The sequence below is a fragment of the Vidua chalybeata genome, chromosome 1 (genome assembly GCF_026979565.1).
Source record: "Vidua chalybeata isolate OUT-0048 chromosome 1, bVidCha1 merged haplotype, whole genome shotgun sequence".
NCBI classification, from domain to species: domain Eukaryota; kingdom Metazoa; phylum Chordata; class Aves; order Passeriformes; family Viduidae; genus Vidua; species Vidua chalybeata.
Genome location: NC_071530.1, coordinates 135,793,403 through 135,865,491, shown reverse-complemented (window position 1 = coordinate 135,865,491; position 72,089 = coordinate 135,793,403). Strand labels below are relative to the sequence as shown.

General features: G+C 39.2%; 1 protein-coding gene across 1 annotated transcript; it reads left to right on the top strand.

The window, feature by feature from the left end:
* Nucleotides 1-21,160: 21,160 nt before the first annotated feature.
* On the top strand, nt 21,161-33,225 carry KCNV1 (potassium voltage-gated channel modifier subfamily V member 1). The gene is made up of 4 exons (XM_053948693.1): nt 21,161-21,242; nt 21,503-22,311; nt 24,064-24,590; nt 32,362-33,225. Exons 2-4 carry the CDS (start codon nt 21,830-21,832, stop codon nt 32,871-32,873), a joined length of 1,521 nt encoding a protein of 506 aa, XP_053804668.1. The 5' UTR covers nt 21,161-21,242; nt 21,503-21,829; the 3' UTR covers nt 32,874-33,225.
* Nucleotides 33,226-72,089: the final 38,864 nt, after the last annotated feature.

Sequence of the window (72,089 nt, the reverse complement as noted above, 5' to 3'; positions counted from 1 at the left end):
TGTCCTTCAGGAAATCACATGTCTAGGGGGACAAAAAGCCTCCACATGATGAAATCTGGAGGGTAAGGAATGTGAAAAATAGATTAAAATGAATCACACATAATCTTTGTAACATTGCTAAAAGCTGTCTGGCACTGCACATTTGAAGACCATTATTTTCAAAATCTTTTAAACCAAATCAAACTTTAGCACTTAATCCTTCCATTTCACTTAGCTGTGGAAACTAAGGCACCTAATTAATTACCACTAAAGGCAACAGAGGGAGGTAAATGCTTGCAGATTACTTTGTTTTAAGGACTGTGTAAGCTAGGTGGTTACCATTGATCTCCACAGAATATGAGGGCATTCAGCTAGTACTAGGAACCTCTTTAGCAGCTGTAATTGCACAAGCAGAACCCCTTGTAGAGATTGCAACTTGCACTTTTTCATGTGAAAGCATAATTAGGATGCCTATAAGGTATCTCTGAAGATATCTGAATGCTACTTTTAAGATGACTAGACCTTAAATTGAAGGCATGTGATGGGCTTTGGATGCTTGAGGAGTGCACCATGGGTCTCTGAAGTTTCACCATTACCGTCCCTTCCTAAGATCTGCTTTAAAAAGTATTTACCTTATGCTGCTCTTCCTTGCCCCTCAAGAAACACCATATGCACAGGGCACCCTGATTAACTGTATCCTCACATTCAATCAGGCGAAAGAATGTCCCTTTTCAGGTAATTTCAGTCACTACATAGAAACTTGTTAAATTAAGTGAGAACATTTCTTTCAACTTCACTCAGAACTACTGACAGCTGAGACAGATTAAATGCTAAACCAAAGATGAAACATTTAATCAATCACGAGTAATTTTCTGTGAAGCAGGGAGAAGGTAGGAGAGGTGACTACATTCTGTAACTATGATGCATTTGTGTGTTTTTATAACACCCTTCAGCCAACGATTTTAGAGAACTTCCTGGCAACTTTCAGAAAGCTTTTAGAATAAAAATAAAAAACAGTGAGGTCAAAGAAAAATAATTTTTTTCTTTCCTCTTCATCCTCTACTATAATATTTGTTATTTTCTAACCCAGACACATGAGAGACAGAGCTAATGAATTATTTGGTAGAAATGAAATTCAGTTTTAACTGAAATGAGGCAAAAAACCTTGAAGAAAGAATAATCTTGGAAAATATGCCACAGACTGCAGCTAGCAAAATAAAATTAATATCAGTGTCACTGGTGAAAGAACAACAATTAAATTCTTCAGAAGTTAATAAAAAATGAGATCTCACCAACCTACATTCTGTTTAGATTTGAATTTATATGTACAAAATACGCTCATTATTTGAAGCAGCAGACTAGTCTACCTACTTGCGAGGACAATTTTTTCTTTACATATCTACCTTACTAAGGCTTCTTCTTACCTTGAAATCCCTTGAGAATATCTGCATGCACCACCCAGTGTTAATAGAGAGGCTTTCTCTGCTAAGGTAAGAACTTTCATCACAACCCAGGCTTGGGGCAAAAAGCCCAGAAGCTTCATATACATTCCCGGAAATACCCAAAAAGTTTAGATCTGTCAGGACTACCGCTAATTTAATTTAGCGTAGTGGTGATATTTGCCTTTGATGTAATCATTTTTTGGTTAAGAAATTTATTCACAAGACAGTTCATTTAGTGGGCAAGTACTCAAAAGACACGGGTCAGCTGGAAGCTGACTTGAGCTTACCATAAATCATTGTTCAGTCTTGACTTAGTTATTGCTTTTCAGGGGGACAAAATGTGAGCTGGGCAGCCTGACCACCTGAACCTGGAGAATTTCATTAGTTTGTAGACTATTGTGCAAAAATCAGAAAGCCATATCATGCCTTTTCCATTCTAAGGAGAAAATTAAGTATACTGTATCCCAAATGGTTGGAGGCATTTGACATTAAGTATCAGTTCCCTGTACTCTCAATGGATATAAAAGAAACATGTTTTAAGTAGACTGGATCATTTTATGGAGACAATCACGTTTCTCTGTAGTCACTGAATAGAAAGAAATAGAGAGAGAAAAACATGCAAACAACTAAATTAATCTCATATTCCCTTCCATCCATTCCTCCAGATATCTGCACTTTAAGACAATCATAGAATCATGCTGTCATAGACCGGTTTGGGTTGGAAGGAACCCTTAAAGCTCCTCTAGTCCAACCCCCCTGCACTTAGCAGAGACATTTTAAACTAGATCTTGTTACTCAGAGCCCTGTTCAATCTGGCCTCGAATGTTTCCACTGATGGGGCATCCACAACCTCTCTGGACAACCTGTTCCGGTGTTTCACAAATCTCAATGTAAAAATTTTTTTCCTTATATCTAAATCCACCCTCTTTTAGCTCAAAGCCATTACCCCTTATCCTATCACAACAGGGCCTGCTAAAAACTCTGTCTCCCAACTTTCTTATAAGCCCCCTTTAATTACTGAAAGGCTCCTTTAGGATCTCCCTGGAGACTTCTCCAGGCTGAACAGCCCCAGATCCCACCCTTTCCTCACAGGAGAGGTACTCCAGCTCTTGACCATCTTCATGGCCCTCCTCTAGACTTACTCCAATGGGCCCATGTAATTCCTTTGTTGAGGATGCCAGAGCTGGACACACTACTCCAGTTAGAGACCCACAAGAGAGAAGCAGAGAGGCAGAATCACCTCCCTTCACCTGCTGGTCACACTTCTTTTGATACAACCCAGGACACATTAGGCTTTCTCAGCTGCAAGCACATATTGCCAGCTCATGTCCAGCTTTTGATCTGCCAGCAGCCACAAGTCCTTCTTGGCAGGGGTGCTCTCAATCTCTTCATCCCCCAGCCTGTACTGATGCTTGGAGTTGAATGTTCCATGCCACCATGACAGTATATGTCCAGTTTTGTTTGACACATTCATCCAAATACCAAAAGCAGCAATATGATTTTTGTTTTCCATAGGGGAAAATGAAAATATAATCCATACTATTCTATAGATGTTGTTCTAGTAACAGAGAAGTAGTTTATAAAAGAATACTTAGAGTCAAAGCAGACAAAATAATTTGCCATATCAGCTCATAACACAAAATATCTGTCACAAGCAGTAATATCACTACAGTATCACTGCCTGACCAAGACAGCATCAGATGCATTGCTGTGACATGCTCAGATAGGCCTAAAAAGCTGCAAATCTAGGAGGTAGGATATGTGGGATTGCTCAAGTATATAATTATAAGACATAACTTCACAGACAATTCTGAGACTATATTTTTGGACACTGCAAATATAGCATCTAGGCTGAGAAGACAGCCAAAGACAAGCAATACCATTGCCCACAAGTTCTAAAGGAAATCAATTCATGCCACATGTAACCATGCAGTTAAAACTGTCTCAGTATTAAGCATAGAAAGTAGTAAACATGATGAAAAATTTTTAAAATTACTCTGGTAACCCCAGTGAATTAAATCTGAAACTGTACCAAGCAAATTTTTAGAAAGTATAATAAAACATAGAATTAAAAAGTTGATACTTGGATAAAAATATCTTGTAGAAGAATCAACATAGCTTTGTAAAGAGAAGCCATACCTCACAAATAAATGGTAGAAAAACCTAACTGGTATAATCTTCCAGGATCCTCAGAAAGCACTCAGCAGGGTTGTCTACCAAATCCAGTTACAGGCAGTTAGCTCTTGTGAAGTAAGAGAGAAGTCCCCACAGGGATAATGATCTCCTTTAAAGCTATAAAACAAAAGTAAGGCAAAAGAATGAATTACTTTTTTTTTTTTTCTTCAGTGGAAAGAGGGAAACAACAGGATCCTCCACATGGCTGTGTGAAGCTTTGTACTTCAACATGCTCAAGAATTATCTGGAAAATGAAAATGCTTAAGTGATTTGGTTTTCTAATACCTCTATTCAGGGCTATAACTGCAAAAGTATAGTGGGTAGGGTTGGGGAAATAGCAAAATATCAAATGAAAATCAGTCTAGATAAAATAAATTAATGCACAAAGTGAAAAACAACCTTACCTTTATCTTTTCATTACTGGATTCAGAATACCTATCGCTACTTGAGAATAAGATCCCGGTGTTTTCTTGCAAAAACCTGATCTCAGCTGAAAGCAAAGCCCATAAAAAAAAATAGAAACACAAAATAATATAGGACAGCTTGGTATATATCCCAGGTTCATCCACAGCACAAATATATTGTGCTGCTTTGGTGTTTCTCCACTCTTCTATTCATAATGTATAGAACATAGAGAAGGTTGAAAAGGACATTGAAGGATGGAGAACAAGATGTTCAACTGCTGCTGCAGGTGCTTTAATCCAAACTCTATCTTTCTTTTCAAAGAATTTTGCTTAATAGAGATGCCTATGTTCTACATATGCCTAAGTTTTATCCTGGCATCCTGAGTACCAATAGATCTGCTCTTGGTCCATCAGAACTGCTGTATGAAGCAAGCCAAGGTATGAAGGCTCCTGAGCTCCACATGAGCTGCAGTCAGGCTTCTGCAGACTTTGCCAAATGCCAAATGCTGTGGGCACTCAGAGAGCATATCAAGCTGAGCTCTTGAATCAGGGGATGCCACAGTGTAGCTTCCACTAATTCTCCCCATGGACTCCTCCTTCTACAGGCCATGAACAGTCATCAGTCATATCTCAGAGGAAGGAGTATGTGTGGGTCCCTCCCAATGAAGTTACTCCATTCTTTCAAATTAGCTACATATAAAAAATAATAATTTTAATGTAGTACCAAATACAACCTAAAGCTACCAGGTCAGCACAAAGTTACCAGCTCAACACCACAGCTCCTAAACTTTCCTGTGTGTCTTTTGATAGTGGGAATAAACATCTAAACTACTCAAAAAATTATTTTCAAATTGCATAATGTAACAGCAGGTGGCACTGTCACATCAAAACTTGTACAATCATTTCCTGTTCAAACTGAATCAGATTTTACTTCTAGATAATGGCACTGAAAAGTGAGTGGCAAGCAAATTTGCACATTATAATTAAATATAATTTCCTAAATATTAATATGCATTTTTGATCAACCATTTGACTCATGCAATGTTTTAATCCTTTGATTTGAGCTATTACATTTTCCGATACACTTGCAATGATCCCCTTTGTTCTGTTTAGCCTTCCTTGCAGTTCTACATTCCCTGAAGAAATAAGCTGAAGCATACATAACTATTTCTTGCAAAACTGCTTAGCTAATGAGACACAAGACTGAAATTTCCTCTCTTTTCACATACAGTACAATGTATGAAAGCTGTAATGACAAAGAAAAATCAACTTTGACTGTTTCTTGAAAGCAAAAGCTTTTTACTGAAAGAGTTACCAAATGGCTGGAAGTACTCAAGCATTTCATGAAGGGGGAGCAGGAGCAGTCTGGCCATTCTAAACACCAGTATCTACAACCATAACAGTTCTGTGTAGAAGTATCATCTGTAACCACCTCTGGAAAAGGCCCCAAACCACGTAATCCATGTTTGATATCTACAAGATATATTTTACTTTGTATTACAATTTTAAAAATGAGATTATTGACTAATATAATGGAAATTATGGAGCCAAGACATAAAACAGAAAAATAATACCAGATTTTAAAAAGAATCATACTACTTGAAGTAGGGATTTGTAATACATGGGTAATTATCCATAATAAAATTAGAGAGAATTTTATCCCAGAGGAAACTTTGATATACAAGCATTATTTTTGGCCTGCACTGGAAAATATAGAATTTTTTTTTTAATTCAAAAATTTAAACATTGCAAGAGTCTTATAGAAGTATTTTAATCTGCTATTAAAATTATGCTATTATTATGTATTTGAGTTGTAACTGAAAAGCCAAGTTTGTGACATTTTGGCTTTTTGGTATAGTATCTTAGAGTTATATCACAGGCATCGCATTACAAAAGAGAAGACCGGATCCAGCCCCAGCCTTGATCTGGACCCTTGTGCAGCAAATAAAATGTGCTGACATTCCTCCACCATTGCTAGATGTCTCCAAAATAAATCTAGGTCTCTTCAGCAGCATCTGTGTGTTCACTATCCTGCTTCTGCTGGCATCCAGGACATGGAATGAAGTGCAACAAACAGAAGCTGAGCAGGTGGGTTGTACCACGTGACTTCCAGAGGTGTTTTCCAGCTTCAGTCACTGTGATTCTGTCATCCCAAATCTTTTCTAAAATCAGGATTTGCTAAATTAAATTACCAAATAGTAGTGGCTTCCATATAACAGTAGGTAAATTTTTGTGCACTTTTCAAGGGGTTCAATGAGATTAATTTCCCCAGGATCTCTCTGTTGTTAATGTGTTATCCTTGTCCCCATCTCCCCATCAAATTTACAGAGATGGTGTTCAAGACAGCTGTGAAGGTGTGAGGATGTGAAATTCTTGTCTGTTGCTTCACTTCTGGGCTATTCAGGATCCCATATGGATATATTGCCTATGGAAAAAGACATAGAGGCAAAACTCTCCCTTTTTTTAGGATGTGGATTGAACACGCCGTTAGCAGCACATGCACCATTGTGCAAGTGGTGCACAAGCAGATCCTCGTTGAATCTCCCAGGGGAAGGCCAAATCTCAACAATGCTGCTGAGACCTGTTCTTCAAATTCTTTTAGCGAGGGTCAGCTCTCTTTCTAGTGCTTTCAAAATTTGGTTTTTTTTGTATCAGAATTCCTCTCAGACGTAGGAAGTTAAGGACTACATAGAAAACCCAAGAAAGCAAGCAACCCAAGTGTTTCAATCTGTAAAGATCGGTCCCTTAAAAGCCAGTTCATGTAGTTTCAGGAGATTTATGTTCTATGCTATTCTGCTGCCATATAAGATTGAACCAAAGTAAAAAGAAATCAATTGAATAATTTAAAGTTAAGCTAAATTAAATTCAAGCCCATGTTGTTTTAAATTCGTCGAAGGGCATATAAACTGTTGGATGAAGAGCACAAACAAGTATTCGCTATCAGCAAGACCTTTCCTTCAGGTAAGTTAGCAAGCTAACTTCCTAAATGCATAAAAGTAATACCTCAAGATGAAAGAAGCTTATCTTACTTTATTCCATCTTGTTTCAATTTATTCCAACCAATAATCTGGCCCAGTACCTTTAAACTTGCTCATATAACTTTGTCTCCCAATTATATTTCAGTGCTAATTACAGCATAGCTACCTAGTTAGGTGGTGTATTTAATATGTTAGCACATTTTTCTCTTTGACAACTTTGGAAAGTACAGGAATGTTCTTTCTCTTTTCTGTGCTCCAAAGTGTGTACTATTGTGGTGCTGGTATTCTGAATCACACCAAAATGCCAAAACTACTTATCTTGGAGTATATGAGTACAAGTGTTTGGGATTTTATTTCCACCAGTACATTTTACATACTTCTTTAGTGCAATCAAGAATCACTGAGATCTTTAGGATGGTAAACAGAAGATAGAGGCCAGGAAAAATGATTATTTTATTTAAGGATTCTGGTGTACTGTATTTTAAGAATTCATTAATCATTCACTAAGTGAAGCTTATAACTTACAAGCAAAAATAAAATGACCAAAAAGAGCTGCAAAGGAATTGCTTCAGATAAAGTAATGTTTATTTCAAGGACATATTTTATTTTATTTTATTTCAAGTTATATTTTATTTCAAGGAAATCCTTCAAGTAGGGAAAAACTAATAATTAGCTTTAGATGAGATTTTTTTGAGGCTTGACTTCCTATATATGAAATTTTACTCACTCACTATAAAGTATTTAAATTCTTTTAACAAAGATATTTTTGGCTTAACTCACTTTTTTAAGTGCAAATGACATTTGATATTTCTAAGGGTACCTGACATATCTGCTTAGAATTAGCAGATGTGAGGCCAAACATGTAAAATATCTGTGCTGCCCCAAGGAAACAAGTGGAGGCCAAGCATATGCCTGTCTGTACATGTTGGGTAGGCTGAGATGCACACAGGTAACATTATGGGAAGATGCAGTTGAGGTGAATATGTAAGCTGTAGGAAAACAACAGGGAAGAATAATTTTAGAATGATCCTTCTCCTATCTATCCAGAACATAAACGCTCATCTCGACAATTTGAAAGCTGATTTAGAAAACAGAAAGAGAGGCACACTTTTTTAAAGTAACACAAATTATCATTAGCCACAGCCAGAGACAAAATTTGCTATAAACCACATTTTAAAAAATGAATTGTCTTAGATTTAGTTAATGACATTCAGTCTAGACCCTCCAGCCTGGCAGCTAGAACTTAGCCATAGAACTTAGTTGGAGCCATGAAAAGGGAATTGTTGTGAAGCAAATAAGAAGCAAAGATTTCCCTCACACAGAGAGAAGCATAAAAGGGCTAGCAGTCATGTGCTGAAGTAGCTGAAAGCAGTCAGTTTTGATGAACAAATTGAACCCTGAGTCACTGGAATTACTCTGGAAGTCATTAAAACTTCATCAAGAAGGAGTCAATATTATTAAACCTGATGATCTCAGGATAAAAAAGATAGAAAAGGTAGTGTCTGTTTAGTATGGAGAAGACTGACAGGAACTCCTTAATACATATAAATATCTCAAAGGCAGTGAGGGTGTCAAGAGGGTAGCACCAGACTCTTCTGTGGTGCCTAGTGACAGAATGAGGAGCAATGGCCATAAAATAAAATACAAGAAGTTTCAGCTCAAGAAGAGTAAGAACTTATTTTATGCTGAGGGCAGCAGAGCACTGGAACAGGCTGTCCAGGGAGGTTGTGGAGTCTCCCTCTGCAGAGACATTCCAAACCCACCTGAACATGCTCTAGGTGACCTTGCCTGGGCATGGGAGAGGGACTGGATGATCTCCAGAGGTCTCTTCCAACCTTAGCAATTCTGTGATTCTGTGAAAGAAAGGTAAAGCAATGCAAGACAAGGCTAGAAAATAATATGAAAGCTGACACTGGGAAGGGGACACAAAACTGACATAAGGTGCAGCCACTGGCTGGTTTTAAATTGTTCATGCAGAGGGGAATTCAAGTGAAAATAAAAATTAAACTTGAAAGACAATACTTGTTCCAAAAATCAGAGATATCTAGTTAAAACTGATTAATTAGATTAGAACAGCTTTTTAGTTTTATAAGTAGAATTTAAAGCAAACAAAATTTAGTCAAGATCACTGAAGTTGTTTTGTGGCAAGCAATGATAATGTACAGAGGATGAAAATTCATTGTGTCTGTGAATTCACAGAAAATTCATAGCTTAGTAGCGTTTGCTCAATATTTCTCCTATTTACTTTTAAAACATTTTTACTCATTAAGCAAAAATTATTCCTACTATAAATGATCAAGTAAAACACTAACAAAGGCACATAAATTTAACTATGCTTTCAAAGACAAATCAAAATGGATTATTTTGCAGAATCACATCCCAAATATTTATCAAACACACAGTCTCTTTTATTAGGATTATAGATGTTCAGTTAAATAAAAGCATACATGTGTGCTTGACTTCATGGGTTCTTCCTAAAATAACTCCATTTATTTGCATGTTAAAGTTACACATTTTCTTCTTGATGACAAGTTTTACAGCATTCATTGATGGCAGTGCTCTTGTCAGGAATTATTCCACTGAGTCCAAAGCTGAGAACTGTCAAGCACAGCAGCATGATTAAGGCCAATGGAAATTAAACTAGAGTGGAAAGGAAAGAAATTACAGATACAAAACAGTTGTCTGGGAAAGAGAATGGGAAAACATGGCCATGAGCCTTTCAGGCTTTCTACCATTCCGTTTAGGCAAAGTCTTTGTACAACACAAACACGGTTACAGAAGAGAAGATTTGGATATTACAATAGAATAACCACATTCTTCTGGATTCTAATTCCTTTTCATTTGTCAATATGACTGTAATATTTTATGCTTAATCAAAGTTATTTGTGGTTTTATTGACACTTAAGTTTATTACTGCTATAATACATATTATTGATAATGGTTTGATGTACAGTAGTGTCTAGAGGGGAACTGAACTGTATTTGCTCCCAGACAAGCTGAGAACAAGGTTGTACTCTAAATACAAACCTTAGTTCAAGACACAGAAGCAAAAGACCAAAGGAAGTAAAGAGGATTATTCAGAACACTGAATAATTCTTCTCTACTCTCCAAAGTAGAGAAGAATTATTCAGTGTTCTGAAATTCCTTCAGAAATTGTGGAACACAACACATGAGTATTTAGCTGCTTAGAACTTTGAATTAATCTGTCTGTGAATTCATTATTAGCAATACATAAGACTTCCTGCAGTCTGATAAATTATGAATTCTTTCTTATTTATGAATACTTCATGCTTGATCCAAGCTATACAAAGTCTCATGCAGCCTAAGAAAAGGAATTAAATTGATCAGCACACCCATCATCACCCCTAGGAAAATCTGTCTGACAACAATGAAAGGCTTACAAAACTCAGAGACATTAAACAGACTTTTTTTGACAGGCTTATACCCATAAACATACACCTACTGACATCTATAAAAACACTGCCTGTTAGAGTTTTAATAAGTGAATAACAAAGATATTTAAACTAAACAACTTCAATTGGAACACCATGAATGAGGGGTGTCACGATCCGCTTATTGCGGGGTGTCGTGATGGTTCTTTTCACCGATCCCAAAAGTGCAAAAAAGGCAAACAACAAGGCACTATCAGTTAATCACAACAAATGCACCTTTATTAGGGGCCAAAACAGTAAATGCGATAGTGGGGATCAGAAAGGAGATAAAAGGATAGAGAGAGAGAGAAGAGAAGAGGGGTATGGGAATACACAGGCGAGATCCTCAGTGGTCCGGACTATGGGGATCCATCTGTCGTGTCGGGGGAGTCTCTGAAGTTCTGGTCGACTCGGGGGTCCAGTTATAGTCCAGAGAGGAAAGAGGGGGGAACAAGTGTAACAATGAAAGTCCACTGTAATCGCCACGAGGGAACAGGTGAGTCCACAGAAACCACCAAAGCAAGACGAATACAATGAAGAATAAGTCAATTGAAATTACTGAAGGGAAACAGGTCATGTCATTAGTGGTCAGACCACCAATTTCCCCTCCTCCCTATAGTAGGGGTCGTTGTTTCGGACCTTGGGAGGAGGGTTCTCATTCTTTGTTTGTCACAGTGGTAACGAGGCAGATGAGAGGTCTTCAATGAAGGACCACAGGAGTCACCCCCAAAAGTTAATTCAGCTTAAGAATGGAGATTAGAAGCAGGCTGCGCATCACGCTGTCCCGTGCTGGGTCTGTGTCAGGTCTTTGCCAAGTCCTTGCCAACTCCTTGCCAAGTTCTTGCCAGGCCTTGTTTGGAACAGCTAGCGTGACGGTTCAGTGGTTGCACCTGCACTGTGTCCTGTTCTAAGCCGGAACTGCAGTGGAGGAAGGGATTCTTTCTCGTGGCAGTCGGAAGGCAGAATGGAAAACGAGGGGCTTCAGACAGACTCTTACAAGGGGAATCAACTAACATATCTAGTTTTATGATATCTAGTTTTATGCATATTTGAGGTGATTACTTTCACATGTTTGCTTATACTTCATTGTTTCTCTTCTTAAACACACACAAAGAAATCAAGAAAAGGTTACTAATGCTGTGTGGGAATTGCCTGTCAGATGATTTCTCCTCATAGTAAAGCCTACAATAAAGAAGGAGGGTTTTAACCATTGAACAGAAATTACCATGATTATTTATTACTGTGCAGATGTAATAAGAAGTGACTGGATTATTTGAATCCAGTGCTCTCCTTAAAAAAAAAAAATATTGTGCTGGCTTTGGCTGGAGTGGAGCTAATTTTCTTCACTGTTGGAGTGGGGCTGTGTTTTGGATTTGTGTTGAACACAGTGTGATAATACAGAGATGTTTTTGATATTGCTGAGCAGGGCTTACACAGAGCCAAGGACTTTTCTGATTTTTGTACTGACAAACTGGTGAGGAAGTTGTGGGTGCATGGGAGGTGAGGAGGAGACACAGCCAGGACAGGCAACCCAGACTGATAAAACGGATATTCCACACCATGTGACATGCTCAGTATATAAAGCTGGGAGAAGAAGGAGTAAGGAGGGAATGTTTGGAGTAATGGGGTTTGTCTTCTCAACTCACTGTTATTGAGATGGAGTCCTGCTCTCCTGGAGATGGCTGAGCACCTGCTTGCCCCTGTGAAGGGAGCATTAATTAATTCCTTCTTTTGCTTTGCTTGTGTGAGTGGCTTTTGCTTTCCTCATTAAACTGTCTGTATCACAATCCCTGAGTTTTCCATCCTTTACTCTTCCAATTCTCTCCCTGATCCTGCTGGTGGGGGAGTGAGCCAGTGGCTTAGTGGGACTTGGCTGCTAGCTGGGGTTAAACCACAATAGTTACAAAACATAATTAGTTCCTACACCCACAGTAAAGTGTACATGTCATAAGAACTTTTCCAGTGAGTGTTCAGATCACATTGTTGGAGTAGTTGAAAAGCCTGGGAAATTTAGTCTGACTAATTAATGAGATACTATTTATGCAAATGTGACAGGCTGAAATTGAGGAATAAGGACTGCTTCCATGAAAGTTTTCTCCAAATTGCATTCCAAAAGCTCTCCAGAGGACACAGAGCCCTCGTACTGTACAAATAAACTCCAGTGCATGAGCTGAGAAGTCAGCGAACACACTTTCCCTTCCATGCTTCCAGAAGCAGAAAGGAATAGCTCCTGCACAAAGTTCAGCACTTTTTCATGTTGTCCCGTAGGACCCAGATCCCTCTAAATGTTCAGTCACCTGGAAGCATGAAGTGTTCTGGGGAAGTACAGCTTAATTGCACATGGCAGCAATTAACAGTGATTAATCATAACGGTACTTACCTACTTCACAGTAATGTTGTGAGGACTAACCAAATACCACATTTCTAAAATCATTTGTGATATGCAGAACAAATTATGTTATGTAAAAAATAGTGTATGATACTTGTTAATAAGTAGATAATTATAAATAATAAAATATAATAATTCTTTTATTGGTAAGAACTAATAACTATACTTACATAAATAGTAGAGCATTTTTTCAGCAAAAAAATAGTAAAAAAAGTAAAAAACTCTAGGGTCAGATTCATCTGACAAACCATAGACATCTACAGTGTTAATAATTTCTTTGAACTGCTGTCTAGCCTTCCCTTTCCATCAGGGGAGACAAATGGACCTTGGTGAGGTGAGATTCATCCCATCCAAAACCAGATGTGTGTACAATAATTAAATGCTTCTTTGAATCTTCTATTTATCTTCTTTGACTGAAGACGCTGAAGGAGGCTGGCAGGGCAAAGAAATTTCTGCTTCTCATAGGTAGACAATTATGCAGTCAGTCACACAGGAAGTCAATTTATACATAATCACCACTTAACAACCACAATTCCTCTTACAAAATTAATTAATCTAGCCACAGGATATATGTGAGGTCAATTTACCAAAATTAATTTTGTAAATTTAAGGCTTTTAAGATAATTTGGATGACTGAAAAGATGGTGAACAGTCATCTTACACACTAGACCAAGTATGGGGTTTTGCACTATTAGCTGAAAGGAAATTATTCAATACATAAAATGTAAACTGAAGGATTGTGGAGCAAAGAAACACCAGTCAAATTCAGCAGAGATGAAGCTGCCTGAACACGTTTCTCTTTTGCACTGAGTGAAATTATCTCAAGTTATTTCCATTATGATGTTTCCCTCTGTATGAAGACATGCCTGTATTGGTTTTTCTGGTTGTTTTTAGAAACCGACCTATTCTGCCTGTTCAGTGGTGCAATAAGTTGTTAATTACACAGATGGACTGGATGTTTTTCCACCAGTACAGACATGAAGGCCAGTGGGCCAACAGGGGAAGAATCGACAACACTCCCCTGGAGGGAAAACCCCTCAAGTGATAACCACCCATGTTAGGGTTAGGAAAAAGGCTTCTCCCAGCATCCCTTGCTCTGGCATGCAGATTCAATGTATCCCATTGGCCCTTCTCCCTCGCTCCACCCCTGTGCCCTCATCCCATTGGCCCTGGTGTTCTGCCCCGCCCCTTACAATCCATATATAAACCCCTGCTTTCCCTGCCTGAGAGGGTCTTTGGACCTGGATCCCTTTGAGGAAGAAGCTCAATAAAGGCTCTCCTTGGAACCCCACACAAAGACCCTGTCTCTCCTTCTGCATCACTAGAACATCAACGAGCTGAAATCAGCCGGCATGAGCACAGACGTGCCTGTGTCCCCACGGTGTCTTTTACAAGACGCTTCTTTGGGAAGGTCGCAGCACTCTGAACATCACCCACCGTGATGTACAGATATAAGTTATTACAATAAAAAGGTTTTATGAATGACTCAATATTTTAAAGTTGCCTGAGGTTAATAACTTGATTATGTTACACAAATTCTTAAATAATGCCTAGTTTTGCCTAAAACAAATTGCTTAGAGATTGCTACTAATTTATAAGTGTCACAGGTGAGAGTGGAAGCTTCAGACAAAGTTTATTAGAGAAGCCCTTCTGCTGAGTCATGAGGTGCAGAAATGACCCCTGGCTTTCTAAACTCCTCCTCAATCTTAGCCCCAGACTTTATTAACACTTTAAGTAACTTTGTCCCACAGGATTAATGATGGCAAACTAGATTTATTTTGATAAAATTAATTATTTATTATGCCATATGACAAGGCAAAAAATCTTAATTCGAATTACTTGCTGTACAGTCTAAAAGCTAAAACTAATAGTTATATAGGGTATTGGATATGATAGTGCACTATATCAGAGCAATTATATTAAAGCAACTATATTAAAGCTAGCAAAAAGAAACAATTATTAGGTAGAGACTGATGTAATTCACCATACCAGTGCTCATGGGCAGATCTCCTTTACTCAGCCTTGAGTATCCCTGGGAGACAATCTCTACCCAAGGGAGGAATCTCCACACACTCCACGGAGGAACATGTTATCTAACCATGTGAGAGGGTACTGGACCCATAGAGTGTAAAGCAGTTGACTGCCAGCCACATGTGTCCGGTTGCATCACTATCAGGATGTTAATTTTGGGGTTGGTGAGCAGACTGGTTTTAGCTTAATTCAACACCAAAATCAGCACATGATGGCCCATCTCAATCTAATACTGAAAGCCTTTCACAGAGGGCGTTGTCCAAGTAGCTTGACCACATTCCAGGGCAGAGCCACAGTAAGTAATATTTTTATAGGCTGGAATTGATCATATCACTCTTAAAGAAGATATCTTTGCTGTTGGCTGTCATACTTTCTATGCTTTTATAAGTGGGGAAAATAAAGCTGTTAACCAGTGTGCTACTGGAAGATCATGATCTGGTACATAATAAAATGAATATTCACAGATTTAGAAGCCAGTTTCTTTGAAGGGTAGAATCTTTATTGCCTGAGAGAAGTTTAAATTTTAAAAAAATCATTGTCTTCCATCTCTGCTAAAGTGATAATGAGAAAGTAACTAATAACAGAAATTCCTCCAAAAGCCTTCACTTTTGAGAATCCTCAAAAGAATTCAACTTAAAAATGGATGTGTGGATGTTTTGTTAACATTAACAACACCAAGTTATACATGGGAATGTAGCAAGTGTCCATGAAGAGGAGCAGTGAGAATTGATCTTGGTTTGGAATTCCCAGCAGATGGCCCAGCCAGGTTCTTGCACTGATGATGGGAGCCCAGCAGTCTAGAGTGTGCTGAGGTAAGCACTTGCAACTCAGGATAAAAGTAACTAAGGTAATAAGGTGTGAGTGGCCTTGAAGGAAAGCAAGTCTGTGCAGTAAATTAGCACAGGAGAAACTAATAAAGAAACACAAACAGTAAAATATAATCATTGGAACAGACCACAGGAAAGAATGAATACAAAATTGATTTAAGAGCTGCATAGTTTACCTGAACTTCTAGCAGAAAGGAACTGGCATTTGCCAAATTAAAAGATTTCAGCTGTAAGATTAAGTAATTTCAAGTTTACTTAAGGAGAAGACCGAAAGCTTTGCTAGTTGGCTGATGGAGCAGTGAGCTTAGCTACTGAATAAAACAAGTAATTCTAGGCAGGGAAGTATCAAGAGCAATATATAGATTGTTGCATGCATTTAATGTTTATTCTGTTTCTGATAATATCAATTTAAATCTCAGATTGATTGACTAAAATTTTATCCTGTGTTGAATGACTTCACTCTCTGTGATCTATTTAAAAATTTATTTTGAATAAGGCATTATTTTGCATAGTAAATTATTAGAGCTTTTTTCCAGAGTAAAAGCATGGGCCTGTTTTCTCTTGATACATATATGTAATCTTCCTTGGCATTGCTGGGATATGCCTGCTCAGTGATGAGACAATGGAGTAATAGCTCCTAAAAAATGCATTAGATAGGTCAACAGTCAGTTCTAATTGCATATCTTTTATTCATCTCAGAGGACTTTGGGGATTTGGAATAATGCAGCTAAAATTAAAATTTATTCTTATTAATCTCCTTCACTGATCTAGGAAGAGTGAAAGTAACATCCAGCCTAGCAATAGACATAGTGTTTACCAAACTCAGTTTTATGTACCAATGCCCATTTCCATTACAGTTTCATCAGAAAATATCAGCAACTTACTTTCCTATACAGTTGGTGGATATAAAACTGGCCCTTACTTTGAAAAAAGAATTGCTCATATGTGTAAGTTGCTCTACAGAACTACCTCCCCAGCTATGCTTTTTTTACATCCTACCACATTGTAAAAGGCAAGAAAATAAATAGGGTCTGAAAGTGGGTAGTGTTCAGAGATACCAAAAACAGCTTTCTTAACATAGCCCTGATTCCATACTCTCTTAAACTGTTTTCACACAATGTGAACCAAACCGTGTGTCTACTTCTGATCTGTCTGTTCCGTGCAGCAAGCTCAATGGAAGTGAGATCTGGCTGGTTTCAGCTGGACCATTTCCACAAGAAAAGCAGAATATCCCTGGGGAGAATAAAGCTGTGTTAATAAGTTCTTATTTCACTTGCCAAAGGAAACAGCAGAGAGTTGTCTAGAGAATTTCTAGGTTTAATCTTTTCTCACCTGTTATTGCAAGAGTGACATTACAGCAGCTCTCAGACTATATGAAAGAAAGACAGGCTTCAGACATCTAGGTTGTAAAAGAACCACAACTGGTCCTGAAGAGCACTACACTAACCAATGGGAAATATTAAACAGAGGATGTAGCCAGTACCACTGGCTTTGCAGTCATATGCAGGAATGACTCTTCATCTACATGAAAGAAATGAAGTTTATGATACATAAACTTCATATTTTGAGACATAATATAAATTATTTCTCATGCTAATGCAGTTGAATTCAGGGCTCAAAACTTGCATCTTGTACAAAATTTGTCACAGACAAACAGTGATACTGCTAATAGTCATTAATTTTAACCCTTGTTACAATTTATTACTCACAAATCTTGGATCCATATAAAAACTAAATTTATATTATGATAACTAACCCCTTCCTCAGAGACTATTATATGGTAGATGTCAGCAAAATCATGAATGGTACTGGCAACATGAACAGGACACCATTATTAAGCAATCACAACACCAGAACAGAGGACAGTTAAACACAATCCAGTGGTATCTTTCACCCTGTACACAGTTAAATTGTGGAGAACCTTAAGCAAAGCATTATCAACATTAAACAAATTAATTCAAATGAGAATTTACAGCACCATGAAAAGTTATTAAACATGTTGGGCTCCGTGCAGCCTCCTGCTTATCAAATTCCTGTGCTACTGAAAACTATGAAGGTGTTCCTGGAGGTAGTCTGCCTAGAAATACCCTACCTATCATACTTCTTCTTAATGCTTTCCCTCTGTTCTACTACATAAGGAACCATTTAGATTTTAAGTTCCAAAACAGACTAATATATGAGATCAAAATATTAAAAAATTTGGAAATACAGTATGTCAGAAATTACAGTAATTAAGAATCAGTTGATTGTGAAGCACTACTTCTGTATGAAGAGAATCGAGCCTATTTGAAAAGACAATGTTTGGACCTGCACATCCTGGCTTTTTTGTGTATATCACAATATACCAGCTGAAAAAGTAGTTTTCAACACGAGTAGAGAAAATCAGGAAAACATATTATAAAAAAGATTTTTGTAACAGCTGGCTCTTTTGCTGAAGTAAATTTTTCAACTCCCACAGCAGACATACTGGGTTGCAACTCATATTCCAGCATTCCATCATTTTTTTTTTTTTTTTTGTACCATGTCTTGAAATAATGAAATCTGTTTTCAGTCAGTGATATCACATCAGGGAAATATCAGCAGGAGCATTAGTAAAGACAGTAGTTCAGACAGATGTCATTAGCGTTCAGTCGTTTCAGATATTCTGACATGACAAAGCAGTATAGTGCCTTTGGTCTGAACCACAGATCTGAACCAGGCAGACATGGTTCTGTCCAACACTACTAATTCCATGAGCCAAACCACCTTGGAAATGTCTGTGGTTCACTTCAGCTGCAGCATTTCACTGGCAGAGTGATTAAGACAAATGACTCCTTGTTCTCTTATAGCAGTTTTTGCTACTACTCTAGAGGTATATGAATACGGTTGCTTGAGAGGGTTTGCCAAGGGAATGATAAAATTATGAAAGTTGTTACTTTAGTTTCTCATGTACAAATGAGCAGGAATGACAAATAGCAGATCCTTTAAGAGTTTCCCCAAAAATGAAATATGCACCAGTAAAGCCTGTTTCTTCTGTCTCTGGTAGTAGAAAAATAAATCCTCTGGTTTTGAGCCTTTCTACTCATAAAACATTTTTCTCATTCCTTTGAAATCTTCCAGCTTTATGTTATTGTTACATTTGAAAATAATTTTCAGAACAGTTTTCTAGAAGTCCTTTTTTTAATAAAAAACTAAATTTACAACTATCAGAGAAACAGCACTCAGAAGTAAGGTGCTATATCATACATATATCTCCTGTCTAATTGTGATTATGTGAGTTTACAGTTTGGAAGTTGTGGACGCTACGGAATTTTATTGGTGATGTCACTTTCCTGCAGTGAGAAGTACATGGAAGAATGCAAAAACTAAAGAAAAGCATATCCTTAACATATGGCTTTCCTCTACTGTTTTGAAGAAAACACTCTGGTCTGAACAGTTGATAATCAGACAAAAAATTAAGTTTGAAGTAAAATAAATATACCTGTATACAGTCATTATTCCATAAAGGACGTAAGTAAACAGAAAAATGAACCTGATCTCTCAAGGTCTCATACATGCACTGGAAATTATGTATCAGAGTATTTTAAGAACAAATTATCTACAGTTTTAATGAGGCTGGGCATTTGAGGCAGTTTTGACTTTGACAAAGTCAAAGCTTTGACAAAGTCAAAACTGATAGCAAGGTTATTAGAAACACCAGTGAATCTGAAGTAACCCCTTGAATCATCATGATGGGAGGGGAGTGTTTTCAGATCTCCCTTCTATTGGAGAAAATATTCCTGAAAAAGTCTTTCTGGCTGATGGAAAGAATGACTACTGAAAAGAGGTTGAGTGAGTAGTTTAATGACTGAACAGTTAAGGATCTCTTACAGTCAGTAAGACATCTTGCTGTTCTGAGGTACTTCTCATTGATGCTGTTAAATTGGTCTGACCGGTGTTTTTAATTACTTTTTAAATTATTGTTTTTAATTAAGTGCTGGATTAAGTGCTATCTATCAGAGGGACTGCAATCCTGAGTGGCAATCCTGGATTAAAAATTAGTGATTCCTGAAAGCCTGCTGCATAACAGCTGTTGTTCATATTTCAAAGGAAAATGAATTCATAGGTTTGTGTTTATTCATTTAAATTATATTTGATTGTTTTAAACAATAAAAGGGAAATGTCTATGAAAATAAGTATTTTTCTTTATGACACACTTCAAATACAGCATTATAGAGCTGGAAGATGAGTTCATCTACCCCTTCCAGATTAAATCAGGAAAAGCAGCACCACACATCTGCTATTCCTGACAAATCCTTGTCCAGCCAGCTCACTGATGACCTGTGACGGACACAAATGTACCTCTTCCACTGCATCACCAAAGCCTTCCTAATGGCTACCCTAAATATCCTTCCTGTTGTTCAACTCTTTAACTTCTACACACGTCCAATTCATCCAAGGACAACAGAGTATATCATCTTTGTGAGCAACCTTTTACATGTCTGAAGACTATCACAATGCTCACTCCCTTCCACTGTAGCTATCCCACTCTGTGTTTTCTTCCTGGGCCATGACTTCCAAACTCCACCCTTGCTATTCTCCATTGGATTCTCTCTGATCTGTGTATTTTTTTGCCAACAGTCACTTAAGCAGATTTCTATGCCAGCAAGTGCTGAGTAGAGAGGTTGCTGTGGGTGGTGCAATTCTGCAATATGGTAAATGTTCAGCTCAGCTTCATTTGAAATATAGATTACCAGTACCCAAAAGATGAAACTCCATGAGACCTCCCTGAAGTAAATGTCAGAAATGTGCATAACTGGACACAGCTGTATGCAACAAGTGATGTGGGATAAAAAGCTGGTAGGATGTCACATGATGCTGGTGGCATGACACAGAACGCCACATTTTACACACTCCACAATTTCCCCTCCTGGGAGGTTCCACTGCAATATCGGCAGCTGCCCACCCTCGCAAGGAGTCACAGGCAGCAGAAAGCACGAATTCCCAAAGCAAGTATTTGTTAGAAATAACTGTTTCATAGGAGAAAAGGAAATATAATGAGGAGAGTGAACTAAATTTTTGCATTGTTGAACTGAGGACCCACAAAGTCAGCACAGGACGGTAACGAAGATATTCCAGAGTATTTTTGAAAACAGGTTGAGTGCAGCTCGGTTAAAACAGGCTCCCTCACGCCCATCGATTTACAGTGACTTCTTTACGGGAGTGACTTCAGACTTGAGCAATCTGAGTGAGGACCCGTTACCTGCTTAGCGACACGTTTGGGGTTACATACACTGCGGAGGGCCGGCTTCCGAACCGTCCTGCCAACTGCCTCGGGGAAGTTTGCAAGCGCCGGGCTATCCCGCAGACAGCCCCCGGTGGAGGCACACAGCACTCCCGCCGCACCTGCGGCTGCCGGGCTCCGCGGCTCCGGGGCGGGGCGGGGGCGGCTCAGCCCCGCGGGGGGAGGGCGCGGCCCCGCCCGGGCCAGCCCGCGCCCCCCGCTGCCGCCTGCCCCCCGCAGCACATGACCCGCCATGGAGAGGCGCTGGCGCTGCCCGGAGGTTTGGAGCCAGGGGAGCGAGCGGAGGCAGCCGGCCGGGGGCGGCACAGCCGGGCGGCGGGCAGGTGAGGCGGGCCGGGGGCGGGGAGCGGCCGGGCGGGCCGGGGGCGGCAGCCCTGCCCAGGCGCTCTGTTCGCGGCGGCTGCCCCGGCGCGGGGCTCGGCTCCGGCCGCAGCAGCCCCGGCCGAAGTGCGAGCGTGCGGCGGGAGGGGACGGGCTGGCCAGCGGCCCTTAGGGCTACTGTCGGGGCGCTGCCCGGAGTCGCCGCTGAGGCCGGTGTTCCGTGTTGTGTCGTCCCGGTGGGTTTCCCCTGCCCCCGACCCAGCGGCTGGAGATGAGCGCTGAAGCGGAGGGGCCGTCGCGGGCGGATGGTGCCGGCGCGGACAGCACGAGGTGACGCCGCCTCAGGTACCGTGGCTCCTTCAGCATCCTCGCGGGTGCGGGCGGCGCTGGGCTGTGCAGCACCCGCCTGACCTCCGCCCAGCTCCAGGCACCGCCCGGAGGCAGCGGGAACGGTGCGGTGTCCCTGGGACGGTAGCCAGAGGCAACATTCCGAGCCGGGCCCGGCCGCTCCGCAGGCGGGGCAGCCTTCTTTGCAGCCGTGTTGTGATTTTGATCCTGGAGAGTGTGGGCTGCTGCTGGCAGCTACAGGATGAAGTCGCCTCCCTGCTGCATGTCTCTTTCTTCCCAAGCATCCTTGGAGGAACCAGGGAGTAGCACATCCCTGGGTTCGCTGGAGTCCAGTGTTTTCTCCAGTGAGGAAGAGCAGGGTCCCCTGCTCCAGAAGGTCATCCCTTCTCTGGACTGCTTTACTATCAATGTAGGAGGCAGCCGCTTTGTGATGTCCCAGCAAACTTTGTCTTGCTATCCTGACACCCGTCTTGGCAAACTGGCAGTAGTGGTCTCTGCTGCCCGAGATGTGGCTTCTGGCCTCCTTGAGCTTTGTGATGATGCCAACCTTGTGGAGAATGAGTACTTCTTTGACCGGAGCTCACAGGCATTTCACTACATCCTGAATTACTACCAGACAGGGAGGCTGCATGTGATGGAGCAGCTTTGTGCACTCTCTTTCCTGCAAGAGATCCAGTACTGGGGTTTGGATGAGCTCAGCATTGATTCCTGCTGCAGAGACCGGTGAGTTGTGGGAAGAGGAGGCTTCCTCATCTTGTGGATTGTGGGCTAGATGAGTTCCACATTGACTTGAATTCAGGGACCCTCAGGTGGGAGATCCAGCAGTGGGGATAGGTGAGGTAGCAGGAAAAGTTGTGTGAGTTGAGCCCCAATTGCTGCTGTAGCAGTGGGTGGGTATCAGAAATGGGGGGTGTGTTGGGTGAGGTCACAGTTACCATTTACTGTGGGAAAGGTTGCTAGTGAGGTTAAGATAGTGAGACAGCAACAGGAACAGGGTCTGGGATGTCCTGTAGTGGCTTCAAACTAGCCCTGGAAGCTCAAAATGTTGAAAAGGACAATACCAGAGATGAAAAGGTTGTGAAAGGAGAGATGTCCCTTCAGTCATTCAGTTTGAGATTATCCTAGAGGGATTAGATGTGGAGTCAGGCACAATGATGGGAGGATTTGGATCCTGCCCACCTGCACTTTAATGTTGAAGGATTTCCAAATCCAAGCTGGAGAGGCAGAAGGGGGGCTGGTCACCTGCCAGGCTGAGTGTGGGTGGCATGGCTCCAGGAGGAGCCATGAAAGGAAGCATTGCACGTGGATGTAGCAGCTTACAGGGAGGGGGCAGCAACAGCGGGAACATGGCTGGCTGGAGACAAATTATAACAGGCAGTTTAGGAACGAGGTGGGTTTCGACTGAACCACCCCCAGGATGTTTCTGTTAATTCTATTTGCAGTTAATTTCCCACCATATTCAATGTTACTGGTTTGGGTTTTTTAGTATTGAAGAAATGAATTTTCTAAAGAGTGTAACTGCTATTTAGCTATAGCAGTCATGTCAAAATTATTAGAAATAAAGAAGTAATACCATCTCAAAAGGATATTAGAGGTATCCTACCCTAGTGTGGTTCAGTTCTTCAGCTGAGAAAATTGGAGCCTAGTTTTCATCCTTTTCTTTTTTCTCTGGTAGGTGTAACTGAACGCTCCTGCTACTTTAGTGATACATGCAGCTACAGGCCTTTTTGGCATGTGCAGGACTAACTGTATTGAAGGCAAAATTGCACAACACCTTTGTCTAAGGCTTGAGCTTTGCAGCAGTCAAAAAGAAAGATATGAAAGAAAAAGGGGATTTTTTTAGTGTACTTTGAGTATGTTTGTGATTGACAAAATACCACTTTAAATATACTCTGACAAAATAATCTACATTTTTACAGTCTGTAAGTTTTACTTAGTACAAATGCTTGTCCACTTTGTGTGAGAGCCCATTTATCTAAAGAAAGATACCTTGTCGTCTTAGTGTGTATTGATCAGAAGTTTACCCGTGCACTGCGTGGCTTTAATTATGCCTTCAGTTTTACTATTGCAAATATGGACCAGTGTAATAAAAATGGCATACAAGTAAACAAATTGAGAGCTGTTTAAAAACAGAGAATCTGGTTGTGCCAGGATTGCTTCTAAGAATTCATGTTAGTCGTGGTGCAGATCCTACTGTGGTCAACATGATCCATATAAATAAATTGCTATCAGTAAAATTACTCTGCTTATAGAATGTGTCACTGATGTGAAATGGGGTATTAGAAGTATATCAGTCAGTGGAAACATGCTGCAGGGGCTCAACAATATAAGCCATATGCTTGATACTGGGGTTTTCTGAGTTCACATAAGGTAAACTTTAATGTGTATTCTTCTGACTTGCATGGTAAATGGTAAGATGGTATACCAATCTGCCTATTGGTATTCAAAATCTCTTGGGGGGGTGTTCCTGGGCAGGTACTTCAGGAGGAAGGAGCTGAGTGAAGCCTTAGACATCAAGAAAGATGCGGAAGAACTGGATGCCCAAGATGAAGAAGAGGATTTTTCTGGTAGCCTCTGTCCCAATGTCAGACAGAAACTTTGGGAAGTTTTGGAAAAGCCTGGCTCCTCTGCAGCAGCCAGGACGTTTGGAACCTTGTCCATGGTTTTTGTTGTTGTGTCAATTGCCAACATGGCCTTGATTTCAGTAGAGCTCAGCTGGCTGGCCCCACCACTGCTGGATGCCCTAGAATACCTGTGCATTGCATGGTTCACAGCCGAGTTTGTCCTGAGGCTCCTGTGTGCACAAGATCGGTGCCGCTTCCTAAGGAGTGTGGCAAACATCATAGACCTCCTTGCTATTTTGCCTTTCTACATCACCCTGCTGGTAGAGAGCCTGTGCGGTGGTGAGAGCTCCCAAGAACTGGAGAATGTGGGGCGCATTGTCCAAGTGCTGAGACTTCTCAGAGCCCTGCGGATGTTGAAGCTGGGAAGACATTCAACAGGTACACTTGGCCATGGCTATGATACTTCTCAATTTCACGGCCTGCAACAGTTGTCCCTGGGCACAGTCCTCCATTTTGTATGTGCATTACATGACACAATCTGTTAGCAGTAATGGCTTTTGAAAATCTTACTTCTGAATGTTATAATTGAGTGACAAGGGCCTTCTTTGAAAAATTTTAGCTCTTCATAAGGCCTTGTGTATTGTTTGCATTGAACATTTACATAAACAGACCTCAGTGTTGCATGCTGTAAATCATCCACCAGTCACTCATAATGTGATAAATTTTAAAACATACGTATGTGTTGATTTTATTAGGGAAGAAGCAGAGATCATCAGCCCAGACTTTTTGTATGTTCCAAGGCCCACTAATGACAGCTGTCACAATTTAGTTTGTTTAAAAGCATATGCAAAGAATTATGTCATGATTTTGTCCATGTCATAGATCCTGAAAACAACCACAGTGGAGAATGTTTCAAGGAAACTGTTTAGAACCTTTTCAGGTGATGGGTTGAGGGGCTCTCTAGCCCTATTGAACCCACTGGTATTCCAGTGGTGTATGGAGCCCATCAGGGGCTGCTTAGGCAGGGGGACCTGGGTGCAATACAGAGCAGCAGTGCCAGGCTCAGCCAGCGTTTACCAAGTGGTCTGGGACCCTTAGTGCCCTGGCACTCCTGACAGATGAATGAACAGCAAGCAGGGGTGGGGTGGAAGGTGAAATGCATTTCTGTGAACCATCCTGTTTGCTCTCCCTGGTGAAAGGAAGGCATAAAAGTTAACATATTCCAGTGGGAATTTATCAGAGGAAGCTGGAAATGATTGAAAAGTGTTGAATTTCCTCTTGCATTTCCCCTGATTTTATTACTATTTCATGGCATGTGCATGCCTGGTTCTATGAAAGAATAAAAACTGTCTTGGCATTTTCAAAATTATTTGATTATGTACCCACCTAAATCAGTGGAGAATATGGTGCTGAGTTTTACAGGAGAAATGTTCAGCCAACACTAGTAGCTTTGAAAAATTAAATCCTAATAGTAAATAATGATCTCTGTCCTACAATATTAGATGTTCTGAAGACAGTGATGATTGTTCTTGAAATGCATCCAGTGTGCCCTTTCAGGATTTCCAGCCATGAAGCAGGAATGGTTTGATGCCTGTCCATATTTTTGGAGAGCCTTCTCTGTGAACTGGCCCAATTTCAGCAGGAGTTACAGTGTGCTCACAGCAGCGGAATGAGTCTTATTTTTGTTACCACTGAAGGGTAGCAAACCTGCCTGCCAGTGGCAGGGAGTAGCTTTGATACTAATCATAAGCATAATCATAGTGGTTTGGGAAGTATCTTAATCTTACTTTCTACCCTAGATTATGCCTATACTGATGCATAACAGTCCCTTAGAAAGCAGTTGAGAGGAAGTTTATAATTATTCAGTCTGGCAATATGTTTTGCTTCATTACAAGTTTTGCAGGGTTTGGTAGAGGTGTTTTGCAATGCTTTTAAAACCACTCTTGATGGTAGTTGTAATGTGAATGCCATCCTCTCTAACTGTGTTTTGAAAATTAGAAAAAGATTTTACCTCATCAGGGCACTTCTGTGCTAACAAAATGGTCTTCCAAAAGTATGTTGATTCAAGTTTCCAGTTTATTGCAGTTTACTCTTACAGAGTGAATGTGTTCATTCTGTCACTCAGTTTTGTGGCTCTATCAACTTGAAATCAGATGTTTCAGATATTTGTATAACTGCTAACTTCAGGTATACATACTCGCAAGGATGGTCTAAACACTTAGGTTTATATATTCTTAATTTAATTATTCAGTATTTACCACAGTTTACATCACAATATTGAGTGACATTGAATTCAATAGTACTATGTTAGGTAAAAGTGAATTAATTACATAAAAATGTAGTATGGTGATCTGGAGGTGTGCTTCTTTTTACTGGAATCAAAATGCCAGTTTCAAGCTACAAGAAGCAATATATGTATCAATTTAAACCACTCAGAGCAGCGTTACCACCACTGTATTGCTTATTTGGTAGGTCAGTTGCTGCCTACTTAGTTCCAGAATGCTAAATCAAATCTGTGCGATTTAGATGTAGAAACTCACTGTTCTGATCTTGTGTCCAAAGAAGTTTGTTAATGTGCTTCTAAATACATCCTTTACCACAGCTCCTAATACAAGATGAGCCCCATATGTATCATGCATAGAGACCATCCATCTTGCACATACCTGGGCAGTCCTGATAAACTTCAGTGTTCAGGGGTGACTCTTGAAGCTCTTCTGCTCTCTTGCCTTGGATCTGAGAGGAGCCTTCCAGTGAGGCTTCTCTCCAGCTCCTACACTCTCAGACCAGACAAAGCTTCAGGCACTGCTGACTTGTTTCATGTGGCAAAATGAATACAAGAGCAGAAGATTTGTGTCTGCAGGCAGCAGCTTCTGTTTCACCAAGTAGGGGTGTTCGTAGCCACAAGGAGAACATCTCTGTGGTACTTTATGGAGCCATAGCAAAGCTAGGATCACAAAAGCAGCCTGGCCCTGCTGTCAGGTGCAGGGATGAGTGAGGTGAAAAAACAGCAGTTATTTTCTTCACTTTCAAGAAATAACAATTTAACCCTTTCTCTGGGACAAGAACAAGAATGAAAAAAGTAATTTCTGCTCCTTTGGAAGCTGAAGCCAGCTCACTGGGGGGGTGTGATCTTAAAAACACTCAGGCTAGACTGGTGTGAGTGTACAGTTACTTACGCAAAGTACTATACTTCATCAAGGAACCACTGAGAAATCAGTAGTACCTCTGTCCATAAAATGTGTAGATAGAGGGCAAGACTACTCCTCTGATATATCAAAATTACGTATTTTAGTGACTTCAAGAATAGAAGAGAACTGAAGCTGTATTTGTCATGTTCTCAGATGCTCCTTGGCTGTTGCCTTCCCCTGGGACCATGTTTTCAGGGAAGCCTTGCTGATCTTCTCTGGGAAGTACATACAGACAGAGGGACTTCTTGAGGAGAAGTAGGGTATGAACATTTTGCTTGCAAAGGCAATGAGCATAATATTTGAGAGAAGACCATAGCATATTTAAGGCCATTGTGCCTGTAGAGTCATGAAAAGTTGAAACTTAAGCACTTTTTGTGTCAAAACTTTAGGGTTATTTAAACACTGTGTAAACTGAAGCTCCTGAATATCAGCTTGTATTGCCAAGTCATTTTGGACAAAAGAGAGATTGAACTTGACCTGCATAGCAGAAATGCTTCCTCTTCCTCCTACCAGGGCTGGGGCTGCTTGCCAGCCTCACACCAACTCTGTTACAGCCAGTGCCTTAGCACCTTCCAAGCATGAGTAACCAAGCTGTCACAGCTCCTGGCAAGGAGTTCTCATGAGAAGCTGTAAGACTTGCTGAGGTGTCTGTGCTGGAACAGCCCTAGTTTGGCCGTGTGCCAGGACTCAGAGACATTTTTAAAAGGTACAAGGTAATATAGTAGTGCACTTTATAGATGTCATTACACCAACTGATTCCCCTTAGAATGAGCTGCAGAGTCCAGTACCTTCTCAGATTCATAAGTTTTCCTAGAAATGTCCCCTGACTTGATCTAAAGACATGAAGAACTATATTTTAATTTTAGATGAGTATACTAGAACTAAGAATAAAAAGAAAAAATCAGACCCTGAACAGTTAGAATAACTAACCATAGGAAGTTAGAATGTCATCATTGTGATATAAAGAGTCAACAGTTACTGTTCTTTTCCTCCTTATTTTAATCTATTTTATGTGAAATATTTGCTTTTTATTTTAGCTATAATACTCTCAAGACTCATCATAAGGTACAAACCCTGGCTTTTATAATATTCATTTATGCTTTGAAAAGAAGTGCTACAGGAATAATTTTAAATTGTACCTTCTTCCTAGCTCACCTGAAAGGACTTACTCTTCTGCCTTGTTCAGTACAAAGTTTTACAGGGCAAGGGCTCATAGTAGCTTCCTTGGAAGATGAGAATTTGAACTGAGTCCTTGCAATTATCTCACAGAGTTTTTGCACTGCTGATATTAGTGTTTCCAAAATATGAAGGCAGTCATATTTACAGAGAAAAGATTGCACTGATATATCTTATCCCCCTTGTGTTAAAGATTTAATCTATATCATTGTAATAAACACTCTATCATAGTTATAGTAATATAAGATCTCAATATGGGAAAGTGCTTTACTGGAGTTCGTAGCAGATAGCATTGGAAGAAAACCCCAGCATTGCCTCCAAACTCTACTGTGTACTTCCAATTTTTTGCTGTACATAAAACTTCTAAAACCCATTAGACCTGCAGGGGAAAAGAAAGAGCCAAAAGCAAGAAATGTTAACATCTTGTAGTTTGAGACTGTAGAAGAATCAAATTGCTTATAACACTAACGAGCACATGAAGTCTGCAAGCAGAGGAAGAGCCTCAGTAAGCTGTTTTGCAAACACTAGTTTAGTGAGAAGTATACCTGTGAAGGGTAATTGATAAGCATGTTTTTCTCATTTTTTAGAGAAAACATCTCACATTTTTAAAGAATAGTATTAAAAACTAATCCAAAGTAATTCAAAAGATAATTTCAGTCTCCTGTGTGTCTCAGTTGAATTGGTACCCTGTTATCTTCCTTCTTGTTTTACATGTGCAATATTTATCCATTGCACTGTTTTTGGATTTACTTTCCTGCTTGCTTTTGTGGGGCAGTCTAGCCTTGAAGCAGTAGCTCTAAGAGGAAGGTAGGGGGTTATAGAGAGTGGTCCTGAACTCCCTGTGCAGCTCATGGGCAAAAGGGCTGATGCAGTACATAGTCAATTAACAGTATTCCATGCTTGCATTGAGAAGCTTTGCTATCTTGAGTTTGGCAAAAGTGCAGCTGTTACTGGAAAACCATTTGTTTTGATGTCTACAGATACAAGGTAGTGATAGGGCTTGGGGGGAGGGAAGAAGGGTCGAAGAGAGTCTTTGACAACTATAAAAGGATTGAAAGCAGTCCTTAAAGAAAAAGTTACTGAGTGAACTGAACTGGGGTCTAAGTACTCACATAGCAACATAAATTTGGTAACTAAGGGCTCCTTGGTCCAAGAGAAAAATAGTACAGTGGCTGGAAAACAGAGGCTTGGCACATTCAGTCTCCAAGTATATATATTTTTGTGTGTTTTTAAGTAGTTTAGAGTGGTGCTAGATCTTCTCTTACAGCCAATTAATAAATCAAGATAGTTTATTTTGTCTAAATTATATGTGTACATAGTTCAGATGATAAAGAACGAGAAGAATTCCTATACTCTGTATTAAGAAACTACCGATGATGTCAGATGTTCAGTATGACGCTGTGATCTATTTCTGTAAATCACTTTTTCCCAGCTGCTGTTTAGAGCAGCACTTCTTTTTAGCCTACCAGGGTCAGTGCCTCATTAGACCAGCAGAAGTGCTGGTGAGAGATGTGGTGGTCAGAGGCCATCATGAGGATGGTGACCATGAAATAAGAGTCTTTTCAATTCATGGTGAAGTGAGGAAAGAGGTCAACAAAACCTCTCACATGGATTTCCAACAGGCAGGATTTGGCCTGTTCAGGAAACTGGTTCAGAGAGTCCCTTGGGAAACAACCCTTAAAAACAGAGGGCTCCAGAATGGCTGGACATACTTCTAGAAAGAAATCTTAAAGGCTCAGGAGCAGATGGTACCTATGTGCCTAAAGACAAGCCAAGGAGGAAGAACAGCCTGGATGAACAGGGATCTTCTGCTGGAATTCAGAGAACAAAAGAGTGTTTATGATCTTTGGAAGAAGGAGAGAATCTCAGGAAGAGTACAAGGATTTCATTAGGTAGAGAGAAAATCAGAAAAGCAAAAGCTCAGCTAGAACTCAATCTGGCCACCAGCGTGAAAGGTAGGAAGAAGTGGGTTTAGAAATACATTACCAACGAAAAGAGGGCCAAGGAAAATCTATGTCCTTCATTGGTTGGGGCGGTGGTAACATTATCACCAAGGATGAGGAGAAGACTGGAGTACTTAATATGTTCCTTGCCTTATTGTTTAACAGAGAGAGTGGATATCCTCATGGCAACCAGCCCCCTGAGCTGGTAGACAGGGATGGGAAGTAGAACAGACCCCCTGCAATCCAAGAGGATGTGGTTAGTCACCTCTGTGCCACTTAGACACTCACAGGTCTATGGGGCCACATGGGATTCATCCTAGGGCGATGAGGGAGCTGGCTGGAAAGCTTATCAAGATGCTTGCCATCATTTATGATCGGCCTTTGTTAACCAGGGAGGCCCCAGGTAACTGGAAGTTAGCAAATGTAATGCCCATCTACAAGAAGGGTCAGAAGGAGAATCCAAGGAACTACAGCCCTCATCTTAGTGCTGGGGAAGATTATGGAGCAGATGATCTTGAGTGTGATCACATGGCATGTACAGGACAACCAGGGGATCAGGCCCAGCTGTGGGTTTAAGAAAGGACAGTTCAGCCAAGGCTTGATCATCCTGATCTTTTATGACTACATCGCCTGCCTAATGGATGAGGGAAAGGTTATGAATGTTGTCTACCTGGACTGTGATAAAATCTTTGACACTGACTCCCACAGCATTCTGCTGGAGAAACTGGAGAGGCCCATGGCCTGAACAGATGCACTCTTTGCTGGGGTAAAAACTGGCTGGAGGACTGGACCTGGGGAGTGTTAGTGTATGGTACCACATCCAGTTGGTGGCCAGTGACTAGTGGAGTCCTCAAGGCTCAGTATTGGGGCCAGTCCTGTGTAATATCTTTATTGATGATCCGAATGAGGGAATCGGGTTGTACCCTTTAGTCAGTTCGTAGATGACACTAAGTTGGGTGGAGGAGTTGATCAGCTGGAGGATATAGGAAGGTTCTACAAAAGGACCTGGGCAGGCTGGATAGATGGGCTGAGACCAACAGTATGAAGTTCATTAAAGCCAAGTGCTGGTTTCTGCACTTGCATCACAACAAGCCCTGTTGCAGTGCAACAGGCTGAGGGAAGAGTGGCTGAAAGCTGCCCAGTGGAAAAGATCTGGGTGTGATGAGCCAGCTGTGCCCAAGTGTCCACAAAGGCCAATGGCATCATGGCCTAGATAGTGTGGCCAAATGGACTAGGAAACTATTTATCACCCTGTACTCAGCACTGGGAGGCCTCAAATCCTGTGTCCAGTTCTGGACCCCTCACTACAAGAAAGACATTGAGGTGCTGGAGCATGTCCAGAGAAGGGCAACAAAACTGGTGGAGGATCGAGAGAGTAAATCATATGAGGAGTGGCTGAGGGAGCTGGGGTTGTTCAGCCTGGAGAAAAGGAGGGTCAGGGGGAACCTTACTTCTCTCTACCTCCTACCTGAAAGGAGGGTGTAGCCAGGTGGGGTCAGCTTCTCCTCCCAGGCATTAAGCAACAAGAGAAAACAGCCTCAGGCTGTGCCGGGGAGGTTCAGGTTAGACATAAAGAAGAATTTCTTCATGGAAAGGGTGGTTAAGCTTTGAAATGGGCTGCCCAGGGAGGTGATAGAGTCACAATCCTGGAAGTGTTCATGAAACAACTGGATGTGTCACTTAGTGCTATGGTTTAGTTGACAAGCTGGCATTCAATTTAAGGTTGGATTCGATGACCTTGGAGGTCTTCTCTAATCTTACTGAGTCTGTGTGATTCTCAGGACATGTTCACCAGCATTCAAAGAGAATATAAAGTGGTCAGCCTTTAAGTAAGAAATGTTTTGCAAAGATATAATGACAGCTACATGAATCAACCCACTGACAGCATTTCTTGTCTTTCAGGCTTGCGGTCTCTTGGGATGACTATTGCTCAGTGCTATGAGGAGGTTGGCCTTCTGCTTCTTTTCCTCTCTGTAGGAATCTCTATATTTTCCACTGTGGAGTACTTTGTTGAGCAAGGTGTGCCAGGCACAACTTTCACAAGTGTCCCTGGTGCTTGGTGGTGGGCAACAACTTCCATGACAACAGTTGGTTATGGTGACATTAGACCAGACACTACCATTGGTAAGGTAGTAGCCTTTATGTGTATACTATCAGGAATACTGGTTTTGGCTTTGCCAATAGCTATAATAAATGACCGTTTTTCTGCCTGTTATTTTACACTGAAGATAAAAGAAGCTGCTCTTCGGCAGCGTGAAGCTTTAAAGAAACTCATGAAGAACTCATCCAGCGATTCAAATATCAATGTTAATTTGCGAGACATATACGCACGCAGCGTCATGGACATGTTGCGGTTAAAAAGCAGAGAGAGAGCAAGTACAAGGAGCAGTGGTGCAGATGAATTTTGGTTTTGACTTTGGGTGCGATGATTTTTGGTTTTGGCTTTGAAGTTATTTAACCTTGTGTAGCACATAGACTACTTTGGAAATTTAGTATTAAATATCTCTTTTTTTATTATTTTCCACACAGTGTATTTGCTTTTCCAGGTGGAGTTTTGCTTACTTGGACAGACTGAAGTATCTATTGTGTACAAAAGGCAGCATACATAACATGAAATCTCTCAAGGAGCTCTAAAACCTGCTTTCAGAACTGGATCGTGGTAGGTGAGATGGGAAATAATGGATCCATGACAGTAAAACAATGATGCAAGCATTTGTCTAATCTAAATCCCTACTAATGTGTCATAATAAAGTCTTGATGAAAATTGCCACAGTGTTTTGAATTTTAAACGTCTAGTTTTTGTATTTGCACTTGAAGAACAAAAGTCAAAGTCATTAAGGATAACTGAAAAGGGAAGTCTAAGAAAGTGAAATATTGAATACATATAGGATGACATTGCTATAACAAGCTTAATCTTGATCCCCTTTCTTATCCCCATCTTCTACCCTATTTGCATGAAAAAAAGTTATTCTGGGGTAGCGTGAGGGTTGTGGGGAGGGAGGAGGAGGTGGGTTTGGAATTTCCTCATTTGCAGAGAAGCAAAGGGCTTCCAGATATATAATGGGTATTAGGAGATAGGTGGAAGTATCAAGTAGATGTGAGAACTATAGCAAAGTACAAAACAATCATTAAATAAGTGCTATAATACAGAGCATCATCAGTAGTTGCTTCAGAAGCTGCAGGAGCTAATACAGCCTTTGCAATACAGAAATTATTTACAAACTTAGTTTGAAGTACGCCTTCTCTATGTCTTTTGATTCCCATGACTTATTTGTGTAGTTAAGCAGTTTTTGTGCTCAAGTCATCATTGGATAACAGGAGAAACAGAAATTGTAAAAGATAACAAGCTAGTGATTTCTCTGTCTCCCATTAAATCATAGGTATTCTAAGTGAACCAGACTTTTTAAAAGTTAATTATCTTCACTGATTCATTATTAGAAAAATGCTTCATTAAAATATTTTCTTTCAAAGGAAAAATGAGCACTTGTTGGACTGAATGCTTACTTTATGTAGTCATCAAAGTAAAAATCTAAAATAATCAAAGGTATTTTTGGTCCAATTTCCCACAACCCACCTCTCCAGTGGCCCAACACCATTCATAGCAAATAAAGTATTTTTTAAATATAATTTCACTAATCTAGAATATGACATAGCCATAGAATGCATATAACTCAGTCAGTAGGTTAAATTAAAAAATTCACAAACCTCTCACATTTCATATTTCTTTTGGGCAATATAAGCACTATAAAAATACATTTATTAACTGTGTGTTACTAAGCTTTATCTGTTTACATATATAGAAGGCTTAAACTGCATTTGAGCATATATGAATGGGTGAAATAACCTACTTTTAATAAACATTGAATAATACTTGTTTTGAAATGAGATGTTTTTCTATCATTCCCTGTAAATAATGGTATAAACATAATACAGCAACCAAGATTTTCAAGGCACCTTGATACAAACTGAATAGGGGGAGAAGGAGAAGGAAGATAAATGCTGGACACCACCAGAGATTGCCTAGGTGTGAAAATTTGTAGGTCATCTTCATGGTCTGTGGTAAACAGAGAGCAACTGTATTATCACAGTGTTCTCCTCTCCCCAGATACTCTATGAATCCACCACAAAGCTCCCGGTGATGTCCAGGAGACAAAATTAATTCTGCAGGGGAAGGTCTGGTGCAGCCCACTCTAGGTTATTATTTCATAGCTCTTTGGAGCAGGAAGTCTCTCAGGCTGCACAAATTGTACAGTCTGTTTCTCATTCAAAAGTCATTCTAATTATAGAGAATTAGGAAGAAGCTTTCATTGTGGGAAGGCTGTTTTGTAATGTCTTTTGTGCTGACTTGTACAGCATCTGATCTGTGTTTGAGAAAGGAAATGCAGTCAGATAGCTGATTCTCTTTAGGGAAAGGCTGCTTTATTGCATCCTGTGTTTTTTATGACAGACTCGAAAGAATGAGAGAAATATTCTGGGATGTATTCGTTGATTCACTCCTTTGACCATCTCTGGAGATAGTTTCCTAGAAATGCCCATGGGAGAAACATGCTCAGACTTTTTCAAGTAGCTGCTTTGGCCTCTGTTTTTGGACCTCTTGATTTTGAATTCAGGCTCCCAAGCAATGACTGTCAATCATGTTGTTTACACAGAACACTTATCTATCACTTTATGGGCTGAGACTAGCAGATCTTTTTACAGAGGAAGGCCAGTTCTGCTTTCAGCTCTTACAGACAGAAGGACCAGAGCATTCATACTGAGAAACACACAGTACAGGACATCACAACTCTAAAAAAATGAAGGTACACCATGTATGTGCTACCACAGATTTGGGAAACAGCTCAGCCACCACTAAGGCACCAAATTAAGAATGTAACTTTGCTATCTTTAGAATATCACACTAAAGACAAGAAGCTACCTTTTGTCCTCACTTCTGTTCTGCCATCCTGCAGCAGACTTGGCAGACATGAGTGGTAACATTGGCTGAAAATGGAGTATATTAGCTCTAAACACCAAGTATTTTCACAAACTGACATCAAGGGTTGTAGCTGCAGCACATAGAAGCCCTGCAATTATCTTGGTTCCCTAGTACAAAAATCAGTAATAGTGAAAACTATAGAAACTTATAGAACGGTTGGAGTCGAAAAGGATCTTAAAGATCATCTAGCTCCAACCCCCTTGGTTTAGGCACGGACACCTTCCACTTGACCGGGTTGCTCAACATCCGATCCAGTCTGGCCTTGAACACTTCCAGGGATGGGACATGCATGGTTTCTCTAGGTGTGTGTGTTGACGTAAGCAGGCAGGTGAGGCAGCGGCAAAGTCACTGTTAGAATGCAGAGTCTATTTATTCCTGTTCTCTTGCTTTCAGAAGGACCCTAAAAGCAGCACCGGGGCAAAGGTTCATAAAGAAGATGCAGGCATCTTTAAACTTGGTCCATGCTAGAGAATCTCTGGCCTGCTGTTCACTAGGCTGCAAGGTCACTTGACTGATTTACAGTCCTCCTTGACACTTTAATCCATACCTTCCAACACTGGGCAACCTTACCACCCTTATAGTGAAGAATTTCTTCCTAAAATTTAATTTAAACCAACCTCTTTCAGTTTAAAGCCATTCTTCCTCATCCTGTCACTACATTCTCTTGCAAAAAGTTCCTCTTTAGCCTTCTTGTAGGGGCACAAACTACAATGTAAACAGTCTGAAAATTTTTTCATATTTGTTTATAGATGCTTAGGGACAGCTTTTCCTTTGGGCCAGTGTAGTCCAAACCCTCAAAAAAAATTTAAACGTCACTAAAATTGTTGTCATTTTTACTTTGAAGAACAGTAGCAGCCTCCAGGGTCACATTAGGCAGAGCATTGCCAGGAGGTCAAGGGAGATAGTCCTCGTCCTCAGCCCGATGAGACAGATCTGGGTAATGTGTGCAGTGCTGGGCACTCCAGCACAAGAAAACAGGGACAGGTTACTGGGGGTACTCCAGCAACACAGTGGAGGGCCAGGTTGCAGAGACCAGCACATTGGGAAACCTTTGTGTCCAGGAGGGGCAGGTGTGCTGGTAGCTGAGGGGGAGGGATTGATCAGTTCTGAGGTGTTTTAGAAAGGTATTTAGAAATTCATGTTTGCTAGTATTTTACATGTTACTTCTTGTAGTGATTTTGATCTTGAATGCATACTTCAATGAGCACTTTAATTATATGTTGTTAGTAAGGTAATAACTTCAAACTTGAAATTTGATTTGATATTAATTATGTAAATTGAGCAATTTTTCCTACAGAGAGGAATTTTGCTGGTCAAATCTGAGCTTGTGGTATTGCACAAATGGCAAATATGGTTGAGAATAAAAAGGAGTAAAAAGGAAAGGAGAAAGTTAAGAGGTCTTTTGTAAAGTAATTTAAATTTTCTGACATAGCTAAGTATTTTCATCTTGTTATGATTGATGAGTGACATGTTTTTCTTATTTGCTACAGCATTGTCCTCTCAAAGCTTCATTGAAGTATCCATATATAAACACAGCTTTAGCAGGACACACTTGGTTGAGGTGCTCACCATCCAAACTCTGCTGGAGCAGCTCTGGCTGATGTCTCCAGACACAGCTGTCTGTGCTCTCCCCACACAGCCTCACTGCAAAAAGAGTAGAGCAGGCTCTAGTCACACCTCTGATTGCAGACAGCGGTCTTCAGGGCTCTGGGTGCTTGAAAAGGTCATTCACCAAAGAGTAGGGCTGGAGTTAATTATGTCTCTAAGACTGAAATGCCTTATTCAATTACAACCTCTTGTCAATAAAGGGGGGGGCGGGGGGGTTTGTTGTTTTTTGAGAGAGAGGGTTTTAATGAGTCCTGTAATAATTGCAGTTTTTCCTCTTATATAAACACAAATACTAGAAGTCACATACATCTCCAGACAAAAGCACAGCTGCCACAGACACTGTAGCAGTTTGGATTTAAATTTGGTAGCATTTAAATCTGTAGCATTTAAATTTGGTAAATAGTGAGCTTGACCTAATGATCAGTCAGTAACTGAAGTCATTCCTTTATAAAATGGGTTTTAATTAAATACTAAGCTGAAAAATTTAGTTATAATTACTTAGTTGTTGTTTGTTATATATATGAAATAGAATCTTTTCAGAAAAAAAACATGACCTCAATATATAGGGCTGGCACTTCTGCTAGAGAATGGCACTGTCAGCAGGAGGAGCACAGTCCATTTTGCCTGTGCCTCTCACTTGCATTGTCAAAAAGCCTGAGCAGACACATCCCTTCCCACAGAAAAATGGGAGGGAAATTTTGGGCGGGGAGGTTTTGTCTGCTGTCCTATTATAGGATTTCTACATAAAACAAAAAAAAAAATCTAAACTTACAACAAAGCCTATTTAAAGGTATTTGGGGTATTATTACATGTTTTATTTATGTTGCATTTCTATTTTACAGACACCAGGAGCCCCCATTAGCTGGGGTGAGGATAAGGAAGGGATCCCACCCCATGTCACAAAACAGGCCCAACACTAGTCAATGTAAACCTTAGTTGTTCCCAGTCTTTCTCAGATCCCCAAGAAACAGCTGGTGAAATGTATTTACAACATACAAAAGAATCTAGAAAAGCTTGAAGTTAGGTTGGGACTTATAAGAAGTCTATAGTTGTGTTCATCTAACTAAGATTATGTGAAATGCCCATTATGATGTGAAAAAGACTAGGCCTTTGTAACAGCTTCTGCAAATTAAATCCTCTTCCTTGTCAAGAAAAAAAAAAAAAAAAAAGACCATGCAGATGTAAGATTTTCTCTAATTATCCTCAATTCTGTACAGCTTTCAATAAAATGAAAAGTGCTTGTAAGTCACGTAGTATTACTGTGTGGTCTTGCAAGCTGTGACAAGCATTTCATTTCCTATGGCTTACCCACAAAGGCAGTTCTATTTGCAACTCTGCAGCAGAGATAGATCCTGGAAAATGGCTAAACTGTGCATGACTCTTCACTACCTAATGCATTAACAAGTTTCTCAGTAGAACTCAAAAGCAGTTCAGAACAACCTCTTGCAATTGCCATAAAAACAAGCACAGTGAATTGACTTGTCCTAAACACATTTTTCAACACAACAAAAAAAGGCAACTGGCTTGAACATAGTTAAAAGATAACTAATGAATTCACTCTTTACAGCTGGCCCTGCATTACAGATTTCTGAATTGTAGCTCTCAGCCTGAGGTATGAAATATATTATGCAATTCAGATGTCAAATTATGAAAAAGCATTCCAAGATGAACATGTCTTTGTTGAAGAACTGCTGTCCAGTGAAGCAACATCCATAAACTCTTAGATTTTTTTTTTGTCCTAAACCAGCATCATTACAGCCTTTGGAAACTGCCAGAGTTACACGCTCCATGCAATCACTCCATAACTTTTCTGATGTGCGTGAGATGCTGCAGTGATAAAAGTTATTACTACTGAAACCATGAACAGACAGATTAAGCTATTATTAATGCTGAAAATACAAGAAGAAAAATAGTGAAGGTAGAACAGGAAAGAGAAAATTAATTTAAATTTAAATTAGTTTTAATTTAAAATAAGAATTTTGCATTCTTCAGCTAAGATTTACCAGTGTCTTTTTGTGACTTGTGTGTTTTAGTCTTCATATCTTCTCATAACAAAAGAAGAACATATTGTTTACTGCAGAGGAAGAAATTCTTTTCAGCTCATTAACTGACATGCATCATAGGTCCACAAATTAGATCACATACTAATAATTCATACCTCATCCTACCATTCAGCCCTGTATATCATACACACCTCTTCCCTGAACCGTGTGTAAGCACATGCCTTCATGTGTGCACTGTTCTTCTGCAGATCAACATAAAAAATCCCCATCTTTTTGTAAAAAGTAAACACCAAGTTAAAAGAACAAGATCAGATTTAATCTATTTACAGTTTCTGCTATTTTTTATTTCTGCTGTCAGTTCTCATTTAATTTTCCCATCTTCTCTTCCTGGCAGGAATTGCCAAAAAACAGGTGGAAGAATTGCCAATCACAGCCTTTCACTGTCAAAATGCAGACAAACCCACCCCACAGACCTATGTTTTCCTATACTAGAAACAAAATCCAAGTCAAAAGAAGTGAGTATGCTGTTTTTTCCCCAGGTGAAAAGATGGCCTTGATTAGGAACCCAAAGAACCACAGTTTTCCAAATTACTGGAAGCTGTGTGCTTATAGTTGGTCAAAACTGACCCCTCATTAACACAGCTGTTTATATCACTAGGAAACCAGACTTCAATAACAAATAAAGAAGGAATACATTCTGAGAAAATACCTGTCCCCTGAGTTTAGACAGTTCATAGAACTGGTACCACAAAGCCACCCAAGAGGCCTGATCTCGTTGTGGAAGCGTTGCACTAAGTCAAAACACAGCCTTTTCCTAAAGAGCCTTCCACCCAAATGTGTTGCACAAAAACAAACCTGGTGTGCAAACTGAGAGTGTAAAGGAGAAAAGCTTGTCTTAAAGCCTTCATAGGGATTAATTGTAGGAATAATGTGATATGTTCCCCTTGGCAAGTATACTGATATCATGGAATTACAAGAAGATGAATTTGGCCCACTTCCCAGCCAACACTTATAAGAGGCTTTGTTGTGTGAAAGCTGCATATGTGGTTCAGCCACAAAAGGGACCAAAACCAACATCCAAATTATGGCCTCTGTTATGCAGACTCACTCTTTCAATATGGAGATTAATCCAGTTTGCTTCTGCCAAGCATCACAATAGAATTACTGGCTGGCTGAGCTAACAAAATGCCACTGGCCAGCACTACAACACAGAGGCTGCATTATGCTGCAAATGCTCCCATCATCTGTCCAGCAGATGTGACAGTACACAAGCCGAAACTTAGAAAAAGGGAAAGGAAAAGCTCTTGTGTTCACCTATAACCAAAATTTCAGTCTGGTTCAGAGATAGAGCATTTCACTCTCAATTATTTAATGTACTTAGAATTTAAAATTAAAGTAAGCAAAATATTTAATGTAAATATAATTTGCATTAAATGCATCAAATGTAATTTATACAGTATCTTTCTGTATTAAGAATGTCACTTTCCAATGACACTTCAGTATTTCAGTAACCACTGCTTACATTTCCTATCACAAACATCATCATAAACTGTAGGTCTGTTTCCAGCTGGTGGGTAGAGACAGTTTTACTTATTCATGGTAGGCTTCCATTCACATTATCTTTTCAGTTTCTGAAGATCAAATGTGTTTTTCTCACCTGCATTTTCACATCTCAGATCAGAGCTACATTTGCCAGGGAGACATGTTCCTTCAGAGAGCCACACTGGAATGATGTTGTCTGAGGTGCAGTAATAGGAGTAATAAGCAGGAGAACACAGTGCAGGTGTAATAACAGGAGTCACACGGGTGCCAGTTTCAGAAGCAGAAGATGCTCTATGGAGAGCAGAAAGTCCCAGCTTTTGACATGGCATCCTGTAATCCAAATCCACTCTGTGAAATAAAACCAAGTGGTCATTAAATAAGACCAGTGAAATGTAGTCCCACAGGTCATGCAGGCAGAAGGAGCTGCTCTGCACATCAGAACTTTGTCTCCAGCTTGCCTATTCCTCATTTTTCCCAGCCAGCCTCCCCAAAACTGTGGAAGAGGGCCCACTAGCCTACCTGTAGCTGGGAGGACCTATTCAGTGCTACTGAACTAGCCCAGAGAACAAACATGATAGAATTTGAATCTGTTAAGAGATAAAGCATTATTTACAAATTGAATTCTAGACAGTGCAATGTGCTTTTTTTTTTCCAGACAGTTTCATTTTCTCACCTTCCCATGTAGAGGAGTCCAATTAGCAAGGTAAAATACAACCTGCTAATTAAAGGGAAGATTTTAGCAAAGACATTTAAGAACTTCAGTAAGGCAGGCAAGATGAAAATACATTATAGTTGGGTAATGGTAAAAATAATTGAAAGAAAAAATAAAATCTTAAAAGACTGAAGTGTAGTTTGAGACTAGGCTAAGGGAGACAAAAAAAGTCAGAAACTATAGAATAGTTAAGACAAGTCCAGAATATGAAATCCAGGTCCAGATGCTATATGTTTCCAATTGTCTAGCATACAACAACTCCCACGCAAGCTACTAATATTTTTGAGTTTTACTTCATTCTGTACTCTGGGCAAGCCTTAGACATTTGATCATGTCAGATTCTGGTTTGCAATGATAGGTGTGTAAACTTAAACACTTAAAAATTTTGATACATCTGGACAAGATCTGGCTTTGAGTGAGAGATATAGCACTGTAGCTGAGTGTATGTTTTCCTATTGAAAACTGAATAGTTAATAATCCTTCACACTTTAAAAAGTCTTTTTTCCCCCTTTCTTAAATAAGAGGATCTGAAGCATTTCTTTAAAACACAAAACATGCTGAACACTCAGAAACCTTGCAGAAGCATCTTAAACCTCTGCCAGGTTCACCTCCTCCATTCCCACTTCAGTGCACATGGAACAGGCACTGAAAGGCTCCTGAAGAACATTGTAGAAAATATTTTTTTTTTTTCCCTTGGGGCAAATTTTGCACCAGGGAAAAAGCTAAGTGGTAGTTTTCCTTTAGATACTTGAGAAGTGTTGGTATCTGCCTGTGGCAAGCACATTTCTCTCTCTCTCAGGATTTTTCATAGAGGTGCACAGAGAGAAAGAAAGAGAAAACAATTTCTCTTTCTGCTCCTTGTTTTTCCTGTGTGGAATGTGTTTGGAGAATTGTTTACCTGGGCTGATTGCTTGATTGGATTCTGGTGAGGATTGTTTGAGTCTGGTGGCCAGTCAGATCCACCTTTGTCTGGACTCTTGAGAACAGGGTCACAAGTTGTTAGTAGTTAGATATGATAGTTAGAGAAAATAGGTATGTAGTGTTAGTATCTTCCTTTATCTAGTATATTAATGTATTATAGCATAGTTATAATTAAGAAATCATTCAGCCTTCTGAAATGGAGTCAGACATAATTTCTTCCCATTGGGTTCACCTGCATTTTACAATATCTGCCACACAGTTTCAGCATTATGATAAGGGAATGAGAGTAAAAGAAAACAAAGTGTTTTATTAGTGAACCAGCTGGTTGTTTCTGACATGAGTTTAATGCAGTGTAGCCCAGACAGAAAGGACGGGGACACCACAAGAGTAGCAATTAGCTTTATTTATTGGTTCCATTCCCCACCTCCAGAAACCAATTTAAGGCCAGGGATCATAGCATCCAAAATGCATCTTCCATGCTTATTCAAGCTATATAAAAATGACAGGCATAACCCTGTCTTTCCAAGGAGGAGACTAGCAATGGCCAGCATTGGTGCTCAAAATGTCTTTTAGAGGACCAGCAGCAACTGCTGCAAGGGGCCTCAATCCATGGATTACACTGCCTAGCAGGATGCCTAGCAGCAAGGTTTATATCCCTTCTAGATGCTGCCGAGAGGTTTCAGAGCTACCACCCAGATCTGAAGAAGTGACAGGACACTGGGAAGGTACCATAGCTGCTGGATCTCAGTTTCTGATTCAATGACACTTATTGATGTTTTTGGAGTCACACCAAACCATGGCTCAAGAAGAGGGACAGCAGGTCTGCAACTTGTAGAGGGCATTTTCATGCAGCAGCTCAGGGCTGCTCTGGGGCCTGGCAGTGGAGAGACAACTCCACCAGTGCAGCTGTGCAGCTGTGGGTAGGTTGCAGAGATGCCAGTGACCACCTGATTGAGCTGATGGTTTTCCTCCCCTTCCTATCTCCTTTCCCTTTCCCCTTTCCCCTTCCCTCTAATTTGGAATCAGTTTCTCTCCTGTACACAGAAAGGCAATGCTGGGGACTTTCTGTAAGTCTATTCCTATTTTGTTGGGCTGTGTGCTCAGGAAACTGTGGAGTATTTTGTAAACAAGCAATTAGAGGCTGCTTGAAAACCACTTGTGCTGCCGGAAGGATTCAGTCCCCATCGCAGTATTAATGTGATGCCATCACCACAGCAACCAAGGCTATAAACAATGTTGGTGATCATGGATGGTGCACCAGTTCTTGATTTCGTGATTAGAAACAAAAGCTTTGCCAGACTGTATTTCTTTCCTGCCATTGCAGGCTCCCTGATTGAAATGCTATTTGGATGTTTTGCTCTGGAGTGTAAGTACATGAGTCTGACTGACATAAGATGTGAGAAAGAGCAATGCAATGTTCCACTGAGTCATCTGGTTAGAAATTGACATGTTATTTCTGCAGTTAGCAGTGCATACCTGCCAGCATAATGACAACACATTTATTAACTCACATGGGCCCCATTCCTCCTGAAATAAGACAAAACTAACATTTAATTTAATTATGGTATGTACAGAGTGGAATCAGTATTTTGAGTTTGTCATTAAAGACATCTAGGGAATTCTGCAAAACCCATATCATATAATGCTCTATAGAAATATTTCATTCGTGTGCAACCTGAAAACTACATAAATCTGAAGAGATGATCTTCATAGAGTAAGATGACTACATCTTACTTGAGAATAATATCCCCTATCTTTTCTTAATAACTTAGAATAAAGGGTTATTTTGGCATTAGCTCCTGCAGGCATTGATATGCCTGAGGCAGTTATATAGTACTGATGGAAAAGTCTGAAGAAGGTGAGGGTCTAATCTACTGCCTTAAAACTCACATCAGAGGACTCAGTATGGGTGAGCAGTATTATAGCCAGGAGTGAGAGTCTAACCTAACCCTAACCCTAGATAAGCACAGTGTAGAAAACCTTATACTGTCACAGCTCATCTTAATGACTATTTGCAGCAACTTCATCTAAAATAGGATGTTTAAAATCGAGTTGTCTGTTATTCTCCATTGGCTGAAGAGACCTTTAGATTGGCTAGCTCTGGTTTAGACACTTACATCTTAGAACTCAAAGTCATGGAGATTTGAATCATTCCTTTGCAGCCGTTTTTGGCACCAACAAGTTTATTGTCTAACCATTCAACACTCAGATTTAAGAGAGTCTTCACTGTGAAGCCAGTTAGAACTGCTTTGAATCAATCTATTCGGGCTGCAGCTGGAGAGCTATGGTCCTTTCTGGGAAGATTTATTGAACTGAAAATAATAATTCATTTGTTTTCTTGCTTTGCTCACTGAATTAAAAATTCTTCTTCAGCTCTCTGAGTCCTTCCTCACTAGAAGTAATTCCAATAATTAAATGCATAATTTTTGGTGGAATTATTCTGAGCATAATTATTTTGGATGTTATACAGGATGTCTTTTTAACTCCAGTTCCATGTAGCTCGTGTCCTCCAGATGGAGACATTCATGGAATAAACCAGATGAAAATCTGCAAAGCTTAAGGAATAAAGAGAATTCACCAATGCAGATTTTAAGACTATCTAGAGCAAAACATGTCTCTGGATTTTTTTTTGGGACAAATGGTTATATATTTATGATCTTATTTCTTCAGCCTCACTGGTTTCTTATATCAGGCATCAGATAATCTTAAAAAGTTTACAAAACTTGATATTTTCATAAATTTTAGTTCTATTTCTTCCATCAGTTCAGAAAGCAAATGATACATGCCTCATTTCATGTCTTGCTCTACAGAGGGGAATAATGCCAGGTGCTTTGAGTGATTAGCTGCAAAACATGAATCACAATTCCTGAATCATTGAAGTGAGCATTTCACAAACAGTCTGAAGTTTATTTATGCAAAACTACTCCACAACTTCTTGTAAACAGCAAATAACCAAGAAGGAGAAAACCTCAGATTTTTAATTTGCACGTCAAATACAGGTCTGCTTTAAAAGAGAACAGGTAATTGTAATAATAAATTTGAGCAAATACATGATCTACTGAGGGCTCTCTTCTTTCAATAAAAAATATATATCCTTAAATTTTATCTGTGTTTTTCCTAATTTGCATGTTAAGTGTGTTATTTTAAACACCTGTAAAAGACTGATCATGCATACCTGATGTTCATTTTAGTTGTTAGACTATATAATCTAGCTAGGTTAAGCAGCATCTGTTACAGTTATGTCTTAGTAAAGGCCATTGACTTAATGGGAGAGAGACTCATGTTGAATTCTCTTTCACATTTCATGTATCTCTTCCACAGACATTACTACTCTTTCTGATGTGAACAGTAAGCAAATGCCACATTCACACAATGACTTTAAAGTTGTCATGATTAACCATACAGGAGACATGATCAGAAAAAGGAAGCATCACACTATAGAAATGCAGGAAATAGTTAATTTGTATTTTTCAGCAACTGCTAACATAATTCCATTCCAGATGGCAGTGAGAGTGCAAATCTGTTCTGTTCTGTGAAGATATGGGTGTTATAATAGGCTCCAATGGATTAGATTTATTTTTCAGTGTTTTTCTCCACAGAAGACTTTAACCATTTTAGACAACAGCTATTTTGTTTTGTATGCTCTGTATTAAGTATTCATATAGGCTACTGTGTGTCATTACTCTTCTCAAAATGCCATACTATGAAGATTATTCCTCTCTAGGGGCATTTCTTCTTAGAAGCTGATAAATTGATCAGTCTGTTCCATGTAGGATCTTCTCTTAAAGCCACACAGTTTAAGAAGCACTCTTTCCACAGCCTTTTCCCTCCTTTGACTCCTTCACTGATGTTCCACCTTCAAAGGATTTTTTTCCTGTATAAGGATTCCAGTGTCTTCACACTTCTCAAAGCAAGAAAGCTTATGGAATACTTCTTCCCTCTGTGATACTCTCAGTCTCCTTGGATGCTAGGATCTCTTTCACTTTACAGGAATGCTGGTCTGGTAGTCTTCGTTTAATCCCTGAGTATCAAAGTCCTAGGGAAAACATTAACCATGCTATCAACATGGTTAGATTAGTGTCCTTCATTCCTTTTCAGCCAGTTCACTCATGTTTCAATGCAAAACAAAAATAAAGGTTGTGAAACTTTGATATTTAAATTTAGGAGGGATACTGATTTCACTACACAAGCCCTAGCATGCTGCACTATCTGTCCACAGCTGCACAGTCCCAGACCTAGCACCCAGCACTGTTCTGCTTTCTGAGGCCCCACCAGTCAGGAGTTTTCTCTCAAACCTTCCTGTGTTCCCTGTTCTAAATGATGGCACTCATAGGAAAATGACTCTCAATACAGAACATGGTTTTGCTTACATCAGGAGCTTAATGAAGCATCACACAAAGGAATACATTTGATGAAGTCTCTGGATTACCTGCTTCATGGTAGGAGCCAAGAATCTGACAAATATCATGTATATGTGTTGAGAGACAAAGAAATGAGAATGAATTTCACTCCTCCCAGTTAGCTGCACCTCACCACTCAAAAACAATGGTTGTTGTTTCAAAATCCCTTCTATATTTTCTGTCCCAATTTTCTTTGCTGCATTGAGGAATTTTTTTTTGTGTTATAAGCCAGTTGTCCAACATGTACTTTAGAATTGCCTTCAGAAGCTTTCTTTGATACAGAAAAGAAGAACTGTGGTCTGCATGAGCATCTGTTGTGCTTTTGAATGGCACATTAGAGAGACATAATTCCTTACTCCACTGCAAGGTAACCTGAAGTGTCTTCAAGAAAACTAATTTACCCATTTCATTTCAACCTGCCAATGTTTGACAGATGACAAATTATATTAATTAGCATACCTATATAAACTAAAAGCAAAATAAGACTAATTTCCTTTAAGGTAACATTTGTTCTGATACAAGGTGAATATTGACACTGAGAGATTAATAAATTATTCAATAAGCACTGGAACTTGCAATCATGGTATGTGTTAAAAACAGAAAAGCTGGGAGTAGAACACTGAGTTTTCATGCTCTGGATCTGCTCAGTAACAACTAAGAGGTAATAATCATATATTAGGTTTATTCTGTTTATTTACATTCTTGATAATTTTTTAAAATTTGCAATATTTATTAAGTATGTACAGGTTTTTACTCAGAAATTAAGCTGCCCATAATGACCAGAATATTAAAAGATTAAAGCATTTTGTTTTCACTGTACTGAAGCTTGGACAAGGAGATCAACTATCAAACCAGTGAGAAATCTTTGTTCACCTCCTAAATAAGTTGAAAGAAGGAAAGCACAAAAGCAGTCTCCAACTTCATTTTTATGACTGTATAACTATACTGGCAATTTTCACTATAAAACTTCAAGCAACTTTAATGAGTCTCTTTTTATTAAAATCAAAAAAGGTCACTGAAATTTAGTTGATTTGCTGCAAATGTACATACCTCACATAGTTTATGCCATACTATTAAGGATTTATTTCTTCTTCCTTTAATGGATTCCTTCAGTTGACTTAAAGTGAATTAAATCTTATAGGTAATGTTAAGGACATATCTATGACACACTAATTGCTTATACAGTGAATATTCTCATGTGCATATCTCTGCACCTGGAATTCTGTTCCTGATTCAGGTATTGATTTGAGTACTAGTTCCCATATAAAGCTGAATTCAGGTAGTAAATCTGACCATGCAGGTGATGAAGTATTTGACATTGATTTTAAAAACTGGACTAAACAAAGCAGATGGAAAGAAAAGTAGAGATGTTTATCTCAAACACTTGTTGAAATTTCTAGAATATTTAATTGCAAATAGACCTGAGATATGCATACAACATATAAAAGAAATAATATATTTGTCTAATTCAATAGTGGAAATTGAAGGGCAGTGTATTGTAATTAACCAACTGATTATTCTGTTTCTCTGCAACTTCTATTTTGTTACACTTCAGAAAACACATTTATGCTTTAGTATCTGTTCATCCATTTCATCACTAGGATGCTCAGATGCCTCCTAAAATACTAGTCATTGTTTACTGAAATAAAAATGATGTTTTCTGATGGCTGCCAAGCGGCTAATTAATGACACAAGTGTACCCCAATTTAGTTTTTTCAAGGGTTTGTTTTCTTGTTTTTAGTAATTATACCAAAATAATTACTTCTTAAACACTAATTTGAAAAACACAAATTTCACTGTGGAGAAAAATGTTCTCAGTACACATTCAAAACTATAAATGTAGTGTCCTTCCTCTGGATTTTTTAACACTGCAGAAATGTATCTTAGGGATGAATATGCTTATATTGTGATCAGATAGGATCCCAGGAAATGGTAATTATGAAGAGTAAAAAAATTCTTTCAGAACTATATATATCAGTAAAAAGAAACCAGAGGTGTTATAGAACACTGATGCATGCTGCATGAAGGGAACCATTTGCCTTTCCAGGGACACTAAACCACACCACACTGAATAAAGAGCCAGGGACTGGCAATTGATGTTTGCAACAACATTTTGTGGTAAATAGCATGTTAGAGATGGCATTGATTAACTCATACAACAGACATGATAGTAGATGGATTTCACTTTCTGTTTTACTATATAAAGTTATTTTAAACATGCATCTTAAGTGAGTTGGAATTTCTTGGCAATGGCTTCAAATTATGTTTAAAGTTGTTTAAAACGGGGAAGAGGATTTATCTAATTAACATGTTTCTCAGCAAGTCATCCTTAAAATGAGAACAGTTTTATAGGAAAATAAAAATTCTTTTTTACTTGCCTGCACTGCTGAACTCTTACATTGTTTTCTTTAACTGAGAATGCAGCTCTCATTCTCACATCACAAGCAGACAACTGCAATCGGTGGCAAACAGTGAAGATTAGAGAACATGTATACTTAGAGGCTATGGAAAAATCTTGCTATTCTACTTTTTGTGAGTGGAAAGCAGTGGGAAATGGCACTACATTACTAGCAGTGATTCAATAGTGATGAGGAGCTATTCTCATAGATTAGAAATTGTGAAGTAGTAATAAGAAAAATGTAATTTAAAACTTAACATATAAAATTGTCACGCTTTATGCAATATTGCACATAGTCAATACGCAAAGGATTTTAAGGGCTCTAAAGCACTATAAACTGCCTGTTGGGTTTCAGTTTCTTTTGTTATCACATCCAACAAAAACTTAGTTAAATCTTCATGGTCCAGAAAAAAAAGCACTTTCTGGAGTGTTTTCCTGCTGCTGGGTATCAACAGTGGGAATCTTCTCCAAATCCACTGATATCTTCTCCAGTCAAATCCATGAGAGAGTCCTTTACAGAGGGAAGCAGGTGGTATTTATAAAAAGAGTGAGTATGGGCTGCCCTCTGACTGAATGGTCCTTACAGTAATGGACTGCTATCATTCTTTGCATAAGCAAGAGGGAAATTTGTTGAAGTCCATGGGAGATTAAAGTTTCATACAAGTTTAATTCCACAATACCGAATAATGTGAATATTCAGATCTGAGTTCAGAAAACCAAAATGTTTGTGACAGTTGCCCCTGTTCACAGAGACTTGGCACTGTCCAGAGCATAGAGCTGTCTGCAGGTCCTCGTGCTGGGGACCCTCATGGAGTTGTGGCTACAGGCCAGCAGTTGCCACACAGTGGTCACTCAAAAGAAGACAGAAAAACATTTTACAACAGAACCAGGGCAACACCTTCCTACAACTCTCAGGGCCAACTCTCAGTGAGCCACTGTCCGCTGTCTGCCCCAGAGAAGTAAGGCACAAGAACTCATTCTCTGTACACAATCCCTGCTCAACTACTATTGTCAGAGCCTGGAAGTAGTGGGACTGAGAAGTAGGCAGGAAATTATTTGCAGAAGTGGATGTGGGAGCATGTTGTCACCCAGAAAGGGTCAGTCATTCTGATACATTCAGACTGCACTGAACTGCACCATTGCTGTGCTTTGCCACCTGACATGAGAGAAAAGCAGTGTGGATAGCATGGAGTCATGATCCACATTGTCTTTGTATTGTTCACCCTCACTGCAACCTGAGTCCAGACAGAGAAAAGGGCAACAGAGTACCTGCATCAAATAAAGGCATCAAGGCCCATATAACATGAGATATTCTTTATCCAGATAATATTTCTATTTGGTGCTTCTGTACCAATTTCTCTGGTCATTCTATAATGATTTAATCTGTACCAGCGTTCTTACATACTAATCATGGACGCTGCTGTGACCTGGTTAAAAAAGATGCAGCTGGAATGAGTAGTCCTTCTGGAAAAATAGAGGGTAAATCAATCCAGCCACACTGTAAGGGGCCAAGGGGCTTAATATAAATCTAATTTCTTATCTATGTGATCTGTCACTGGCCAATACCATTTAAGATTCTTCTAGCAGGATGGATTTGAGAAGTCTCGACAAGTTGGTTAAAGACAAAACCATTAAACATTGCTAAATATATATATATACATATATATGTAACATAGACTGAAAAACAGAGGCTGGGGAAATACACAGAGAAAACAGTATGTACAATTGCCTTGTTATGAAACATATTCTTCACAAGACATCCACTTGGTTACTCTGAGAGATGAGACCTTAGGTTTCTAGAATGGTCACTCTAATATTCTTAAGGTGTGGGAGTTTGTTATGTAAAATTTGGTTTTCTGACAACATTGATTTTGTCATTTGGGTAGCAGAAGCCCTTGGCAGGTTAAACTGTCTCTATAAATCAAAGGTCCTGAAAAGTGTGTGTGTTACAGCGATGCTGCCTATCACCCAAGTGGCTGTCCACTAGTCATTTAAGATGAAGGCAGTTTCTGGCTGAAGCTATAGTTGTGCATGTGGTCCTCCCTTGTTAAAGCCTTTCAGTGAGATTCATTTTATATTCAGGAGAGCAATCTTTCTGGCTTACAACTCAGTGGCAAAAGAGATGGTCCTTTGATGAACTAAAAAGGGTTTAACAAGCTTACCAGGATGTAGCTGATGAAGAGACATGTTTGCCCAGGCACCAAACTCCACAAGTGATGAGGACCCTGCCAAGCCTGGAGTTTTGGTTTTCACAATTCAAGGGGGCACAATGAGGAGTAGTGACTGTGGAGCTTTCTCAGGGCTTCCAACTCTCCTAGCCCACACATAAGAGGTCATTGACATTTCACAGGATTGAAATAGTCTGGATAGTTTAAGAATTTGCCTTCAAGGGAGTTGAAGAGACCTCTCTTAAACAAAAATGCAGACAGACTTGTAGAGCATCTCTGCTGAGCTGGGAAGTTTCAAGCAAATTTCACTTCTCTAAATGCTGAATGGGCTTGATCTTCAGCAAGCTGAAACAAATTTGACTTTCTTCAAATATAATCAATTTAATTTATTAAGAAGCAACTGAAATTGTGCATTGCAAGTAGTTCTTTTAAACATAGTATTGCAGCTCGTTGCTCTGAAAAGGTCCTAAATTAAAAGCTGACTGAAAGAAAACCTTTTGATGATAGCTTTCATCACTTTGTGTTTGTCTGTTTTCTTCTTCTGTTCATAAAATAGTGGATTATTAAAAGCTGATAAATATTGCCACAAGGTCATCTGACCATATATATATATATACCATAACCTAACAAGAACCCCCTTTTTTTATGTCAATACATACTTGTGATGTGGACTGCTTTTAATAGGCCTTCAGAGATTAGAGTAGTAAATTAAAAACAATAGATAGAAATGCTAATGAGAGGTACAGGAAAATGAGACTGTACCACACAAAGAAGAAATATTAAAATATATTACCCTTTTCTGTCTGTGAAATACATCAACCATAACAGCATTTCACAGAGAAACTGCTTACAATTACTCATCCAAATGAGTGAGATAGCATTGTCTCAGAAGTAAATAACTTATGTGCAAAAGCTTTCCTCGGTGTAAATTTGTTGATAACACTCTTTTGTCCAATATATATTCAGTTTGATATCTCCAGAGTGATTAATTACTTATGTCTGTGTATATTCTCAGCTTCATGGGTTCTGATGCCCAAATCTCATTATAAAATATTGAAGTTTCAATGATTAAATTTTCCTATATGCATTTAAGACAGCTTCTATTAATACATTGTTATTGAGGGGTAACAGTAATTGCCTTTGACTTAGTTGCTTACTTGGCAGAGAGATGAATTTTTTGAAAGAAGGTATTTCTACAAGTGGAGGAATTGCTGTTTCAGTGTTTTGTGACATTAGTGTACCATTCTGAGGTACAAAGGAAAATTAATCTCACTAAGAGGCTAGAGGATTTCTTATTAATGTGTTTTTTCATGAGGTATGGGTCTCAGAAATCACAAAGCTGCAGTTGAGGAATTCATGGAGCAAAAATAAAAGTTGACTCAAATAAAAGTCTCTGAAGTAGACTTTGGAGCATTAACATAATATCTCTCAGGTTTTCTTCATGTCATAGATTTTAGAGGCAAAGTTTATCCATAAAATAAAAATTTGTTGGCTTTCTAGCTCCTCTTGTCTCAAAAGACTTACTTTAAAAGAAGTAAGATTGCCAGCCAGGCTAGGGCAAGGAGAGTCATGAAGTTCCCTAATACAATTATAGGGGAAAGGTCTGAGCAGCAACTCATTGTGTTTGATAAGAATTAGAAACCAGTATTAGGAGTGTCCCAAAATTAGGGGATCTGGCACATAAGATGAAAGATCATGGAAAGAGTGATGGCTACAATGAAAAGGGATAAGGGAAATAGAGGAGGAATGTAAGGAAAATGAAAGTGTAAATAATGAGCTACTGTTCTGGAAAAAACAAAAGACAAATGGGAAGATAGAATGGGAGAAAAGAAAACAGACAAAAAAAAGGCAAAAGGAAAAAAATAAAGAGAAGTCAAATGAAATAGACTGAAGAGAATAGGATGGTGTCTCACATCTGAAAGTATGGCAATATTATATAGAGAAAATTGTGAAGGCACATTTTGAAAGGCAGATCAGAAAAAAAATTAGACAAAACTTGGTTGTTTGTCCAGACGGAAATGTTTTTTCTGGATTTCTCTTTGCCATCTATCCAACAGCTAGTATACCACACAATCCCTTTCTAGGACACTTCATCTGGAAAAACTAACGTGGAAGATTTAAGATTTTTCAGATTTAAGATAATAAACTACCAACTGGAAATGGGGATGAGGTGAAGGGTAAAGCTGCTCATGAAACCAGGAATAGGACTGGATAAAACCACTGAAGATATTCTGCACTATTGACATAGCTATCTTGTCTGTCATGGGCTCTCTAGGTGCTGGCTGTAGGAAATCTCACAGCTGGATTCAAAAGCAGTCACTTCTTTGATTTTAAAAGCCTTTTTTGCTTTTAAAATTATTGTAGGGCATTTTCAGTGCCTTTCAATCCATTTAGGAGACCTTGTTATTTTTCCTTCCTGAACAGGCCTGAGCAACAAGCCTGAAATAACAAGTGGCAAGAGCATATTAACAAACAGAAAAAAAGCCAAGCAGTGAAGAACCTTTAGTCCTGACAGTTTCAGTGCCATAGGTACAAACAGTAATAAAGTTTTAGGAATATAGTAGTTTCATGCAGGTTGATTTTCAGAAATTACTTTGATTTATAATTACCTTAATGAGTGCACTAAAGCAAAGGCATAGCATTATGTAAGAAATGCCAGATGGGAGCCATAATCAAATTTGCTGATGAAACCATTTAAGAGAGAAAACAATAATCCCAAAGGTGAGTATACTGAAATAATTACTTCTGTTCATGGAAAAGAGGTACAAACTCCTATATGCTAAATTATGAAAAAAGAGTTTATGGCTTTTTATCTGAATGTATCACTGATGTATGTTAATCTTTGGGTTTTGAGGGGTGTTGCTGTTTATTTTTCCTTTCTTGAAATAGATCCTATTGAGTTCTTACAATATGCATGTCTTTGTAGGATCTTACAAAAAACCCCAGAATCATTAATATTATGCAAATGTTCAAAGATATTTTGAAAAGGAGATCTTTAATTCACTTTATCCTTCTATTTACCATTTTATTTAAATAAGTAAGAGTAAAATTAACCAGATCTTGAGGTCATTGTGAACTAATTAAAGATCCAAACCAAAAAAAAATATCCACAAGTAGATCAAAAGCATTTAAGGAAATCAGAATTAGGTATTGAACTGTTCACATAAGAATGCAATGTGTTCCTTCTATTATGAATTATGTGCACTTGTTTGCCTTAATGTCAGAGATAAATAAACAGCTGCAGCTTTGAGCTTTTTTCTTTAATGCATGCAACCCACTGTCTCATAAATTATACCTTAATGTGCATCTTAGCATTATTTTGCTAGGCAAAGAAGGTAAAAGACAGGCTGCTCTGAAGCCTTTAATCTGGCCATGTCTCTACCTGCTTTCTCAATTGTACAAGTTTTTGCAAAATCAGTATTCAGCTTAAAACCTGATTTTAAAGGGCTAATTTTAAGTTCCCTTTTTATCTGCAGCCTCTAACTCACTTTATCAAGAGTTGAGTGGTTTTCACTTTTAGGGCAATCCCATTGCATAAAAAAAACAAGATTGAAGTATGAAGCAAGAAGGAGCCAGCTACAGTCTTTAGATACATTTCAGTCTGTCAGGTGTCCCACACACCTATCACAGCATGCACTGCTGTTAGGCAAGCATAAGAACACAGGCTTCAGAACTTCTGGGAAATACAGGCAGAAAATAGATAGGAAGCTCTCTGGAGCTCTAAACAGAATGGTAAGGTTGATGGCCATGAAAACAGGGTCCAAACAAAGAAAAATCAAAAAAAGTTCAGTCACAGATCATGTTTGCCCCACCCAGGTTACCCAGGTCACCTCCAGATGTAGGACACAGATGGTCCCAGCCTGATACCCCAGGCACTGCCAGAGGTCAGCCTGCAAGCTTGCCCAAGGGAAGGGACAGGAGCAGGACAGGTCATTGCTAAAGAAAGTCCTCTCTGCCAAGGCTCCTCCTTTAGGGTGAGCAAAGTCCTACCTCTGCACAGGGTCTCCTCCACTTTCTCCCCACCAATACCCAAGGAGCCTCATGCTGGAACCTGGAGGCTGGGACCTGATGAGAAGGCAGCTGAGTGTTGAGTGGGGGAATTCAAGAAAGCGAGACCTGATAGACCTGAGAGCATCTGCAGGTTCAAATCACCAGCTTCCACTTAGAAGGGATTTAGGTAGGTCCCGTGGAGAAGTTCTGAGGGCATTCAAGCAGCAAATTGATTCAAGCATGTGCAATGGCAGGGCTCCCTCCTTGAAGGGAGACCTGAATCAGCTTTCTTGGCAGCACACCCAAGAAATAAAGGGGTACAAACACCACCTGCTCTACTCAGGAATTGCATTGATGGTGTCAACTGTTACACTGTCCATATTTTAAATTTATTTTTTTAATTGTGACTCAGTGACTTAAACTGGATCAGAAAAACAAAGAAATGTTATGAGCGAGAAAACTTTTTTTACAAAGACTGACTGACCACTCTGCTCAGCTTCCCTGCCAGTGACTTATCCCTGCTCCCTGCTGTTAATGAAATTCCAAAACTCCTCCAAACTCAAGTAACATAATGCATTTCCTCCTGATTCATTTGTTCCTCACTGTTTTACACTCCAAGCCTTGTTATGGGCAAAAGAGAATGCACCATATAGCTCAGCAGCTTGATATTTGCTGTCAGCCCCATGCTGACACATGCAGCCACGCTCTCAGCTCCCCAGCTGCGGCATCACAGACACAAGTGCCTCTGGCCCGTGGTCTGAACCCCAGTGTGCTGCACTCAAACCCCAAACACACACAGCACAGAGAACAGAGAGCTCACACCCAGGAAAGGAGTGAGTATTGGAGTTTAATGAGATGACAGGACAGACCAAGCTGGCTGGGCTAAGGGCATGGCCAGACAAATGTACTGACCAGCAAGCTGTTCACAGGCAGTGGCCCCTTCTATCCTCTTGCACAACCTCAGATTGCTCCTCCCAGCATCCCATAATGAATTCCATCCTCCAGAACAGAAAATCCCCCAAACAGTCTGTGCAGGGCCCCAGAGAGTCACATCTCTGGATACTTAAAATGCTGGGTCTCACCCAACTTGTGGGGTTGATGCTCCTGGGATAGCACTGAGGCTGGTGCTCACATCTCTGACTGGGACACTGGGACTCTCCCACTGCTCTCTGCCCCCATGCCCCTCTGCATGGAAGGGTTGAGCCTTCAGCACATACTCTAACAAACACCAACACCACCAGTGGGAAGCATTTTGACTGATACTGAATCAAAACAGGTTGGTGCCTTGTGATCATTTATTCTCCCATTCTTACACAGCAGAAATTAAATTTATAAAAGGACTGACAGCACTCTCTCTACTATAGAGAATAATGCTTAAAAGTAGAAAAAGAAGGCTGGAGTAGAAGGACCTCCCATTTGTCCACATGCACCCCCACAAACTAGAAGCCCTTGGCAGTACTGGTGAGGCAGCCAGGCACAGCTGTTAGCCAATGCCCTTGGATAAAAGGGTCTCATATGGCACCAGGCAGCTTGCCCAGCTGTGGAGGAAGGACTCTGAATCACCCAGTGATTATGAACACGTGTGAGGGTGTCCATGAAAACCCATTGTCTCTATTCCCAGCTCCCAAACCTGTGCTCCTTTACATGGCAGGATATACCCCTAAGAATTGCCTTGCTGAGATGGAAAAATGGAGCTAAACACAAATGGAAGACTAAAAGGAGCCTTTTCCAGGAGACACCAGAAAGGAGCACTTAGGAATTGCATCCTAATATTAAAAGAGCACAGTGGGCCACTGAATCCCAGAAAATGGGCAAGGACACTCAGCAGCAGGGCCAGACTTGCTCTGAGCAACAGAAGCAGTGCTATTTAGTGAAGATTTTACTACAGATTTCTGAGTTTTGGAGCCCAAAGGCTTGTTCCTCTACAACCTTTGTGGTTGTGAAAGGGCACCCAATGGAAGTCATGCTGCCAGCTGTACTAAAGACATGCTTCAAAAATATGCTGGACAGGATACAAATGGAGAGAATCGCAAGCAGATGATTCAATGCTGGCTGCACATCTTTTCTCAGCTGCCAGTAGCACAGGGTCTGAGTCAATGGGCTGCAGCAGCCTGTCTTGTAAATAATCCACCACATTTTTCTCTGCTGCAGAGCTATTTAAAGAAAAAAAAAAAAGTGGTGTAAGGTGTAATATAGCCCATAGTTGTCTCTCCCTTGTAACAAACAGGACCATTCACTGTCTCCTGTGTCACTCCTGAGGTATGTTTCTGTGGTGCAGAAGTATATTGGGGTGTCACTGTCCTCTTGAGCTATACCAAAAAAGATTTCAGGTATCATGTGATGGACTATGTTTAGAAGATTTTGAATTGAATTAACCCCATTTTAGTATTCACTTCTGAGATGATAGAAAACAGGATATTTTCAAACATAACAACTGGAAAAAATGCTATCATTTAAATTCCCTAGTGCTCCAGAGACAGCTGGAAACAGCCTACTCTTTTGAACAACTCACAACAGAGATTTTTCATTATGGAATTGTATAGGAAAGTCTTCATCTTGATAATGGAGCTGCACTGACTCTGGGGTGCCTTTGAACACAGACAGACAAAACTCCCAAGAGATGGGGAGACGGCACTCTTACAGCAACCATCACGGAAACAATTCTCCTTGGATTCATATTTTTGCTTCCCCTGAAAAAGGCTTTTAGGCCATTTGTGACCTACTGCTAAAAGGAGCTGATGTAATTGCAGAGAGCAGACACAGCATCCAGTCTACCTCTCTAGGGCAGGACTCAGCTGCAAGGTCAGGCAGGGCAAAGCTATGGCAGGGCTGGAAAACAGCACTCCAGTTTAGCTGAGGCAGAGAACAAAGCTTCACATCTGCACTTGATAATGCTTCTGGGCTCATGGGTGAGGGTGGAGGTCTCAGGTGAGGCTAGTCAAGACCACTAAGACTCATTGATGCACCTGGGCCCTTGAGACCATTCTCTGCTAGCTGTCACCTGGGAAACATGGTGGCCTCTCAGAGAGCTCGTGTCATATCTGCAGCTTTTCATTAACATCTCAGGTACCCAGTGGGCCCTCAGATGTTAATGGCCACCTACACATAGCCAGCTGAGCTACCAGTCAATGTATGGGATTTGTCAATGAATTAAGAGGTCAAAACACACACATCACACATCTGGTGTGAGGTTTGAAATGTTGTTGTGTCAGCAGACTTGTAGGTGTTGAATTATTTTCCTGATAAGAAGAATCTGGTACTGTTTGAGATGCTCTTAGGTATCCAAGGTGTCTCTAGGATATCTGTACAGTACTGGCAGATGTGACAGGAGCAGTTACATGAAACTCAAGAACTTTTGCAACAAATACTGCAGGAGGTTAGACAGGATACTCTGGGACACCTCAATGATGGATCACCATATTTAGACAATCAAATCACAAGTTATTACTGTGATTTAATCTAGAGAACTTTTGGACAGCCAAGCATTTGGTATTTATGTTAATTAAGATGGTCTGAATGGTGGGTTTGATTCTTCTGACTAGACCTCCCTTACTTGTACTACTTTAGGTGTGAAATTTCATCTAAATACTAAGAAATCTACTCTTCCTCTCAAGTTAGCCCTCAGAGACACATTGCTCTGCAGTACATTTTACAGTACAATGTCTTGGCTATCTGGGATTGCAGCCCAGACTCACTTTGCTTTGGCATAGATGAAGAGAGAAGCACTATTGTTCCCAGAACAAATTTTAAAATATTTCCACTTTGAGGAGACAGATGAACACAAAATTCTTATAGAAGATCAATGTTCTGAGGAGTGACAACTGCTTTGGCACACTTCTGAGGTGCACCACTTTGAAATGGTGCAGGTTCAAAGCTCTCTAAAACATTCTGAAAACCCCTTACTTTAAGGCATTGCAAGTCAGAATTCAAAAAATGCTGTGCAAAAAAAAAAAAAAAAAAATTAGGTCAATATTTCTTTAAAGAACCTGGCTTCAGTTTCAAAAAAATTAGATATTTCAATTACTGAAACACTTTACAGGCACTTACTGTTTTTACAGTAATTATGACATTGTCAATGTTATGTTAATTCTCTTCTACCTTGAAAGATTCTAATTATCTTTGATTTTTATTTAACAATATGTGTTCCCAGGACATCCTCTTGATTTACTTTTTGTCAATTAAATTTTCTCTTTTCAACTTATCCAAAACTCTATGTGAGTATTTCATAATTAGTTTTAGTTTCATTTTAAGATCCACCAGTTCAAATTGTCTCTAAGAACTTAATTAAATTTCATTCTCAGGAGACAGTTATTCCATCTAGATTTTGCAATAGTTTATCATATAGTTTATAATAGACTTGATAATAGTTATTCAACTGCACAGGACTGTGCCATTTCTCTAGAAATATGACTCACTTACTTTTATACCCATAGCTCTAAAAATGAGTTGTTTCCAGTTGCTCAAAAATAGATTAACTCGATTTAAAATATATGTGGGGAGTACCAAAACCAGAGTTTCACTCAATTTTTAATCAAAACCAACCAAGAGAACCCTTGCCAAGAAGAGGCAAGCAATGATGAACTGCATTTTTCTGATGGTCTGTGTTCTTACAAGACGGTTTGCTGAGAGTTTCTTTCATCCTGGAGGATTTGCTGAGCACCAGCTCCAGCCTGCACAAGGTCTCTCCTCTCCCTCCTGGTGGAAGCCCCTGCTTCCAGGCCTGTTACTTTAGCAGGATGGAATCTGTTTCATACCTGGCACCCCAAGGAACAGGTGAGTGTGTTTACCTCTTTGGAGCACTTTGATGGTGGTGATAAGACCTATCCTTTCCCACCTTGTGACTTACAGAATGGGCTACATCTCTTTACAGGTACCAGTCATTTTAGGGAAAGAATGGGGTTCCACCCAAGTGTCTAAAAAGCCCACTTGTTACCCTAATGGTCATTCTACTGTCTCCTAAAAATTAAGTACTGCGGAGAGTAAACCACACATCAGGTAGTCAGAAGATCTAAACATTTGCTCTGCATCTCACAGAGCAGCTTTCCTACCTGAAACCGGAACACAGAAACAGCATTAGTAACATTGGCCTTGCTCTCTCAAACCTTCATTTAGATATTTTTATTTAAAAAAAATCAAGTAGATACTGAAGGTGAAGTAGCTTTTAGAAAACATTTAAATATGCTTTCTCAACTCTCTGTATAACATTTACATTAGACTTTTCTCAGCACAGTGAGCCTCTTCTCTCACCTGGAGTTTCTAGAGAGAATTTAGTTTCCCAAACGATAAGGGTAAGGTTCAATTTTTGCCAGCTTTTTCTAGAGGTGAAAAAGAATCAAAGTATTCAGTTCAGGAGCACCTCAAAATGATCATCCACCCCTCCTTCTCTTTACTGCAGAAAATTTTTGTGGTCACTATGTTTCTTCCATTGTTACTGGAAACTTATAATAGAAATTGTGGATTGCTGGAAATATGTTGTCCGTTGCATAAATTGAGAGACATGTTAAAATTGATTAAATTCCATTTATGTCCATATACCACTGCTTCTCCTTCATTAAGCCTTTCTGAAAGCACTTGGATAAAATTTAGGCTGTAAAATTATAAGTCTTCCCATGAAATTTATTTGGAGAGAAAGAAATGTCAAGTCCAAATTTGGGGAACCAAAGCAACAGTACTCAAAGAGGCGATTCAATTTAGTAATTTAAACATTAGTTTTTCAGATAACTTTTTAAATTATATTTCTCCTCTTTCCAGAATCTTCCAAATTACACTCACAGGCTGTGTAAAGGGACAGCATAATCTGAAAACAATGCAGTTTCTGAAACCAAGTGAATATCCAATCCTTAGAAAGCTTTGTGTATTCCTGCAATAAATTAAATTTCCTTAATTTATCTGTAGCGACTTTAACCATTGGAAGCGGAGAGTGGCGAAACTATTATAGGAAAGCAGTCAATCCTCCTTCAGATCTCTACAGCTTCCAAAATAGTTTTTAGTATCTGTCTCCAGTTCATACACAGTAGAGAAATAAACAGCAAGATCTTTCCACCTCTGCCTCACCAATATTTGATGTTCTATGGTGAGGCTCAACAACCACTAGATGAATCCTGGGTAAAAGTGCTATTTCTCCTGTTTAACAGTAGGTGAGGAAAACACCCTTAATCTACAGCACCTCTGGATACATTATTACAGATATTTTCACACAGTTTAACATTTTCAGTGTTACTTTAAAAAAAAAAAAAAAAAACAAACTGAAGAAACTTAACATAGCATTTTACACAGCAAAATGAAATATTAAGTTTAATTAAACATCACACAGTATGTGGTCTAATTCGCATTGGTGCACTGGTTAAAACTCCCATCACCTGTAGCTGTGCAGATTTAGTTAGGTGTGGAGCATGTTTGATGTCTACAACCACTAATGAGGCTCAGAGTCAGAGAGGTCTGGCTTCCTAAAATTTTTTCTCTGTTTTTTTAGGAGGGAGTGCCTCATATCTTAACCACTCTCTGGGTTAAGCCTGTCTTCTCTTTCGTTACGATCCGTTTGAGTACTTCCTTGGTGGAACACACTTCCTTGGTGGCACAGCTTTATCTGCAATGTCACACAGCTTTATCTGCAGGTCACGCTGTGATCCTGCTCCACTCTCTCCTAACTCTGAATTATAACAAAACGATTTTCATCCAACTCTCACACTGAAACTTTATGAAACATAATTAACAGGTTATATTACACAATTGCTCATAAGTAGATCTTGACAAACATTATAAAGCTGACTAATTGGCAGTACAAATTTCTTATTTAAGTGCACAGGAAAATAACTACCAAAGTGATAAATTGTTAGTTTGCTGTCCACAGGGAATTTTCAAGAGTAAGCCTAAGTAATTTCTATAGTCTGTTTCTATAGCTGTTCTGAATTTACAATGACATTCATGTGCAATGACATTCAGAAAATTGTCAGATTACGTTCCTCAATGAAAACATGATCAATTAGAACCTCCAATGTTAAAGGTGAATTAAAAGAATCACAAAATCATCAAGCTTGGAAGAGAGCTTTAAAATCATCTAGTCCCACCATCAACTCAGCACACCATAATCACCCCTTAACCAGTCCCAAGTGCTACATTCAGATGCCTCTTGAACACTTCCAGAGACAGTGACTCCACCACCTCCCAAAGTTATTACCACTTGCTAAACACCTCATGATGGAGTGCTGGTTCTTACGAGGTAATCCTGACTCAATTTAAATTAATAGAAGTTTGTGAGAACAGTGAGAATGAACCTTCTTCCATGATTTTAAAAACTTAAGTGGATGGAAATGTTGTTTGGATGCAATTTCAAATTGCAGTTGGGCACAATGTTAGGTAATCTCATTGAGGCTTCCTTTCCCACAAAATGTTGGACCAGGTAATCCTTTAACTTCACTTCTAACCTGGACTGTTCTGTGATTGTATGACTTAGCTTAATAGTAGCATAGAATCTTTGAACTCAAGAGTTTAATTAAAAATATTTAATTGATCTTTTTCTCCTCATATAGCATAACTTGTTTTATTAATAATAAAGCAACTAAGTTTCACAGCACAAAAACTAACAAGAGAGAGTCTGGTCATCTCCCAAGACAGACTTTTCGATCATCCAGAGAATTCAGCCACTAGAGGAAACACATGGAGCTGCAGGATGCAAGCAGGATGTATTGTCCATGATCTTTTAGAAATGTGGGCACTTCCAAGATTGCATTCTTCAAATCTGGCCAAAGTTTGAAGCTTCAAGCACCAACTAGTCCACTGAAGGACAGTGTTTTTTCCTCTTCCTTCCTTGATGATGAAGGTTAAGGACAAAGTCTAGAGAAATATTTCTCTATTCATGTGGTTTGAGAAGAAAAAGAATAAAGTAGTCATGTGGCATCACTGTATCTCTCATGGATATACAGGCATCTGTACTGATTAAATAACAGCATAAATTATGTTGTTGTATATTATAAATTACAGCTTCACCAAATTTCAGTCCATTTGTGATAGCCAGCTTCATTGAAACAGAAATGACAGATCACAAGGGTAAACCTGGGCCATAAGCAGCTGTTTATTCAAATAGTATTCTAATCCACAACTGTATTCCATATGTTCTGTAACAACTGCTCAAGAGTAATCTTAGTATTGTATTTGACTGGTATTATTTTCTTAACTAAATCATAAAACTAAATTGGAATTGTAGGTGCTTTCCATTTAAGTAACATTACAGTAATTGAACCAAACCAAGACCAACATCATATTTTGGAATGATAAATGAAGAAATGAAATTTTACCACATATTAACAATACCATTCTGAATGCTTATATTATTTGAATTGTAAATATTGACAAACGCAATTAACAGATGCAGCGGTGTATAATGCAATTTCTGCTTGGCAATGTGTTAATAGGCATGTTCTTCTGCTCTGGTACAGCTGACAGCTGTTCAGGAATCCCAGGAGCATTAAAGAGAAAAAATAAATCATCCTTAACACAGAAGGCCTTTCACATGCAAAACACAAAACTTATTAATTTCCTTGTAGTTAATATGGGGATATGAACACTGATAAATTTACCAGTATTATTAAATACCATAGAATACCAGCTTTGAAGGATCTTCAGGGATCATCTTATCCACCCTTTAAACTATTAGTATGCATCTTGACATCTTTCTAATACCACAGTTACACATTCAGCTTATTCTGGCTACATAAAATAATCACACCACCTGGTTTTCAGCAGGGTCAGCTGATATAATTCCACTGAAATGAGCACTGCTCTCCTGCTGGCTTCAGGAAAGGACAGATGAACAGTAGTTTCTCCTTACTGCACAATTACAGAGGCAATGGTAATTCACATTGCAGTATTCATGTGAAAACATTCAAGTGAGGTAATTGATAAAAGATTGATATCTGTTGGAGAGGCTTCTATGTGGGTACAAAGCAGTCAGTAGTGCTTACTCTGCAAGACAGACCCAAGGGAGGGCAGATATGAATATTTATATTAAAATTTTTATAGGTTGGCAACGAACACCCAGCTTCTGCATCTGGGAACTCTCTGCTGTAACTGCAGCATCTCTGTCTCAGGGTGATCTGAGCAAGTAATGAGCCAGTAACAAACTGCTCTGATTGCCTGGTGCTCTTTTCCATTCTCCTAAACTTTAGCTTGCTTTTAGCTTCAGTAGCTTCACTTAGGCACCAGGCCAGTGTTGGATAAAATGTATTTTACTGAATATAGGAAACATTCCATGTTATGATTAGGACACTGATAACCATCCGTTGTCCTGTACACCAGGAGTATGAGAAGATGAGTTTAGGACCACCAGAAACAGGGAGAACAGAACAGCCTGGTGAGGTCTGTGGGGACAAGACAGAGCATGGCCAGGCAGAAGGTTCAAAGCCCAGTGCAGGGAACACCAGGGATAAAGCAGTGGAGTCAGGCATGGCAGGCCCTGACAAGCTGAGGAAGAAGACGACGCAGTGGTCAAGGGCACAGCTCAAGATGAAGATTGTCTCAGCAGCAGGGGACAGAGCTGGGCTGTCTGCGGCTCCTGGGGCTCTTTGCAATGATGGATTCGCACTGGCAGCAGCCATTCCTGTGCTTATACAAGGATGACCTGGCCCCAGCAAGGGCTCATTGCAGCTGCATCTGTGTGCTCTGAAAGCTGCTTCGACAGAGAGTCTTCCACATTCATGAAAACTTCTGTGGCTACTGTTATTGTCAATAACAGAGGGTGGGGAATTCTGGCAATGAAGAAAGTCCATTGACTTTAGCAGTTTTCCTGTCTGGCTGAAACTGCTTTCAAACCAGTGTGAATATGCAAACGAGGAGAGTGTTCAGATCAATCCAAAGGGAATAGGGGACTTTTTGGATCCTCATATTAATAACTATAAGCAAAGAGTCCTTTTTATGATGGATTGAACATGGCAGTGAATGTGAGATCAGAGACGAATGTCTTTTCAAAAAGATTTAACACACACATTGTGATTATCATTATGAAAATATGGCCCTAATTTTCAAAATTGCTGAAAACTTCAGCTTTATTAATGTTTGTTTGACTTCAAATTATAGTTACATATGAAAGATGCTTCAGTCCAATAGGCAAACTGTTTGCAATCTTCTTAGCAAATCTAATAGAATATTAATATATTTTATTATATTGTACATATAATATATGTTAATACATATAATAATATATAATATAATTAATATATAACATATAATATATAAATAGCATATAATATATATTATAATACATATATATTATATATAATACATTATAATACATATAATATATATTAATATATTGTATTAAGATGAAACTGGTTATTCATCTTAATTCAATAGGGCATATACATTTAACATTTTTATCATACTTGGAGGGAATGACAGTGAGTCCACTAGAGAGATCCAGTCAGTGATTTATGTGTCTTCCCATATAAATGACCTCACTTGCTCATTAAAATATCAATTTTTCATACTTGGGTCACCTATAGATATATTTGGGTTTCAGTCATAATGAAAGAAGTAAAATTCAGTATATCTTTCTCAGCACACCACCTGGCTTTTCTTTTCAGGCATTTTTTACCAAAATGGAAAAATGACCTTTTTTTAAAGTGAAATCATATTTAATTACTTAGTAGCTAAAAGCCTTTAACCATTCTTTCTTTGTTATTTGTTCTCCTCTGTGCTGACATTTTTAAAAACTTTCTTAAAGCTAAATAAAATATCTTTAATTTTAGATAATTAATATTTTTTTAAGTATTTGGGTACATAAAATAGATTCCAATAGCAAATCCGTGATCAAAAAACCACTAAATATATGCTAGTCTTTGTTTATGATCAGCAGAGTCTTTCCAGGCTATAAATCACAGGAAAGAATCATCCTGAAACAGTGATTAGGGCTCAACTTCTGGTTTCAGATGTTCCCCCACTGCTGGCATTTCCGACCAGCCGCTCTCTGCTCATCACACAGGCAGCTCTAGGGCTCTTCTGTCCCCTGGCAGTCAGATCCCAACCAGGGAAGAAAAATCCCTCTTTTTCAGCCAGATCCCTCTGCCAGCCCTGGCAGCTGTGCTGACAGAAATCAGGCAGCAGCATGGAAAAAGGGAAGGAGATGTTAGGGTGAGGGCTAAGAAGAATCTCTTGAAACCCCAGAAAATTTTGTGCATGTATATCTATACTTTTGTATAGATATCCATATCTTATAGATATGTAAACTTTAGTTACCTGATAGAATCTTTACACCACTCTGGCCACATAAAAGTGTTGGAAAGAAGGTACAAATAATTTTCATGGTATTTTTGTTTTCAAGATAAGGGCTTTGTTTATGAAAGAACTTCATGCACATTACTGTAATAAAAAGAATGCCAAAGGTTGCTGGAGAAGGTTTCACTACAGCGCTCCTTCCATGGGATTACCTAGAACTGTAGGGCATCTTGAAGCTGCAAGAGTGTTTTGGGTTCACTGGAAGGCAGGGGACAAAAAATCAGTAAGAAAAACTAAGAAAAGATGGGGAATGAGAGAAATTTCTCCTTACAATTCATGAAAATCTGATATATTTAAAGGAGACATGTGGTGTTTCCAGCCAGCTCTTACACTAGTTATTAGAAACACTCAGATCATAAGTAAACCTCAAGCACCTAACTTGGGCAGACCAAGAGGAAACAATAAGCTTCACACAGCCCCTTGAGGGAAAAGCAACTGACACACTCAAAATTTATGTACAAAATCAAGCTGCTTTTTCAAAGTCATCAGGTTTTTATCTGAAGACTATGCTGCCTGGGTGAAATTACACACATTTCAGGTTTAAAGCAATAAACTTTAAGCCAGGCTGTATTAAATATTTCAGAAGGTCACCTGGCAACATTCACTATTTACACCTCATTTTAATTTAATTCTGGGCCTTATGGTGGACCAATTTTGCAGCATGGCTGAGGATCTGAAATAGCTGATGCATAATTTCTAGCAGCTAAAAGCAATATCAAAGCCTTTCAATTTTTAATAACTCTGATATAGTTAATAAATCATCAGCCAGTATAGGAACAAGGATATTATAAAAAGTAGAGGTGCATGTAGACAATTATTTGCTTCTTGTATTAGATTTAGGATTTCCCTGTACATATTAAAAGAACAGAAAGATGGGTTTTATCCAAGTGCAAGGATATTTTATTGGAGTTACCAAAAAACCTTGACTGCCCTGCAGTGACACCTTGAAGGAATTAAGATGAACAAAACAAATTTCTTCTTAAAAATCAGTGTCAGAAGAGTATCCTTTTTTCATGGCCTTGCCCCAGAGACCACTGATGCAATTACATGAAACAATCAGAGAACAAAAGAAAAAAAGCAGAGCAGAAAATGGAATTCTTGACAGGCCTGTTTCTCTTCCAAAAGGAAAATATGTATCACCAGCTCCAGAATTAGTCTTCTTCCCAACAACTTCCAAAAGGCTAAATGTGCACAATACCCAGCTCCACACTCCCCAGTTTCTTCTTTGTCTGGATGATGAAGTTGTTACCTTGGACAGGAAGATCCCTTTGAAACCAAGAGGAGTCCAACTTCCGAGGACACCTACTTTGTGAGAAAAAATAGACATCACAACAGTATTTGTCTTTTTGTCTTTTTGTCTTTTTTTCCTTTTTTTCCTTTTTTCCTTGTTTATTTTTTTTGTTTTGTTTTTTTTTTTTTTTTGTTTTGGTTTGGTTTTTTTTTTTGTTGTTGTTGTTTTTTTGTTTTTTGTTTTTTGTTTTTTTGGGGATTTATTTTGGTTTTTTTTTTGTAATTGGCTATGGAAACCAGAATTGATTTAGACTTTGCAGAAGTGTTTGTCAATTTTGTGTTTTGAAAGGCTGAGAAAGAGCCCAGGGCCTGGAAGGGAGATGTCCTGGAGCAGAGACAGAGCAGGGACGGATGTGCCATGAGCCCAGGTATTCCCCAGGCATTCACACATGTCTGTTCCTCTTTAGTGGTTGTCATTACAGGTTAAACAGACAGTCTGCAACACAGCACAGACAAGACTCAGTCACCTGCTTTTTCCCAAATGATGACTTTGCTTTCCATTCCCCCACACCCCTCAGTCCAGAGAGCAGCCTTGGGCCATGAGTTCCTCTATCTTCATCCACAGCAATGAGAACTGCAGAAGATGCCCATGTCCTCTCTCTCACAGATTCTGAGGGCCATGCACTTTATTTTAGTTGTCCAATCCTATGCATTCACTGAATCAAAGTGCCTAAACTGGGTTTCTGAATCACTGTTCCCAAGTTGGCATACCAAATTAGGCAAGCTCAGTCTTTCAAAGTGGCAGAAGACTGAAGTCTGGGGTGAGATTGATTCCTCTAAAGATGGTCTAAAGTCTGGGGTTTCCATTCCCTTGAAAATTCTAGAAAAACATTCTCCTGGCTTTACATGAAATGATACCCTGTAATTTATAAGCACTCATGAAGGAAAGATTCCCTTCCAAGGGGACAAGACTCAGATTTGCATCTCTCATCCTGAGGAGTATGTAAAACAAAATATAGATCCAGTTGTGCTTTATTTTTTTTCCCCCAAAAAATAATACATCGCTGGACTAGAGATGGATGCAAGACATGGCAGTTGTAACCTAGTAATAATGGCTCTTCATTATGATAGTAAAGCAATTAAGAGATGTAGACTGTAAAGACAGCAGGAAAAAGTTGCATATTTTTTTTTCCTGTACTCTATTTGGCTTCCTTCTATTTTATTTGTAATTTTGACTTTGTAATATTGAAGAAAATTGGGTAGCGAGGCTCTTCTTCTCTTCTCTTCTCTTCTCTTCTCTTCTCTTCTCTTCTCTTCTCTTCTCGCACAACTTTAAGAATTGTAAGAATTTTTTAGATTATTCTGTACATTCTGCATCCTACCTGTTGCTTTACCTAGCTGCTTTAAAGGAAAATCAGCTTCTCTTTCTCATTAGATTACTCTGCTGAAGCTTAAAGTCGTCTTTACATGTTCAGAAGACATATTAATCCCTTTATTTCCCCATATTTCATCTCTCTGATGTCAAAAAATATATTGTGTATTGGTGTGCCAACCCATATCTTATAACTGAAAAGTAATCAAATATTATATAAAGCAATCAATCAAATTCTTTTCAGGCTGTGGTATATATATTATCTCAAATAGCAATGTTCTGAAGCCTCCTGCTTCTGAAACTTCCTGCTGCTGAAAATGGAAGGTCAGAAAAGTGCTGATATGTGATATTTTAGATTAGACTCCAAAAGGAGAATGCTGGGAAGATACTTCTTTCAGAACTGGTTTTTCAGGGCTTCACAACCTCATACCAGAGCAGGTCACATCTACCAATTCATTATTAAAGCATCCATAGTTTTTACAATATGCCTTCTATTTTATGCTGCTTTTGACTTTCAGCATTTTGCTAAAAGAGTAACAGGAATGGTATTAGCAGACAAATGTTCTGCAACAGGGCCAGACTCTTTATATCAAAGCAGGGTTTGGAGTTCTGATTAAAGGATTCTTTAGCTGATGACAGCTCTGAAGCATTTTGCTTATAAAGTGCTGTACCAGCTATAGTCATAAAGCAAAGGATGTCCCTAAATTATATTTAAATGAAAACAAGTGTTGATAAACATAAAAATAAGAAAAAAATCACCTATTTTCAGTTTCCTTTTTCCTTCAGAGATAAAGGAAAGAACTTGTATGCAATAATACCTAATTTGCTGCTTAAGAGACAAACCTAATTTTGTGATTGAGGAGTCCAGAGAAGCACACTGGAACCATATAGCAGTAATAGGATTGTACCCATCTATTTGTTTGTGTGACAGTAAGGGGACAGTCAATTTTTAAATCACAAGATTTTCTTAGTTGACTCAGTGTGTGATGAAAGCCTCTAGAATTTATATTAGAGATTACAAATTACAATGAAGTTTAGGACTACTGTAATCCAAGCTGCTTCACCATGGACAGACCTTTTCTCTTCTTCAGGCTGATCCTCCTAAACTTATTGGAAAATTGATTTGTAATGGGATTAAACTGGAACACACATGGTGATAGAATACCAGAGGACTCTCTAAGTATGGAAAAGCAATGAATGAACCTAGGAATCCATGATTAAGCATTGGGAATTCAGGTGAAGCATGAATATATAAGTGATCACTAAAGCACACCTGCAAGGAAAGCAGCAAGCCTCTGAGTTAGCTCTGGAAGCCCTCATAGAGGTTACAGTTAAGTAGAAGGCAATGTTCAGGTGACTGCCCTGAATCACCTGCAGTTCTGTGTCCTGAGATATCCAGCAGTCAGGCTCTGCAATCTGAGTATTTTCTTTTTGAGAAGCTGCTAGTTCCACCCCACAACAGCCTCTGGACAGAAGCAGCACTGGTGAAGGGTGCATGCTGAAGGAATTGATGTGCTGAAACAGTGCCTGCGCACCTGCTTTAGGCAACATACCAACAGCCTTCATGCCATATCCGAGAGGATCATCCTTTTCTGAAGCAGACTGAACAGCCTGGCTTCTCTAGGCCATGCCATTTTGCAGCTGACTTAAGTCAGAGACAAGGGATCAACTAATCTCAAAGTTACATCTCTCTCTCAAATGTCTCTGTCAATATGAATCAAAGCTCCTTCACAAGCATGAATCTTCAAGTGCAATTCAAATGTGTACATTTCACTAATTTTCACATCTTTACCTTGTAATCTTTGATCTTAAAATAGGCTTAAAAATAAAAGTTAACTTCAGTCAGAAACATAAGTCCTTCCACAGCTACAGCTGTTTCAATTACTTGTTGCAGTAATATTTAATAGTTGGTATGCACTCACATGAATATTCATTTGGTTGCTTCATTAAGGAAACATTTTAAAAACCATATTTACAAACCTTATTCAGAAGGAAAAAATTATTTCTGTGCCTTCAAAATGTAAATTAATGTGTTTTAATTACCCATTAAATTATGAGACTTGTTAGCTATTGCAACAAAATCAGTAACTTGCATCTCAGATTAACTTCTGAAGAAGCTCATAATTTAATAAATGTACATATCCTGCTGCTGAGAAGAACACATTATTTCTTCAAGAAGAATACATTATTCCTTCATCAAGCATTTATTAATGTAGGGTTCATAGCATCATAAAACGGCTTGGGCTGAAAGGGACCTTAAAGATCATCAAGTTCCAACTCGCCACCATGGATAGGGACATATTTTACTAAACCAGGTTGCTCAAAGTCCCATCCAGCCTGGCCTCAAAAGCTGTCAGGGAGGGAGCATCCACAGCTTCTCTGGTCTAGTAATTCTTTGCCAAAGGATTTCTGATTAACAACAAATTGCTATATGAAAAAATCTAATCTGAAATTTTGACTTCTATTCATACATATTATCTACTCTGTTGTGTGTATACATACGTGCACATGTGTGCATTTGTATGCATACTGGTCTATATTAAATTAACCATCAGTGACAATAATTTTACCATTTCTTTTACACTACCGGATATTTATATTTGAAGATATTTATAAGAGCATAACTATGTGAAGCACATAGAGACTTCATATCCGTCTTGCTATCCATCTGTCTTGCAAAATAAGCCTGATTTATACTCACCAAGAGATTACAAATGCAGAAGAAATTGCCTTATGTGATTCAATTCTTTATCAAAAACTGCCTGGGTTTTTTTCCAAAAAACTAAGAGTGAAATTGTGACTGTTCAAAAATATTTCTCTCAATTTCTTTATAGCCTCTGAAGGGATTTAAAATAACCTTGTGAACTTTTTAGTACACCAGGCTTCACAGCTTTCTTCTAGGCTGAGTAAGGATATTTAACATTGGTGTGTTTGAGGGACTAGAATGGCCAGTGTGCCAGGTCTTGGATAGTACACTCCTGAACTCAGGCAGAACTACTTTTATGCATGCTGTGTGCCTCTGGTCCCAAACTTTTAAGCTCAA

Excerpts from the sequence above, each read along its gene's own strand:
- KCNV1 (XM_053948693.1), top strand. The coding sequence starts at position 21,830 with ATGAAGTCGCCTCCCTGCTGCATGTCTCTTTCTTCCCAAGCATCCTTG. Across the intron at positions 22,312-24,063 it reads GATTCCTGCTGCAGAGACCG|GTACTTCAGGAGGAAGGAGC; the intron begins GTGAGTTGTGGG and ends GTTCCTGGGCAG. Across the intron at positions 24,591-32,361 it reads GCTGGGAAGACATTCAACAG|GCTTGCGGTCTCTTGGGATG; the intron begins GTACACTTGGCC and ends CTTGTCTTTCAG.